Below are 72,089 nucleotides of genomic sequence, written 5' to 3'. Positions count from 1 at the left end.
TTGGTACATGTTTGTCAGTAGTTCATAGCCTAACGTTTGTAATCGAGTCTGTAATGTAATTATGTTTTTGATTATGTTTATGTTTAGGTAACGAGCGAAGTTGTCAACAAATTCGCTTAGGCGAACTTGTTGAACAAGCGAAGTTATGGACAACTTCGCCTGAGGCGAAGTTGTCGTGCTTATATAAACTGTTCATCGTAACAGTTTGCAGGAGTTCATCAGTTCAAGAGTTGGTGAGTTCGCGAGTTTGATTAGGTTTTCGTTTCAGTGAGAGTTACGAGTCAGAGTCTGTAATAGTGACCTCGCGTCACGTGTTCGTGTTATCAATATAACGTGTTTCGGTTATTGCTCGTGTGTTTGATTTATACGTATTCTACGCTCGTATCTAACTACGCAGGGATTCCGCACCTGCGCAGATAGCGACATCCCGTGTACGATCCGTCCAGGAACCTACAGATATTTTTTCGGAAGCATTAAGTGAGTCATATTTTTCTTGTGATTTAGAACTTGTCGCAATTATTCATTTCAAGACCACACGAAGCGTTGTATGAGAAAGAAGGTAATATTGTTACAATCCCCTCAAATCATTCTCCAAATTACAAATCCCAAAAATCCTAAACCAAAACCTTACCACCTTATCCCTCTCACCGGTAAAATACAACATTGTTCTTTTACTGGCAGACCCTAAAGAACTGAAATGCATTCTTTCGATTTCAATTTCCTTTGCTGCATACATTTCGCAAAACCTACGTTGCCTCCAGAACTTAGGGAGATAATCTTTCTCTTTGGCAATGAGGTGAGGAAAAAGAGTGACGCCAAGACGAGCAAATGCCACCAATTTGTGGAGTTTCCAAAAGAACAATAAAAAGAAGAGAAAAAAAGATACGAACGATGCTTAGGATAACGAAAATGGGTACCACAAAGGAAGATGTAGAGAAATTCAAACTCAGTCTCAACATGAATATACCGAACTAATGAGGGTGGGGGCTAATAGGCTCAAAGCCGAACGATCCATTAGACTTTGGAGTTATGTTTAGAGCAGCATTGAGGAAATACTGGTCCACATCCTCGACAAAACTGGTCTTGACGATCTGACCTTAAAGAGTCGCTGTTTAAAAAAATAGCAATCGGGAGAAAGGAGCTAACCATTGAAGACATATTAAGACTCCCGACAATCAGCAGAAGTTGTATTTACCGTCCTCATCCTCATTAACCTAAACCCTTGAACCACCACTAAATACCAAATCCCTACTCACACAAAACCAACCCATATTACCTTCTGATCTATGCAACCCTTCAAAAAGGTGGAGATTTGAACTTGTTACAAGCTTATTTATCACGGGTCATATTTTGGCTACGAGTGTTCACATACATACATCACATGTATGATCAGATATAAAACCGAGTGTGAGTGAACATTGTGAGAACGTGACGTTTTGCATAAACAGAAGCTCATAAAAACAAATCACCTTTTTATATATCACTACATATATTCCTATGATTTAAGGTTGGTTATTTTGTTCCCATTTTCTTAGAAATCTTTTGGGGATGTTTAATCTATGGTCCTAACTTGCTATTTTTAGAGAATATTAATAAGTAGCTTGCTTGAGGACAAGCAAGGTTCAAGTTCGGGGATGTTTGATATATATAAAAATATACATCTTTTTAGCATCAAATAATCTCTAAAAACTGCAACTTCTATCGTATAATATAGTTCAAAAAACTACTTATCATGTTAAAATGTATTTTCAAGTGAATCCAAGCCTCAAACGAAGAAATGAATGAAAAGATAAAGAAAAATCAAAGAAAACCAAATTAAACAGCAAAACATGGGGATGTGTCTCAGAAAAACATGGGGTTGTGCTTCAGGAAACATGGGGTTGTGCTTCATGAAACATGGGGCTGTGCTTCTGGAAACATAGGGTTGTGTTTCAGGAAACACGGGGGTTGTGCTTCAGGAAGCACGGGGTCGTGCTTCAGGGAACACGGGGCCGTGCTCACCTTTCAGAAAAGACAAAAATCTACAAGAAAAGACAAAATAGTGGACATCTGGACATGCGGACGTGCTTCAGAGGACACGGGGTCGTGATCACCTTTCAGAAATGACAAAAAGAATTAGCACATGTCACTAAAAAGCACGGGGCCGTGCCTCAGGAAGCACGCCCCTGTGCTGAGTCACCATGTACGATCTGACAGAACATTTAATGTGACTGGACACGTTGGCACGGGGGTGTGCTTCATGGAGCACGGGGCCATGCCTGAGTGCCCAGACAGCCTATAAATAGAGGATCATGTTTAACTCATTTGATGTGCCTTGAAGAAAGTTCTATACGATTTTCACTTATAAAAACACCCACTAACACTCATATTGAAGATCTTGTGGAGAATTTGAAGGCTTGGAGATCATCATCATCATCGTGATCATCATCGTCATTAAGGGAGATTCATCCACATTTGGTTAGATTATTCTAGTTTGATCATGTGTTTGTTATCTTCATCTCTTTTGATGTCATTAACCATGTTCACTATGAGCTAAACTCCATTCACCATCTAAATTCTATGAAGAAGCTTTGTTTTGTTTGATGATTATATTGAACATGTGGTTTAGTTTAGTAATTTACATGGTTATTTTGCAATTATCCTTTGATGAAAAATGTTTAATCACTTTAACTCAATAAATCAAAGTTGATGATTAACAATCATTCATGATTTACTCATGTTCTTGGAGACTAGAAATGGTAAAAAAAAATACTTTGATAACTTATTTAAGATAAAACATAGATCCTTATATTGTACTTAGAAATGATGAGATATAAGCTATTATCTGTTTCTCTAGTTTTGATAATTCTGAAATAACATCGTTAACACGATTGCTAGTTAAAGAAATCATATGTTAACGGAATGTGTAACTATAACCTACTTAAATCAACCGAGGGGAGGTTGTGTGACTAAACTATAACCACCCGAAGTTGTTAGAATTGGTATTTGAGAAATCAAAGTCAATCCTAATCTTTCTACTTTACCAAACTACTTGCCAACTCAAATTGACATTCTCGTGGTAGCATGACATTAGGAAAGGGTTGACTTTAAAATGCGCATGTTACTTTCTTTTATGTCATAGGATATTCTCACTTAGAAATGAGGGGCTATTCTGTCATACATTATTACGACAAGTTTATCACATGTACACTTTATAATCACCAAGGACAAATGGAGTGGATTCTCGGATTTAGATGGTAACCTTCATATAAATGAATTACTCATTTAGAACTTCTCGTCTTGGTCACCTATATATATATATATATATATATATATATATATATATATTATTTTATAAAAGTTTAAAAATCAATCTCAAAAATCATAAAACCCTCAAATTAAAGTAAGACGAAAATTCATTATTAGAAACATTTGTGTCCACGAATCGATACTTGGTTCATACCAATACTATCCTACATATACGATTGGTACACTTGCCTATTTTGTGTGTGTTTAGTTTTAGTAGAAATCACTTTTATAAATTTAAAACACGATCTTGTGCAAAGCTTAAACTCCAATCCCGTTACAATTTTACTAACACCGCACGCACCGCATCACATTCGTAAATATAACTTCCATACGTTCAAGAATCATGTATACATCATATATATATCAATCATATCTTTAAACTATCCCTTGACGGTACATGCAATATTCGAAGATCGTTCATGCATCATCAAGCATTCATTCATACATAAGACATACACTTAACACTTAAGGCAAGTGTATTAACTAATCACATCGACTATGTACACAGCACCGAAAACATAACAAGGCATGGGGCTAGAAACTCACTTGAATGCGGTTACGTTCACCGTTAATGGTTATTCCTTTCTTTAGCTGTGCACGACTAACTGTATAACAATTACATGTATAAATCAACTATCAATTCCCACATCACGTTTCTAGTCTAATTATAACCCTCAATGAACGGGAGTCCGGGGGCAGCGCCCCTGGCAGCGGGGTTCTAGAGGCGGCAGCCCCTAGTAGGGTCCAAGGGGCAGAGCCCCTGGTGGGGGTCGAGCTATTATTTAATTCGCCAACTCATTTGCTAACGAATTAAGCCTCATTCGTTATCTTAACATAACGATTGGGTGACTAATGAATGACTTGATTCGTTATCAGAATATAGCGAATGGGTGAGTAACGAATGACTTGATTCGTTATCAGAACATAGAGAATGGGTGAGTAACGAATTGACCTGATTCGTTATCTTAATCATAACGAACTGAGTGAGTAACGAATTGATCTGATTCGTTATCTTAATCATAACGAATTAAGTGAGTAACGAATTGACCTGATTCTTTATCCTAATCATAATGAATTAAGTGAGTAACGAATGACCTGATTCGTTATCTTAATCATAACGAATGGCCATCAGATCTTATCCAAAACTTTGACTTAGATGTCAAAGTCAAAATTACCAAGAACACGAAAAGGTCAACATGTATCAGATCTGCAATAAACCTTCGATTCTTAACGAAACAACACAATTTTGGTATCATTGAACTCGTAATCCTAGCGCCTACAAACCCCAAACCATTAATTATCCCAATATCGCGTTTAAATGGCGTATTTGGTTCATTTACATGCGGTTCTTTAGGCTATCGATTTAAACCATCAAATGCTAACGGATTTCTACAAGAATCATTACGTTAGATTCGCTTTTCCCATACTTATACAGATCTAAGATTACTAAACGAATCCGAGCCTAAATGAACAAGTATTCGTTTTAAACATACCTTAAACGAGTCGATTTGTGAACACGATCTAGTCTTGATGTTGGCTTGGTTCGTCACATCGTTCTAGCACCAACGGGTTCGGGTTTCCACCTTCGGATTTTGGCTCGAAATCTAGGATGGTGTTTGTGTGTGTATTTCAAAGTGTAGGCTATGGTGTAGAGATGGATAAAATGGAAAGGTTTAGGGTTTAAGGGGTATTTATACTTCCTTAAGCCCATGGATCGAAGGCCCAATGCATCTCTTATTCCATCTTCTAAAGTCCAAGCTCGTCCTCTTATAGTTTATTATCTAAACCGATACACGACACATTACAAAAAAATACGAAATTTCTTTTATTAATATCATCTAAAGTAGGATGTTACAACTACACTCCATATAAAGACACAAATTTGGCTTACCAAAAATAAAATAAACTTAGCCTAGAACAATCAGCCATCTACTCGATCGAGATGAGTAAACCTTCAAAATCGTAAATAATAACCATGAAATCACATTTTATCAAATTACTGCATTAAGGGTATACCAGAGCCAACAAAGTCCCCTTCTCAGAACTTGTGACTACAACATAACAATCATCCATAATTCAGTGATGAAATCTCATTTGACTAATTGGTTTAGATAAATAAGCAATTCTAAACAGACCAAAAGGTCAAACCAACATCTTTACAACTTAAAAAGACAATCAAAGCATCCACGGAGAACAAAAGCTCAGTATCTTACGCCGGCGATGAGAGGCAGCAAGAGGCCACCGGACCACCGCCACCAGAAACCAATGTCGCCTAGGGTTTCCAAACATAACCCGGCAACAGTACGGCACCACCACACAACCGGCCACCAAGAAGAACCGAAGCCGCAACAATCGAAATCGGTCACCAAAATGGAACCCGACAACAGACGAATCGGAAATCGAAATCGACTATCTCCACACGACCAAAATCGTAAATCAGGTGGTGTGAAAGCCGATGGTGGGAGATGCGAGTAGCAATGTGGTGATGTGGTGATGTGGTTCGCGGTTCAAGACGGTGGTATGATGGTTATGGTAGAGAACTCCGTTGATATCCAAAGAGAGGTGAGCCAGACTGATGGTGATGAAGTAGAGAGAGAGAGTTGCAGAGAAGCAGGTGTAAAGTAAAACAAATACGTTACAGAAAACAAGTGTTAACATAACTCAACACACGTGTACCACAACCAAGGCAATGTAAATCGTACAACAAAGTAAGACATATGTACAACAAAATAAAGCCTATGTAAATGAATAGTGAATTAGAGTGTGACCTGAAACTTGTAAACTATAATATATATATATATGTATGTATATATATCTACTATATATAAAAAGTGAGTGAATAACCTCTTAAAAATTAAAAGGTCTAACAAATATTGCTAAGTTTACAAGTCTTAATGCATGTCTTAACTTCTTTTTAAGGGTAAAGATGTCTTTCTATCAATATTTACATCTTGGCCTCTCAATTTTTATCAACTTTTACAATATAAACAATAATTGCATTTTTGGCCCCTCAAGTAAAACCAACTACCCCTCACGATTTGTAAAAGATTATAACTATTTCATACGTTAATATTTAAAAAAAAGAAACTACACCATAAAAACGAGAATTTTGTTCTCTTTAATTTGAGTATAGTAACGCTATACTTTGTAATTTTAAAAAATTAGCATGTTACACGAATACGATTTACGACCGACAACCGGGCTTGCAAGGCGTTTAACATCGTCGGGTTACACCGACACTGATTAAGCGTTTGATGTCGGGTTACATGCGTACCGACATCAGTTACGAGTCAGATGTCGCGTTACACACGTGGTGACGTTAGATTTCATGCGTTCAAGCGTGGGTTACCAAGGTACCGAATCTGGTTACGCATCCGATGATACATTATGCGTTTATGGTCGTCAAGTTACGCTCGTACCGATAACAACTATGTGGTCGATGTGCCTTCGTTACATGTGTATCGACATTGATTACAAGTTTGATATTGCTTTATGCGATAGATGTGGGTTTGTGTTCGTTCCAATGTTGGTTGACGCACATAGCGAGCCTGATGCGCCTACTAACGTCAGGTTGTGCGTGTCATATCAACCTATTCTGATCAGTTGAAAAATAACACCACCTAATTCTAACCCGTTTGAAAATAACACCAACCCATTTGACACGTACATAATCACACAACATATGTTGCAATTTTGCATGCACATAATTACGCATAAAGAAAGATAATTACACACCTTCTATGATAATTACACAACATATTTTCATAATTAAGCATGACTATAATCATACTTATTATACGCACAACACACCTAGGTATAAAGAAAATCATTTTTTTTCTTTAAAAAAATAGTGTAGCAAAAAAAAGTAGTTTGTTTTTTTAGAAAAGAAAATACTTATGTAGTTTTTTTTAAAATGCTTGATTTTATAGTGTAGTTTTTTATATAATAATGTCGTGTAGAAAAGTTATCAATGTTTTAAAGTTGAAGAATTATGCTTAATTTAGGTTATGCATATATTACACAACATATTTTCATAATTAAGCATGACTATAATCACACTTATTATACGCACAACACACCTTGGTATAAAAAAAATCATTTTTTTTCTTTAAAAAAAATAGTATAGCAAAAAATAAGTAGTTTGTTTTTTTAGAAGAAAAAATACTTATGTAGTTTTTTTTAAATGCTTGAGTTTATGGTGTTGTTATTTATATAATAATGTCGTGTAGAAAAGTTATCAATGTTTTAAAAGTTGAAGAATTATGCTTAATTTAGGTTCTCGTATAAGGAGTAGAAAAATATAAATGCATATAAAGTTCAATAGGTTAAGTAAATACAAGTGTTAAAACACATTCGAAATCTTATAAATAATTTATGTTTTTGTTTAACGTTAAACATTTATTATTGTTTCTCTGTCCATATGAATGGAGAAACAATATGGGAGAGACTATATATTCTGTAAACACAAGTTCAGTCCTTATAACAAGCAACTGACTTACTCAACTTTTTGTTTAGGTAAAGTCTTAGAATTAATCCATTAACATGATTAAGTTAAATGTGTGATATTTATGATAATAAATTGTAAAGTTGAGCCAAATTGAGTCAATGAGAAAACGTATGGTCCTCTTGCAAGATTAATCGCATAACATGATACGTACACGAGACGATTACGTTAACAATACTTTATTGATATACGTTGTTCATACATCACATAAGTTAAGCCTATAGAGAATCCGGCATGGTAACGTTACACGGAGAATAAATATGGCAGAGATATCTACGCATATTCATTAGGAAATGCCTATTTATAAGCTACCCTCATTCGTTAATCATCACTAATGAATGAGGTCTCTCATTCGTTAGACACACTTAACGAATAAGGTTTCCCATAAAGATTCGTTAAACATCCTCAACGAATGGATATTACATTAACGAATGAGCCTTCATTTGCTAAATCCCTTAGCAAATGAGCTTAATCTATAATGAATGGACCTCATTCGCTAAACATGCCTAGCGAATGAGCCATATTACATTAAACATAAAGACTAAACTACCCTTAACTTATTCGATCAGCTATGGACAACAAATCATACACTGACAGTCAAGCATACAATCTCAAGTTTAATTTGAAGCCTAGCCAATTCAGCTCAGAATGAAGTTCGAGTCCAGTTCGAGCTCGCCCTGGTTTGGATTATATTAGCTCGTTAACAACCTTTAACTATTGTTTGCCGCCGCATCGCGCGGGCACTCTACTAGTATATATATATATACATATATAATTAGGGTTATGATTATAAAAAAAAAAGAAGAAGAAAGACTTTAGGCGGTTACGTCTCCACAAATTGTAGTCGGTTTGGAAACATAGCAGACCAAAAAATCAAAATTTTGAAAATAAAGAAAAGAGACTAGTGAGCAGAGGAACTATATTGATTTAAAGCATGATCGTCTGATTTCAATTCGGGTCACCGATGAAATATGCTAGTCTAGGGTTTATCACATAGCTAATTCTGACATGTTTCAAGTTAGAGGGGTGGCCAATATGAATAATAAACGAGGGTTGATTATAATACATTGAGAATTTATTAATAAGACACAATTACGTAGTTAGTCCCTGACGTTTATCTAAAGCATCAAGATTATGTACTAATGTTTATTAAAGTTACAAGTATGGGTACTAAGGTTTCAATTTTGTAACAATGCTAGGTACTAACTTTAACTTTCGTTAACAGTTACAAAATTTGCATCAACTCGTCATCGTAACCCTCAGGTTTACCAATGCCAAGGCTTCAATGCTCGAAGTTTACCAACATGTAATTTTTACTAACCGAATAAACATCGTTTTAGATATTATAATTTTTTTGGTATGATGATATTTTTTACATGTCAATTCAACAAATATATATATATATATATATATATTGGGTTTTATTAAGGTACATTTACGAATGTAAACAATGCCACTGAATATTCGTCAACTCGCCGCCGCAACACAACGTCCAGTTTTACCAACCGAATAAATATTGTCTTAAATATGGTAATTTTAAAAATAATGTGCTATACGAGCGCCACTACTTGTTAGGTTTAGTTCAGGTGCCGTAACGAACGTAGTCAATACAAACCGAATTCACGTTGACTCGCAACGCCTGAGTTTTATCGACTGAATTTGTCGCGCAACACACATGTGAATCACTAGTTGTCATACTTAACCAAAACCTGAAATTTCAAAATATTCCAAAACACAAATATGCCAGACATTTTAGTGAGCATGTGCAATGACAATAATGCCCTAAGTCTTTGCATTTTTGTTAACATTTAAAGGAAGTTAAAGTTAGTACCTGATGATGTGGGTACCCGCCCACAAGCTTAATAATAGAGAAACAACTCACAAGTTGGGAATCTTAGGAATAAAATAGAAGCAATCATAAGTTGTCAAATGGGGAAGGTTGACACTTGCCCAACAAGTTTCCTAAGTTGACCAAGAAGCTCATGATACAGTAGTTTCTGAGAAAGTCACAATTGTTCAAAAGCTGACACATGCAATAAAGTAAAAACAACTCCAAGACAAAATAAAAGCTAAGCGCAAGTTACACGAAAATGGCATATGTCCAGTCTGCATGAACTGAAAGGAGAACTAACATTTTCTACTTAAGAAGTTTCAGCTTTCCCGGAGAAGCTTCTAAACTGCATATAAATAGGACACTCCAGCAAATGTATTATACATTCTCACTCACTCTATTCTCTCTAAACTCTCTCTTCATACTCCTACATTCTCTTTGTATCATATCACCGATTCCCACTTCGGAGGTTGATCGTAGGAGGCCCCCTTCTACGGTGAGACTAACCGGTCGTGTTTTCTTTGATTCTTAGTAGGTTAGTTAGCTTTGATAGGATCGAACCGCCATACTATCTTTGTGTGATATATTCGTTGTAGCAACAATACCTAACATTGTTATAATACTAAAACTTTAGTAGTGCCTTCTCTGACTTCTAAACTTTAGTACTGAATCTTTTTATATTAGGTAAACGTCAGAGACCAATAACGTAATTGTGTTTAATAATAATAAAATATAAAGTTTATTGAAAACTATAAACATAACTCAATGTATGATTAGGTGGTGTTTTCATAATTAAAAAAATAACAATTTAAATTTAGTTATTCAAAGCTAATAAGTGATGTTTTTAGTGACTGATAGTTAATAGCTAATAGTTAAGGCTGAGGGGTGTGGGGGGCTCTAACGGGGGGCGCGAGTGGGGACTCCAGCCAATAATATTGTGACGTGTGGCAGAGAGAGAAACTGGATAAGATGGGTGTTGGAGCCCCCGCTGGAGCCCCTGGCCCTGGTGTGGAGGGGCGCGAGCAGGGGCTCCAGCGGATTTTTTTATTATTTTTTTATAAATATATTCAAAAAACGTATTATTAAAAAAACTCATAAATTATTAAAAAAAAACACACATTTTTTTTAAAATTCAAATTACAAAAAAAACATACTAAAAATTAAACAAACAATAATACTTAATAATAACACTAATCTAATACAAGATCATCGGGTCGCCTCTCCCACAAATGTTCAACCAACTCATGTCGAAGCTCCCCGTGTATCTCACGGCTCTTGATATTTGCTATGTTGTGAAGTTTTTGTTGATCACTGATTGTGGACGGTTGTGGCGGAATGTCACCTTGGTAGTTTTGGCAGATAGCTTTGCCCTCGTCTTCTAACGTCATGTTGTGTAGGATCAGACACGTGTAGACGACGTCCGTTATCCTCTCCCGAGTCCAATAACGTATCGGGTTCGCCAGAACATAATATTGTTTTTTTATAGCTCCAAAAGCTCTTTCAATATCTTTTCTAGCAGACTCTTGCTTCTTCGTAAAATACTTCCGTTTGTCGGCGATTGGATCTGTAAAAGCTTGAACTAACAAAGCCCATTCGTTGTAAATACCATCGACCAGATAGTACCCGTACTTGAAGAGTTCTCCATTTGCAACAAAAGATTGAGGTGGTTCAACCCCGTCGATAAGGTCGTTGATCAAATTTGACTGATCGATAACATTAAGATCGTTATTTGACCCAGCAACACCAAAAAAAGCATGCCAAAACCAAAGATCCTGTGACACCGCCGCCTCAAGTATAAGGGTCGGCCCTTCATGATCACCACGGTGGAACTGACCTCGCCAGGCCGTTGGACACATAGCCCATCCAACATGCGTACAATCGATGCTACCTAGCATCCCAGGAAAACCATGTTTTTCTGCGTGCACCTCATATATGCGTTGGATGTCATACATTGTAGGTTTACGCAGATATCTCCGAGCGTAAGTCGATATGACTCCTACGTACAATATACATTACAAAATGTAATAAATATTTAATAAAAAGTAAAATTAATGTTTTTTACCTTGGCAGAAAAAATGAAGGGATTCACGTGCAACCCTTTTCGACATCTGTAAATACTCATCCAAAGCGTCCGACGAGATGCCGTACGCTAATTGACGGATAGCAGCCGTGCATTTTTGAATAGGGGTAAAACCGGGGAGACCCCTAGCATCCTCCCTTTGTTGAAAAAAGGGATACCGTGCCTCTAAATCACTTGCTATACGCATGAACAATTGCCTGCTCATTCGGAAACGAGTTCGAAAATCCGACTCCGCATATACCGGTTGAGGGCTAAAATAATGCCTAATCAAAGTATCGTTAGCACCCGATCGATCACGATCACGAGGTGGTGCTCTAACCCTCGGGAGTCGAGGTTGATGGGCTTGATTTTGCAAGAGATTGACCACGGTTGCGGTCAAAACTCCCCCTACATGAAGAAGCAAATCATCCTCTTCGGAGGAGTCGGAATCAGACGAGTACGACGACATTATTTTTAAAAAAAAAATTGGGAAGATGGGTTGATTTTGGGTTTTTTTTTGAAGTTGTGGTAATTGATTTATATGAAATTGGTTATATATAGGAAGAAAAAACTTTTTTTTTTATTAAATTAAAGAGCCCAACGGCTCTTTTCTTCATCCCAACGGCTCCTTCACGCATTCCCAAGCCACCAACGCCATTTTCCTCTCGCTACCGGCCTTGCGCCCGCCTTGGTTTCCGTGCTCGCGCCCCTCTCGCGCCCCTCTCGCGCCTCGGTGGTGTGGTGCTCGCGCCCCGAGGCGCGAGCGGATGGGCTCTCGCGCCCCCGCTGAAGCCCCACACCCCTCAGCCTAATACAAACAAAGCATAATATTAGGATGAGTAGGTGGAGCAGGTGAAGGCCCATAGGGCCTGCTGTTTTATATAAGCTTAATTTTTATGATGTGTCCCAAGATAGAGCTCGCTCCATAAAGTACTATTTCTCCTTGTCGCTAATGATGATTCACATTTTGAGTGCACAAAATAATTTAGGCTAATTCTTATAATGCACAAACTCACCAACCGTTCTTGTTTCTTGTCACTCTATTTTTATACTTAATTTTTTATTATGAAAGGTCAAATTCAAGAAAAAAACAAAAATGCAACTACCCGCAAGATGCCCAAACAGTGCAAATACAAAAATAAAACTGTAAGATATTTAAGAGACGAGACTTCGTATTCTGTTCAACTCATATGTTTATAATTCTAGAACTATCAAAACAAAAAAATAATTTATTAATTCATAGACAAAAGTAACAAAAAAATCCGATGAAAAACAAGAAAAAAATTACGAAAAATAATTCGATGATTAGATGTAAAGTAGATATCTTAACATGTTATCATTCTAGATATAATATTATCACCCTTATTTTACCTTTTCAGTTGTGATATTAAAAAACAAACCACTCTTTATCCTCCTCTATGTGTAGTATATACAACTATATTAATTCGTCGCTTAACATTTTAGCTTTATTTACCAATCGAACAATCGATTTGAACATAGCTATAATGAGATGCATGTAATACACACATAGTATGACGGTATGCTTCTTTTAAACTTTTGGATCAGCAATTTCACAATCCAATTTGATCAACGATCAAGACTTATATAGCATTACACTTAACAAATATAAACTACAAAACACTTTATTTCTGTAAGACAAGTTTTAAGCATATATGAATTAAGGTTGATATCATTAATACTTATAAATATATAATGATTCTTCAGGTGTACTGAATCAACCTAAAACTTGTCAACTCAACCGACCAAACTCATATAAAAAAACAATTATTATATATATATATATATATATATATATATATATATATATATATATTTGTGAATAAGTTACTTTTCTGGATTTGGACTCAAACGGTGATTAAAAATGAGTGTGGGTTTAGTAGTTAATTAAAAGTTATCAACAATTATTAATGAAGAAAGGGTGCAAAGAAAGAGTTCACGTGGCATATCCAACAAATCCGGATCTGAAAATGCTTCGGAATGTATGAAAGCGTTAGCTTGACGGGTGTTCCACCCCCCCACATTGACCGGCTCATTTATACCCTTCAAACACTTATTAATTATACTTAGGAATTGTAATATATAAATAAATATTATTATAACCAACAGTCCCATGGTAGGAAAAGTAATAATAAAAATTCATTAACCATCAACTAAATATAAAGGATGATGCAATTGACATATGGCTAAGTGACACGTGGTGATAGTTAAGATTTGAGATTTTTATAGTTTTAAGTTCAAAACTCGATTCAATTGGGTTTCTCAAAAGTGGTAGGTTTTCTTCTTGATAGTGTAACTGAGTGAATCAGGCATAGAGCATTGAAGAGTAGGTCCCAGCAGAGCCCAGTTGGACCCGCAAGACTCACCTTGCAGAGGGACGTCTGCGCAAGGACCAACTGGTTCCGCAGGACCCACCATGGTCAGAGAAGACCTTACGCGCAATGCGCCAGCTGTTCCCGCAGGGAAAGCCTCCCAATGGTGAAGTACCCCGCCTGTCCCCGCAGCTGCGGATACAAGCCATCAGGGAAGGCTACCCGCACTAATAGCAAGGCTACACGCACAAGGCACTCAATAATTCAGTGTCACCTGAAGGAATGAGCAAGGCGGGAATACTCCCGCCCAAATGAGCCAGTCCGTACGCTTCTAGAAGATCTTTTGTACTATACCTGCCAAGGTATGGACAAAATAGACAAGATCTGACCAAAGCAGCCCATGAACCAATCACAGGGTGACAGCTCACCGACAACAGTACGAGGAGGAGCATGCTCTAGTACTGTTTGTCACTATTAGCTGCTGCCTACTCACCAACCCTTGTGGCACGCACAAAGCCTGTAGTTGGTGGAAAGGGAACAGTACACAGCCGGCCTTGTCACTATCAGCCGCTGCCTACCCACCAACCAGCATGGCACGTGCGTAGCCCATAGTTGGTAGAACAGGAATATTCTACAGCTGGCTGTACCTGCTTGGAAACCTACCTTCGGCTATAAATACTCCAACACCTTGGAACGGTATGATCATCTGGTATTTTACCTTCACTAGCTATTTCTCTCAATATACACTTATATTCAGAGCAATCTAGTCTGATTCTCACGCCGGAGGGTGGTCACAAGGAGGAACCCCCCCCCCCCTTCTCAGTGACGAGCTCACGGTGTTTGTTTTGCAGGTCATCTGAAGAACATCCTTCTTTGCCGGACCTAACCCTCGTGGGAAACATTACTTAACCCCCAGATTATCCGTAATCTGCCCGAGGTCGATTAGTGTTTCTTCATTGGCGCCATCCGTGCATAAAAGCTAGAACTAATTCAGTTTTTTCAAAACTTCTGAAAAAATGGTTAACGTTACTCCGGTCCCAAGGCCAGTAAGTGACCAAGAAACCCCGGTAACCACAACCCCAGCTACTGGGGGGAACACCGGCGGTTACACAAATTTTACGAACACTACCCCGGTTACCCAAGCCGGGGCAAGTGCAGTAAACAATATTTCACTGGGGTTCACTGATGCCCAGTTGGAGAAACAGACGAGGCTCCCTCGCCAAACACTCGATCAAGTTAAGGCGTGGGCCGAAGCACGTTATAAGGAATTCCAAGCTGAGTTGGATGAACGCTTGCGTTCACTCCAACAGGCTGACGAATTCGGGAGCACTCGACAACAGCTCAACATAAACAGTGAGTGCGAGTACTCGGACGATGATCGGGAGGAATCCGACACTGACGCGAACCCTCGCCATAGGGCGAAATGGAAGCGTAAAGAAACGGACTTCCAACCAAGAAGGAATTTCGGAGAAACCTTCAAACCAAGGAACGCGGGGGGAAACCCACGCGACTTCTCCAAAACCTTTAGACCAACTGCTGCAAATGCGGGAACATCCAAGTTTGCAAGGGACATTGCGGAAGCAATCGCCCTGAGAAGTGCCAAACAGATGTCCAACATCGGCACTTTTGATGGTCTATCCGACCCAGACGATCACTTGAACAGATTCATAGCGGGGGCAACCGTCAGTAACTGGACGGAACCCACGTGGTGTTATATGTTCCAGATGACGCTGGTTGGAGCGGCCAGGGCGTGGTTTGATCGTTTACCAGTCCACCACATCTATGATTGGGCGGACTTTCAACACAAGTTCAGCCAACACTTCAGTCAACAGAGGAAATATACTGAAGAGCAGTGGACGATCCTCAACTGCGTGAGAGAGGAAGATGAATCTTTACTAGACTTCATCACTCGCTTCAACTCCAAAAAGCTGAGTCTGGGCAACATAAGTGAAGATCTTGTTCGCGCCGCTTTCATCCAGGGCGCCGAATACCCAGAGCTTATCCGCACGTTGACGGGTAAGGACGGCATGCCATCTACATGGGATGCCATCATGACGGCGGCCAAGCGCTTTGCCGAGACGGAGAAGCAACTGGGTAGGGATCTTCCCCAGAGTACACACCTCTACACGCAGAGGACCAGAGAAAACAATGTTCGGATCGCCCGGCAGAACAAAAAGAGGAAGCTAGGTATTTGGCAGTCAAGGGTAAACTTTGACACCTCATCCAGCTCTCGCCCTCTTGTTGGCGGAAGGGATAACACGCACCCTTCAAACCGAAAACACCGGTGGACGCCACTCACCAAAAGCGTCACGGAGATATTTGCCACCGAAAAACTCCCATGGCCAAAAGCTCCAATGATCCGGCAACGACCTAATGCGGATCAGAGCAAATCCTGTGACTTCCACGGGACAAAGGGTCACAGTACAGAGGAGTGTACATCCTTGAAGGATATTGTTGAAACATTCGTCAAGGATGGAAGACTTGCACACCTTGTGGCATCAATCAAGAATGGAGGAAGGAATGATAACCGGTATAAAGGCAACGGACGAAAGCCCGTTGACATCAGCATCCACATGGTTCATGGCAACATCAGAGGAAGAAAAAGACGAACGACAGAACCATGCGAATGGAAGGAAGCTGAGGTGCGCTTCCCGCGAGTGCCAGGAGGACCCAGCAAGGAAGGCCCTATCGTCATCAAAAGCCAGCTGGGGCATTACATAACTTCCCGCACTCTTGCTGACAACGGCGCCTCGTCAACGGTTATGTACAGGCAGTTCTTCGACAAGCTAGACGACGAAGACAAAGAACGCCTGGAAACGGTTTACGCCTCAATGGAAGGGTTCGACGGCAGCACAAACACCCCCCTGGGCATCCTATCTTTCCCCGTCATTCTCACGGACGGGAAATACTCCCGCACAGAAGACGTGGACTTCGTCGTAATGAGGAAGCCACATCACACATACGACATTCTCTTCGGGAGAGACGGGATGGCAAGATTCAACGCCGTGGTATCTTCAGTCCACGGCATGATAGGATGGCCAACTGCTGAGGGTGTAGCGATGATCACCGGTATCCCCCGGTATGCATCGCATCCGTCTCATCTAAACCCAAACCAAAGATGGCTAAACCAACCATCACCGAACCAGAAAAATGGGCCCTCAATAGCAAATACCCTGACCAGGCTGTTACAATTGGCCCAACAATCACTGATCCTACGCGCACCTTACTCAAACGCTTACTACAGAGAAACGCTGACATCTTCGCGTGGACACCAGCTGACATGACTGGTGTACCTCGAAGTAAAGCAGAGCATAAGCTCAAGTGTGACCCGGCTTTTACGCCAGTCATACAAAAGCGCAGAGTAATGGGGGCGGAACAGGCTAACGCGTGTAGAACCCGAGTCAAGGAACTCCTTGACGCGGGCATCGTACGCGTTAGTAGATATCAAACATGGGTTGCAAATCCCGTTATGGTACCGAAGGCTAACAAACAATGGCGCATGTGTATAGATTTCAAAGATTTAAACAAAGCATGCCCCAAAGATTGTTACCCGTTACCCGAAATTGACCTCAAAGTGGATTCATTAGCACCGTTTCGCCTTAAATGCTTCCTTGACGCATATAAGGGGTACCATCAAATCCACATGGCTGTAGATGATTAGGACAAAACCGCATTTCGGACGCCCGATGGCACATTTTGTTATCAAATGATGCCATTCGGACTTAAGAATGCAGGGTCCACATACCAACGCCTGATGGACAAAGAGTTTCATGCCCAAATTGGGAGAAACTTGGAAGTCTACGTGGATGATTTGGTCATCAAAAGCCCTGAGCCAGAAGCGATGTTGAAAGACATCGAAGAAACTTTCAACACGCTCAGAAAGATAAACATGAAGCTCAACCCGAGCAAGTGTTCCTTTGGGATGGAAGAAGGGAAGTTCTTGGGAGTCATTGTTACTAAAGATGGCTTCAGAGCGAACCCTGAAAAGGTCGAAGCCATTATCAAAATGGAATCACCTACTACCATCAAGCAAGCCCAGACACTGAATGGACGCCTAGTCGCACTTAACCGCTTTTTGTCAAACCATGCGGATAGGTCGTTCCCATTCGTGTCAACATTAAGAAACTGTTTAAAGAAAACGCACTTCCGCTGGACACCAGAAGCGGAAGCAGCTTTTCAGGAAATTCGGTCACGCTTGATCGAACTCCCAACGCTCACAGCACCAGAAGCGAGGGAGGAATTAATAATATATCTTTCTGCCACAGAGAGAGCAACCGGGGCAGTCCTGCTAGTAGAGCGGAAAGGTATCCAGATGCCTATTTACTATGTTAGCCGTGTCCTAACAGACGTAGAAACCCGGTACTCTACCCTGGAAAAACTAGTCTTAGCACTTGTACAGGCTTCACGCAGGCTAAGATGATATTTCCAAGGTCACCCAATCACCATTCTCACCAACTTCAAACTCGCAAACGTTCTAGGCAAACCCGAATTATCGGGACGTATAGCCAAATGGGCAATTGAGTTGGGGGAATATGCGATAAAGTACAAGCCAAGACCAGCTATGAAAGGCCAGGTCCTGGCCGACTTTATTGCAGAAGTCCCCGCTTCGCGGGAGAAAGAGTGCCAGGAGGAGGCTCAACCCTCCCCAGCACAGGACATCAATGATGTCTGGCGACTCTACACTGATGGAGCAGCCAGCAACGAGGGCTCAGGCGCAGGGTTGAAATTAACAAACCCAGCAGGCCAAGAATACACTTACGCTATTCGACTGGATTTTCCAAGTACGAATAACGAAGCCGAGTATGAAGCATTCTTGGCAGGGCTGAGAATTGAGCGTAAAATGGGAGTGAAAAACTTGGAAGCCCACGTGGATTCCATGTTAGTAGCCAACCAGATAAACGGAACGTACACGGCCGTGAACGACACAATGGCCCTGTACCTCGCACAAGCAAAAACCCTTATGCGCGATTTTAATGATTGTAAAGTCATACACGTCAAGCGTAGCGAAAACAAATCTGCGGATGCGTTAAGCAAGCTTGCATCATTAGCCTTCACCCATTTGGGAAAGGACATCCGCATTGAACTCCTTGAAGCACCATCAGTCCAGCACAAGGAAATTTGTGTCATCCAAACCGGTACAGAAACGTGGATGACACCAATAATAAATTACCTTGCAGCGGGTATACTACCAGAGTCAAAAACACAGGCAAGAAAAATACGTTGTAAAGCATTAAACTATCAACTCATCGATGACATCCTTTACAGACATAACTTTCTTGGCCCACTTTTAAGATGCGTGGACAACCAAGATGCTGACTACCTCCTAAGGGAAGTACACGAAGGCATCTGTGGAGTACACGCAGGTCCACGCGCTGTTGTAGCTAAGCTAAACAACGCGGGATACTTTTGGCCGGGGATGCATACGGATGCGCTAGCATACATCAGAAAGTGTAGGTCTTGCCAGCTCTACGCACCCAACACGCATCGCCCGAAGAATGAACTTGTTCCAGTCACCTCTTCATGGCCATTTCAGAAGTGGGCCATCGATGTGACAGGCCCATTTCCTACAGCAGTAGGAAACGTTCAGTTCCTAGTGGTAGCCATCGACTACTTCACCAAGTGGATAGAAGCAAAACCCTTAGCCCAAACAACCGCAAAACATATTAAAAAATTTATTTGGGAATTTATTATTTGTCGTTTTAGACTTCCACAGACTTTGGTGAGTGATAACGGCACCAACTTTGCTGACAAGAAGCTACAAAAGTGGCTAGAAGAACTTCAAATCACCCACACCTTTACCTCAGTGGCACACCCGCAAGGTAACGGTGAGGTGGAAAGAGCAAATAAAAGCATCATCGAAGGCATAAAGAAAAGACTCCTGGAACACAGATCCGGCTGGGTAGACGAAGTTCCACACGTCCTTTGGGCAAACAGAACGCTGAAAAAGGCCAGTACGGGAGAAACCCCGTTCAGCCTCACTTATGGCACTGAAGCCATGGTCCCAGTCGAAATTGGTTTGCCCTCACCAAGGGTCTTGATTCAGCCAGAAGACAATGATGCGGAAAGACGGTTAGACCTTATGCTAACCGAGGAACGCAGAGACTTAGCCGCAGCGCGTGAAGAAAACTACAAGCGACAAATGCAAAAGTACTACAACACGCGGGTAAAACTCTGCAACTTCAATGTAGGAGACTACATATTGCGTAACAACGAGGCTTCAAACCAAGAGCGCCCAGGAAAACTGGCACCGGTCTGGGAAGGACCGTACATTATCAAAGAAGTTTTGGGAAAAGGCGCATACCGGCTCGAAAGGCTCGATGGCACTCCTATCCCAAGAACATGGAACGGAGCTCAATTACGCAAATGTTACATGTAGATCAATTCCAAACTTGTAAAGAAAAGGCCTAGAGCCACTTCTAATGGAAATGATTCTCCTTTCACATTGTGTTGATAGCCTTACCTTTATACTTATGAACTTCCCACGCTGATATGCCGGTATTCACCGCATAAATATGGGAAGAAGTAAGTCGTTGCGTGTGGAAGGCGGCAAAACCCGCATAAACACATAAAACGGTAAAAATTTCTAAGGAAAACCTTCACGCTGGTCAGCTATAGGTGAAGTTTGGTCATCCCAATAAATGAATGTGACGGTCCTACCCGCACAATCATGATAGAGGAAACTGAACATTGACCTATTGGCAACCGCGCGTCGAAAGGTTAACTTATTCAAAACACTTAGAAAATTTCAAAGGAAAAGATGAGGAAAACTTCCACGCAGGTCAGATATAGGTAAAGTTTAGCCATCCTACTAAGTGAAAGTGACGGTCTTATCCGCACAATCACGAAAGAGGAAGCAAAACTTTAACTTATTATCTTCCACGTTGAAAAGTTAACTTATCTAAGTACTAAAGAAATTGCTAAGTTAAAACAAAATATGAGCGAAATAAACAAGGCAAGGCATTAACAAATAATTTTTATTCCATCAACATTCAAACATTACAAGAATTGCTGGGTACATACCCGCATACAAGATTAGAAGTCTACAAACATAAAAATCTACTCTAATGGTGGAAAGGGATCTAAAGTATCAAGCTTCAGGACCACTCCCACTTGGACCCGCACCATCAGTAGAGTGTGGCGGTTCAAGGAAAGCTTTGAGGATAGCTAGCCCATCATCAGCAGCAGCAATCTCGTTTACCTTCTCCACCACCGGATGCGGGAAGGCGGCATACTGATTCACTGCTTGGTCATACGCAGCTTCAGTATCCACATTGTAAAGAGGGAAGTTGGAAGGCGGAATGCCTTGTTCAACAAACCCTAGACCAAGCAGGAAGCCAGCCTTTTCCCCATCCTCACGAGAAGCGTTAAGGGCTGCGCTCATCGCATCGTCATATGATGTGTTCGTGAACACCCGATGCACAACCTAAAAAACAGAAGTATATCAAAAACTCTTCTAAGGAAAAGCGTAAAGAAATTGTGAAACTACGCATACCTGCGACAACGCTTCTCGAAGAAGCCATTCCTTGGTAACCAGAGCCTCCTGGAGGGCAGCTTGAGCTTCATTACGGGTGCGTTCGGCTTCGTTCTTTTTAAGGTTGGCAAGCAACACATATTTGGCTGCAGCCTCTTCGACGCCCTTTAGCTTACGCTCAGTTTGATCAAGCACCCCCCTCTGGTCCAAGATCTCTTGGAGCTTCTTGGCATCTTCCATGGCCAAAGCATCAAGAGCCTGCTGGAGCCTCTCTAATTTGGCTTTAAGTTCCTCATTCTCGATGCGTAGAGGCTCAGCAACAGCTTCAGCCTTGGTGGCCCTCTCGGTTGCATTCCGTGCAGTTTCCTTAGCCAACCGAAGCTGTTCGTTAACAGCTTGGGCAGCCTTGGAACGGGCCTCGAGCCGGGCCTGAACTTCAACCTCGAGGGCCTTGAAGGCCTTCTCCTTTTCCGCAGGAACGGCGGCAAGCTTCGCATTCTCCTCCCGGATAGCTCGCGCCTGAGCCACTTCAAGGCTACGCGCCGTCTTTAACTTGTCGTTTTCACGACAAAGTAGCTCGACTCGCGGCTGCATCCGGGCGAGGAGGATTCGGAGCTCGTTGGACAGCCTACCTTCCTGGTAGCTGGCCATGGCCTCCCCCAGCGCACCGCTTGGGGCGGCGTGACGCGCCCATTCGACGCACTCCTCAGCAGTCCGGAGGGTCGTTCCCCGGCGGATCTTCCACCGAGGAGCGTACACCTCGTTGGAATCACGAACTGCAATAAAACAAAAAACAGTTAAGAGAGAGAAATGATGAAAGGGATATAGGCCAAAATAACCCTACGCACCTGTAGGGTCGACAACAGGCCGATAGCCACCAAACCCATCACCTGAACCTAAGGGATATCCATCCAAAAGGTCAAGGAGACGGGAAGGAGGCAAGGATTGGCTAGACGCCCCAACCCAAACGTACCTGAAGGACTGGCCGTAGTCGGAGGCGCCGGAGGAGGCATGGTGGAGGCTGCCGCGGTGGAAACCAACGGAGGTGAACTCACCGGAGGTGAACTCACAACCGTGGCCGCGGCTGCGGAAGAACCCGCAAGAGAAATCACCGCCGGCTCAGTGATGGATTCTGTGAAAATGGCACTGACGGCTGGCGGGGATAATGTTACAGCTGGAACAGTTGGCTCAACGGGATGAGCAACTGAACCAGTACTGCAAGCAGGCGTGGCCGCCTGGGTCATCGCCTCGGGTAGGTTGACCAAACCTACCTTCATGGGTCCAGAGCTGCTCCCTACCGCTCCACTCTGGAATGCCGTAGCATCCACGCCTGCACGAAGACAAGATATATAAGTATAATAGCGGAAAGATATGAAGTTAAAAGTTATGTACACTTACGAGTCTTTTTGAGCTTGAAGGTGCGAACAGGCGGGGACGAACCCGATGGAGCCGGACTCTTCGTACCGGTCACCGTCGTCGTCCTGGGCTGCTCGGAGGTGACAGCCGTTTCAACCTCCGGAGCAGTAGTCTCAACACCACCTGGGTTCCCCGCCGCCTCTTCACTCTCGGTCTCCGACTCAGACCGGTTCACCTGGTCGGCGGTGGAGGCTACCTTCGCCTTGCCCTTCCCGCCAGCAGCCTTCTTCTTCCGCGCAAGAAAAGGACCATCTGCGGATTCCTCATCAGAAGATGACAAGATTAGAGGAATTCCGGCAGAGGTTTCAGCATTCAGAGGGCGAGGGTTAAATAGTCTTTTACCTGGCCGCGTGGCGCTCAGTATTTCGTGGCCTGGCGGGTAGGCCTCCACAAACCGATCCGCAGTCTGCGCAAGGATGGGCAACTCGTTCTCGTCAAGAGCGCGAGTACCCAACCGAGCGGGACCGTCAGCTTCCCGCGGATGCAGGAGGGACTGCAAGTCATTTCCCTCTGAAATAAAAAGAAAAACAGTTAGAAAAAACCTTAAATCAACAAAGAAGACGGAGCATACCGTAAGGGATAAAGTTCAAACCGTATTCAAGTACGATGGGAATCTGTGGCGCATCCGCCCCAGCATCCTTCCACACCCTGCTCATACCGAGCATCACCATCCCGGACTCCGGAAAGCGGTAAACCGGAGTCTGGATCCGGGAAATCTTGGAGAACCATTCCGCCTCCTGGTAGTTGGAGGCGTGAAGGCTGGGGAGAGCTCTCCCGTTCTTAAATGTCATCGCTATAGGGACGACACGGGCAGAGATGTAAAAGAACACCCGCTTCCAAGACCGAAGACTGCGCTCGGTAGCGCAGATCTTCAAACCCTTGATCCGGGTGACCAGGGTGTACCAGCCTTGGATGCACCTCCAGGAGTAGAAGGTCATCAGGCGGTCGACATGGGGATCCACGCCAAGAATGAGGCACACCCACTCAAAATGGCGGATCTTGGCGATCGCCATTGGGTGTACCTCCGTCAGGTGCACACCGTGTCTATCCAGAACACGGTATACAAACTTCGTCAATGGGAACCTAAGATTCCCATAGACGAAGAAGGCGGCATATACCCCTATTTTGCCCTTGGGGGCATCGTACACCGTCTGGTGTGGCTCCGGAAACTCAGGCTCGAACGGCTCGCGCATGAACTTCCGGACGATGTACCGGTAAAGCTCGATGGGAAGAGCACACTGGCATTCGCCAGCAGTGCTCTTATCGTCCTTATCGGACGTAGACATCGGGTTCTCGGCATACAAGTCAGACTCCTCAACGATAGCTTCTGGATCATGAGTAGACGACATGTTTTGGAAGTAAAGAACGATTTCAGGAGAATGCTCGACAGAAAGAGTATTCGCCGGAAATCGCTTAGAAGGAGAAGAGAGAAGTGAAAGTGTGGATTACCAAGGACCCTCTCCCCCTTTATATACGCATCGCAATGAATGCGATGAATTTAATGCGGAGGAGAGAGAAAAGAGCTGGTGCAATGAAACTATGACACGTGGAAAAAGCAAGCTGGCAACAGCTGTTGACGGGACGCGCGCCGTAAAATCCGCACCCACGCGCCCAAAAAATTGCGCCCACGCGCCTGAAAAAGCGTCTGGAATGACCACGTACTGTCACGTCGCCATAACTTCCTGCACGTCCTGACACTGTCAGAAGAAACCGTCGGACGACGTTTCAACAGTTTGGACTGTTCTTATCCTTTCACCAACTCTTCGACTTTCAAAAAGATTCAAAAGTAAGCGGGACTATACCCCTTACCTTGGCAACCAAGTAACTATAAGACAGGTGCGAGTACAGTGTCAAGGCAAAACCCTTCACATACTTAGCACCCGCAGGGAATGGACGCCAAGAATACCTTGGAAGTAAGATAACTATAAAACGAGTGCGGGTACAGTGTCAAGGCGAAACCCTTCACATACTTAGCACTCGCAGGGAATTGAAACCAAGAAGGATCTTCTGGGCCATGCTTGCTGAAAGAGAAATAACATCCCCGCATAGCGGGAACGTTGAGAACTAGATTGTTTGAAGCTCCAGGATGGAATTGGTTCTTTAACATAATTGATCACTATGTTTAAAACTACCAAAACCTCGTGGAGAATCTACACAAGTGAAACTCAACGCTCCTGACTTGCGAGGAGGTTACACACCTACCCGCATCAGACCCAAAGATCAAGCAGAAAAGTCGGGAATTTCTGCAGTGACATTAGGGAAACCGCGGGAAGAATCCCCACGGACAACCTTAAAACTAAATCCTTTTCAAAACCCCTTGCTTAAGTCCAAAGTTCACCTCACTTATTAACAATTCATGAGAAGAACATTGGACTGGGGGGACTTGAAGAGGTAGGTCCCAGCAGAGCCCAGTTGGACCCGCAAGACTCACCTTGCAGAGGGACGTCTACGCAAGGACCAACTGGTTCCGCAGGACCCACCATGCTCAGAGAAGACCTTACACGCAATGCGCCAGCTGTTCCCGCAGGGAAAGCCTCCCAATGGTGAAGTACCCCGCCTGTCCCCGCAGCTGCGGATACAAGCCATCAGGGAAGGCTACCCGCACTAATAGCAAGGCTACACGCACAAGGCACTCAATAATTCAGTGTCACCTGAAGGAATGAGCAAGGCGGGAATACTCCCGCCCAAATGAGCCAGTCCGTACGCTTCTAGAAGATCTTTTGTACTATACCTGCCAAGGTATGGACAAATGTAAGGCCCCGTCACCGGTAACCCTACTTTCGTGTTGGATTTACTCATAAACACAGTTCTAAATATCAGAGTTAATTAAAAACTTTACGCGGAATATAAAACTTTCATAAAACATTACATATCAATTCATAATCATGTCTTAAAACATTCCTCTTGTCTTTCATTTTCAAAACATAACTTATAAAACATATCAGATCTTCAGATGCCAGGCTTTAGTCTTCTGCCATATGTCCTCCACTCAAGCCAGCCGTCTCATCCTACTCACCTGCGTGCATACTAAAAGTCAGCTACGCTGAGTGAGTTCTAGTTAATCATACAATACCATACAATACCTTATTACATACATACGTACTTAACCTCATAACTTTCTTTCATACACACATAAGTACTCATACCTTCACTCTTACTTATATACTTTCTTTCTTACTTACATACTTTCTTTACATTCATAATCATACGTTTTAAAGAGCCTTTCGCCCTATAACCTCACAGATATTATAAGGGTCTGGTCCCTATCCTCACAGATATTGTAAGGGTCTGGTCCCTAACATCACAGATATTATAAGGGTCTGGTCCCTAACATCACAGATATTATAAGGGTCTGGTCCCTAACATCACAGATATTATAAGGGTCTGGTCCCTAACATCACAGATATTATAAGGGTCTGGTCCCTTGCTTTCGAATATTAGTAGGGTTCAGTTCCCTCTTCGTTACCATACAACCATGCATCATACCTCGAGTATCATTAGGGCTCGGTACCCTTTTCGTAACCATACAACTATACAACCGTCATTTCCTTCTTTTATTAACTTTATTACGTTCATACACATAAACATTCATATCATACTTGCCATATTTATAACGTTACAACCTGACAGTACGTGCAATATCCGAAGATCGTTCACGAACCATCAAGCAATCATTCATACATATCACATATATCACATATGGCTTTATAACGTTACAACCTGACAGAACGTGCAATATCCGAAGATCGTTCACGAACCATCAAGCAATCATTCATACCTATCACATATATCACATATGGCATACACTTATCACTTAGGATAAATGTATTAACAACACATCAAGTATGCACACAGCCCCGAAAACATAACAAGGAATGGGGCTAGAAACTCACCTGGATCCTGTTACGCTCGCCGTTGATCGTAATTCCTTTCTTTAACTGGGCTCGGCTAACTGTATAATATTTACACATATCAATTAACTACTACTACTCTTTTTGTATTTCTATCTATATATGACCCACAACGAACGGGGGTCCGGGGGCAGCGCCCCTGGCAGCGGGGTGGGCGGCAGCCCCTAGCGGGGTCCAAGGGGCAGAGCCCCTGGCTGGGGTTAAGCTGCCTTAACACATTTTCCATTAGGTTTTTAATTTATTTTATAAACGAACTTCACTTCAGGCGAAGTTAAACCTTAGGCGAACTTGGCTTCAGGCGAAGTTAAACCTTAGGCGAACTTGGCTTCAGGCGAAGTTAAACCTTAGGCGAACTTGGCTTCAGGCGAAGTTATACCTTAGGCGAACTTGGCTTCAGGCGAATTTAAACCTTAGGCGAACTTGGCTTCAGGCGAAGTTAAACCTTAGGCGAACTTGGCTTCAGGCGAAGTTATACCTTAGGCGAACTTGGCCGTAGGCGAAGTTATCCTTAGGCGAAGTTACGCTTGAAGGCGAAGTTACGCTTGAAGGCGAAGTTCATCAGGCGAACTTAATCTTGCAGGCGAAGTTATCGCGCTGCAGATCTGTTTGCCCATAAATCCTTCGTTTCTTAGCCAAATAACTCGATTTTGGTACCCACGGAATCGTATGATCGGCGCCTACAAATCCCAACCATCAAATCGGCCTAAAATCGACTTTTTAGGGGTCCGATTTGGGCAGTTTGGGTTTCGGGTTCGGTTAACCCATCAAATCCTAACCATTTTCAGTAATATAAGCTTTGGTGGATTTGTTCTTACCTTACCAACTCAGATCTATCAACAAAATCTCGGGTCTCGGCTTCGAATCTTGATCGGTTAGTATGTGTGTGTTTTGAGTGTGTGAAGAAAGAAGGTGGAAATGAAAGATTGGGTTTGGGATGGGATATTTATATCCCTCTAAGCCCACGGACCCGAGGCCCATTCTCATTTAACCCATCTTACGCAATCTAAGCCCAACTCCCTCCTTACTCGACATTAAATAATTAACAACGTGAAATCACTAAACATAACTTTCTTTATTTATAATTAAAATTTAGGATGTTACAACAAAATAGACAAGATTTGACCAAAGCAGCCCATGAACCAATCACAGGGTGACAGCTCACCGACAACAGTACGAGGAGGAGCATGCTCTAGTACTGTTTGTCACTATTAGCCGCTGCCTACTCACCAACCCTTGTGGCACGCACAAAGCCTGCAGTTGGTGGAAAGGGAACAGTACACAGCCGGCCTTGTCACTATCAGCCGCTGCCTACCCACCAACCAGCATGGCACGTGCGTAGCCCATAGTTGGTAGAACAGGAATATTCTACAGCTGGTTGTACCTGCTTGGAAACCTACCTTCGGCTATAAATACTCCAACACCTTGGAACGGTATGATCATCTGGTATTTTACCTTCACTAGCTATTTCTCTCAATATACACTTATATTCAGAGCAATCTAGTCTGATTCTCACGCCGGAGGGTGGTCACAAGGAGGAACCCCCCCCCCCCCTTCTCAGTGACGAGCTCACGGTGTCTGTTTTGCAGGTCATCTGAAGAACATCCTTCTTTGCCGGACCTAACCCTCGTGGGAAACATTACTTAACCCCCAGATTATCCGTAATCTACCCGAGGTCGATTAGTGTTTCTTCTAGCATCAAAGTCAGTATGGAGTATGGACGGCTAACATCCCATCTTTAGAAGACTCATTTAAGTATTAAACGTAGTTCCAAACACTTTTAAAAAGAAGTTTTATAATTTAGCAGAGCAGACAGTAGCATATAAGAATTATAGTGAGTAGCCACCAGATCATGAAATTGACACTGGAGTAGTCAAACAAACCTAATTAGTAAAAACATTGACAAAACATAACGATTAGGTAGGTTCCATATCACCACACTTGTCTAACCTAACCTATAAACAAACTCCCAAGTAAAACTTTTAAAACTCTAAAACAAGTCTTTTAATCTCTTTACTGTAAATGGAATGTGTTTTTTTTATTTTTTTGTTACGTCAAACATAACACAAATACAAAATTATACGTGAAAGGATAAAGGAAACAAAAATCAAGTATACATGAATTAACACAACACAAATATTCATGAGTAGACATGAAGTCATGAAGATGACCCGATTTTTATTTTTTTTATTTTACTTTTTTGTATATTAATATTTTAAAATTATAAATTTACAACCAAAAATAAAAATATATATAAAAGGATTACATTTAATTAAAAAAGCATGATACTTATTTTTCATTCTAACTTTTCAACTTTCACATATAATACTAAACTAGTTTAGAGAATGAGTTAAAATACATCTTTTAAATTTATAAAAAAATATCTTTGCACGTTCAACCAAAAAACTTACCCAAATTCATTTAGACTAAAATAAAGCTTACGCTATATTAGGTTTGTGTTGTGTCAAAAACTAACACATTCACATATTTCTTCTTAGTTAAATTTTTCTCGTGTTATAAATGGTAAAACATAACTTTAACTAATAATAACTTGTTTTTGTATTTAAAGTACATAAATGTTATATTCTGATATGAGTCACTATCATAAGTAGAAAGATTCGGGAAGGTTAGTAAAAGAAGTTAGGCTAAATAAAATAAGTGACTTTTTAAAATCAATAACCAATTTAAATAGTATTTTAATTATAAAATCATTGACTTTATAAACCAAACAAAATGATTGGATCAATAATTCGACTAAACCCCTTGTAATATTCCATAACGATAACGATTTGTTAAATTAAAACCAAAACAGTGATCGAAATAATGTTTTAAAATATTGATTTTATAGTTTTCCATAAGATAATTTGTTTGTAAAACCAAAATACTAATAAGTTTAAGGACCTAACTTAATCTTTATAAATGATAATTTATATCAAACTATACGGGTGTCCGCGCGATGCAGCGGGGTGCGTGCACAAACACAATCTAACCGGTTGTCTTACGCTCGTTATGTGGCACAATACACGCATTGATCGGTCGTGGCACGTGTAAACAATGTCATCCGCTTAACTAATGCCTGAATGCACGTAACCAGTGCCAAAAACCAAGAAGCAAAATTGAAATATACAAAAATTTCAATTAAATCATTTATTAAACCAACCTATTTTAAGCTGAATCCCGTTCCGACATAACATTGTTCAAACCCGAATTGGTTACGAGTTGACCACTTTTAACCTGAAACTTGTACCAACCCGATCTGAACCAAATTAACTTTTTTTTTGTATCGACTCGTTCAGACCCTAATCCGGTCCGACACATGATCCGAGCTCACATGACCCGATCTATTGTTGGTCATTACTGGTATCACGTAATATGTTAACATTTTAAAATAAAAAAGTACAACAATACCATCCTCAATTAAAAGATAATAAAATACTCGTTTTTATGGTATATTTTCTTAATAATATATTTCTGTGTGAAAAAGTTACGGCCGTTAAATTATCATGGGGGGTAGTTGGTTTAGAAGAATGGGTAAATTTGCAACATTACAATAAGTTTACACAAATTGATTAAAGTTAAAGGACTATTGTTGTAAGTATCTTTTGAAACTAAATTGTTTAACCGTATGTTATGTTTACAAAGACTATAATACCCTTATTTAAAGTTGTACTACATGTTTTATAAGTTGTAAAACTCTTAAAATGATACTCTTAACTTTGTCCATAACTTATGTTTTATATATAGTATAGATATAGATATAGATATATATTAAAACATATTATGGCAATAGGCCATTACTAGGATTTTTCCTCTCGAGTTGTATATGTAATTTCTTCATCACGTTGCAACCGAAAACTTACCATGAAATTAAGTATCGCATATATCGTTTGATCAATCTTCAAAGTTAGTATGGATTAATAGGTTTTTTTTTTTGTGTATCAGGTTAATGAGGGTTGACATTGACTTGCTTTGAAACTTTCTAGCCTACATAAAATTCAATATATAAATAATAAACATTCAAGGTTGTGAATAAAATATATAGGTTTATTATATCAACATTATGTACTTGTTGAACAAATATTATTGTACTTAGAATATCAAAACATATTTTCAAATAATTATAACTTTGATTATAATAAACATAAAATTTATTTTGATTATAATAAGAATGAAAATTATGTGTTAAAAAGATGAGGGGATGAGATTCGAAACCCCCACCTTTCGGTTATTTTTTGAGTTCGGGATCAGGGGCAGAGGGAAAATACCTTAACTTCCCCTAATTACTAGTTTGTTTAGTGATAATCTAAAAAACTAGGCCTAAAAAACAAAAAAAAAAGAGGCGTGTGGGACGGGAATCAAACCCCTTCCCTTTTGGCTAGAAGCACGTCTACCCCCATATAAACAGGTACATACATGTATACAAGTATATATACGAGTATTCGCGACCCATGTTTTAAGCATTCCACAACCCTTCATGACAGGAGAAGTTAAGGGACTAAAATTTCCAACTGAAAAAACAAAAGTCCAAGGGCTAATCTGTCATGTTTTTAAATTGAATCCATACGCGTCGTAAGCAATTGGTCGATATCAGCTTGTTTGTTACGTTTTGGAACTAAACCATAAAAATAGTTCCGTTAAGTTAACATTATTAAAACAAAAACATTGGCTTTACGTAAACTCGATGTGAATTCTAACGGTATCAATTAGGTTCATTACATGTACAAGAAGTAAACCTAAAAAATAATTTTGTCATATTAAAAGAAAAATAAACAAATAAAACAAAATTAAAAAACCAACTTAACAATCAATACATAGATGGATAACAAATATAAAAAAAAAGCCAAAAAAGAAACTACTAAAGTAGGGACTTGAACTTGGGTTATTAGCATATCAAAATTAGGAAGCATTCCATAAATCATTAAACCAACTTTATTTCAATCCACCCAGATCAGATCCAATAATGCGACGGCGTTGTGAAGAAGATCATCCTGTCTGTCGTTGCCATCTGGATCTTCCTCAGCTTCACCGTCATCGTCCACAACAAATTGGCCCTACCCGATCTCACTCACCATGATCCCATCGGTTTGCTCTACGCCCTCAGCTTATGGCTCTCCGTTTCCTTCATCCAAATGCTTAAGGCTTTGATGCCTGTTGGGGTTTTGTTCAAGAAAGAGGGCTTCAAAGGGGACACCATGACCAACATTGCCGCTTACGGCGAGGCCAAGTTCAATTCTTGGGGGGTTATGTTGCAGCTCGGCGCCGTCTGTTTCGAGGCCACCAGGCTTGTGTTGATTCCAAGGGGATCACGTTTTATCCCATTACCTCGCTTTATTATGTCGCCCCGTGTTGTTTCGCCTTTCTGTCGGTGCCTTGGCTGATCCGAAGCTCAGAGAGACCTCGAGCTTCCATTTCGATTACTGGATTTTCGGGACCAACTCCACGTGTGCGTTTTTGTTGAATCTTGCGGTGGTTTTGCTCGTTGGGAAGACGTCCGCGTTGACGATGAACGTGGCGGGAGTGGTTAAGGATTGGTTGTTGATTGCGTTTTCGTGGTCGGTGATCAAGGATACCGTGACGCCGATCAATCTGTTTGGTTATGGCATTGCTTTCTTGGGTGTTGCTTATTATAACCATGCTAAGTTGCAGGCGCTAAAGGCGAAGGAAGCTGAGAAGAAGGCGGCCCAGGTGGATGATGAGTCGGGTAAGTTGTTAGAGGAGAGGAGCGGGGAAAAGTCGGTGAAAAAGAGCGAGACAGACGATTGATTGATCCATGCAGTTTCTTGTGATGTGATGGAAGAAGAGGATCGAGATCGTATGAGGTTAGGAAGGATGTTTTTAGTTTAGTTATTTATATGTTATCTTTGTCTATTTATTTAAAAGGTTGCTTGTGGAGACACTATAAAGTTTCTTCTTTGTGGTTGAATGATCGTGGATCCGAGTCTGGAAAACTGTTTTCGGGCATGGATTTCCGGTTATGTGGTTGCAAAGTGAAGGAGCTTTGGTGCACTGGTGACTTGTATTCTATCTTATTTATTTTACATTTTGGTCGTTTGTTACTTGATTTTATCGCGGTTTTGAGGTTGTTGAACTCTTGGTTCTGATATATGGAGATATATATCTATCTTTTATATGTGATGCATGTTTACAAGTAATTCATTTGTGATGGATTTGATTGCATTTGTGTGTATTTATCTTGGATTGTGCTTTTGTTAAAGAGTATGAAAAGATTTGGAAAATTAACTTTGAAGTAGCCAAATTGCACATTATGGTCAATATGGTGAATAATAATCTTGTTATAATATGGTGTAATGAGTGTGTTTTATAAGTAACCAACTAATAGTGAATGCACTTGGTGAAGGTTTATTCTATGAAAGAATCTAATGATCATTTTAATCGGTAAGGTCCTGATGTTATATCGTTCCCAAGGGAAAGGCACCCTCGCCTGTTGGTAATAAAACCAACCTACCAACTCGTACAAAAGCGAATTGGACAAGGTTTTTTTAACAAGTTAGAGGGAATACCCGATGCTAGAGGCTGGGTATGCGACAATTTTGTAACAGGGTATGAGGATGGGATTACGGATTACCAATGCTTGGCCCAAGCTCGTCATATTGTCATCCCGGTATTAAATATACATGATCTAGTTGTTCATATGCATACCTACAAGAACCTTATGCCAAATAAATTCCTTCATGCTCGCACCATCATAACAATTAGTGGTCACAAGTAATTAACAAAACTATGATATTGAATTTGAACTTTCACATGCACAAATGATGAATATTGTTAATGATTTCTTTCATGGTATGCAAGTACTATCTTTAAGTTGATCTACCCAGTATTTCTTTGTTCACCTGATGAATTTGGACTTGTTTGCTTTCTTGAATATGTGGTTTATCTAACATGAAAAACCTCGTCAGTTTTTAACCTTCAGGGTGAATATGCACCAGCGTTGACAAAGTTAAGAAGCACGAGATGTCTCGAACCAGATATTTGATTATCTATATCCATATCCTTCAATTCCAAATCACTCACTGAAGGGAAATATGGATACCGAACGATACAAAAGACAAATCATTTCAACAATCGGATCTATCTGATGAAAATGTTAGCAAAGACTAACAACTAATTTAGCAAAATATACACCATCAGGCTCGTCACATGAAGAGGTTCTTCCTGTGACCACGCTCCGACGTAGAGGAATAAGTACGGTGTGTAACTATTGGTTAGTGTGAGAGCATACATAAGTTCTTTCTCTCATGTACTGATGTCACTGATCACATCCTTGGTCCCCACGTGGTGGAAATGGCCAAACGGAATGCGACAGTGACATCTGTATTCTTATTGGTTGATGGTAAATATTTCTTTTGTCTCCTTGAGGGCCATGCATCATGACCTTAAATGCTGATGAGTCCGGATCTTCTATCGTGGGCTCGGGTTGACTTATGTAACATGGGTTTTTGGGTAGATTCCGGGTCATCCCTCTCCACTCGCCATCAACCATTACCAATACTTGTTTTTGTTATTGCCTGATATTGAACCACCACTTCCATTTCCAATTCCACAACTTGCACATCTTAAATGTTAGAACCCATGAAAGTTATAAAGAACCGCAACTAGAAACACAAAAACATCTATGTAATCACATAAACGGCCTTTTGTAACTTTTAACATACTAAAAGCGAGACACATGACACATTGACACGTCTCAATAACTCCATTAACTTTTGTAAGATGGCTCGTCTCAAACTAACACTATATTAAAAGGGAAAACACATGACACGTCTAAACACTTATTTTAAGATAATGAAAACATATACTCAATTAACTCGATTAAGGCATTAACTTTTATCACGCACCAAACCACATATGTTTTGTCGTATGTTATTTATTTATCCTTTCTAAAAAAACCCTCAAATTTCTTTTTGTTTGAAAATAGAAAAATAAATTGAAATGGAACTTGATGAGATCCCAACATTGCAACAATCCATTCCAGACAACCTTTTCAATCAAAATCGGCTAAAAGATTCAACCAACAAACAACAAGCCAACTCGCAGGTTTCAGAGCACTGATTATGCAACATCTACACTTTATACCAAATACCAACCGAAATGATAACGTATATCAAATAACACCAAAACGGTTTTACTACTTAACTATGCTCTTCACCATCTGCAAGCTCTCCCTTTTCCTCAGCAGCTGCAGCCATCAGTTCATCAAATTTATCCGTCTTCCCCAGCAATATCTCAATCTAACCAACAATAACCATATTAGCATCATCACCATAATTCACATTTACGGAAGTTTTGATACAAATTGCGTTTTTAATAATGAATTTACCTTGGCTTTTTGGATGGGTCGCCCTCTAGATTCATCTTTCATGTCAACTGTGGATGTCATGATCTCTGCAAGGTTTTAACCATAGATACATAAATCGCTAGACTACCCGCGAATTTCGAATTGGTAAGTTGTGTACCCAATCGGAATTCGCCGGCGTTCCGGTCGCCGATGAATTCGCGACTTCCGTAGCCGGTACGTTCCGATCCTCAAAAACCTAATTCGCGATTCTGTTCAGCCGGTTCGTCGTTCAATTTGAGTCTGAATTCGCGATTCTGTTGACTCCGGTACAATTGGATCCACTAAACCCTAATTCACGATTCTTATAACACTGGTACTTCGTTCAATTTGTGTAAGAATTCGCGATTAAAGCTAATTGAAATCGTTGTTGCGCTGGTTTATTTTTTGGGCGGGATTTTAGGAGCGACGTTTCACGCTTCAGTAGGCCCATAGTAACCAATTAGCTTTAAAAACTCTTAGATATCCAAAACGAATTAAAGGTTGTCATTATTATAAAATCCCACATCCTTCATCTCTAATTTCACTCTCACTCAAAAAAACAATCTGTAATCCCACATTCCCACCTTTCACCTTTCTGCCCAATATTAGAAATTTGCAAATGGCTTTCGGAAGTCGATCTCAATCACAAAGAACCGTAGATGAAAGCGATACACATGTAAGTGAGACGCAACATACTTACATTGACGTTGATGATGATGAGGCTGTTCATCCATCAGCAGCAGCATCAACGGGTAGTCAATCGAAAATTGACAAAGATTCATCTAAGCCACTGCTTGGTGAAGTAACTTTCCATGGTGCGGGAAATAGTAAGAATCCCGGAGGTAGCAAACAGTGGACTTGCAATCACTGTAAGGAGAAGTTCACAAGCACTTACACGAGAATTCACGTTCATTTCTTCGGGGCTGCTGTGGGCAAAAAATCTGAGATTAAAAGATGCACAGCGGTACTTAGAGATAGAGGGCTGTACGAAAGGCTTTTTACCAAGGTAAAAGAAGTTGAGAATTCGGGAAAGACTTTAAAAAAATCAGTTTTATCCACTCGTGCACCTTCAAAGAAAGGCATTGCTGAAACTTTTGGCGTGTTAGAGAGGAACGTGGTGGACTTGAAGATAGAGAGAGGCTTGTGTGCAAACGGAATTCCGTTTAATGTGTTATGTAACCCACACTTTCTTGAAATGATAGATGCCATAAGGAATGCACCTGTTGGATATAAGCCTCCATCAAGTGAAAAGGCGAGAACGGTACTACTTGACGAATGCGTAAGGGATGTGGACAAGGAGTTAGCACCCGTTAAAGATACGTGGTACACCCAAGGAGTATCGATTGTTTCAGATGGGTGGTCTAATGTCAAAAGGAGTCCACTTATCAATGTACTTGCGGTTAATTCGCGTGGTGCAATGTTCATGTACGCGGAGGATTTTTTAGGGGTGGAGAAAAAAGGAGAGGAGATTGCTAACTTTCTTATTGGAGCTATTGAGACGATTGGGCCAAGCAACGTGTTGTCGGTTGTGACGGATAACGCGGCGAATTGCAAGGCTGCCGGAAAAGAGATCGAAAAGGTATATAAACATATATTTTGGTCCCCTTGTTGCGTACACACGTTAAATCTGATTTTTAAAGACATGGCAAAAGCATTTTTTTGGATGTTTGACACTTATAAAAGAGGCAAGGATGTTGTTAAGTATTTCCTTAACCACACTCATGCTTTAGCAATTTTCAAAGAAAACTCAAAGATTGAATTATTGAAAGTTGCAAAGACTCGTTTTGCATCACATTATATTCTCTTGAGTAGGTTATTGAAATGTCGAGAGGCACTAGCAACAGTTACCGTCCTCAATTCTTGGAGGGAATTGATGAAAAGTGGGGACGAAAATAGTCGAAAAACCAGGGAAATTGTGGCTAAGACCATCAACGATGACTTGTTTTGGGAAGATGTTGAGAACATATTAGCCATCACAAAACCAACTAATTTGCTAGTTAAATTTTGTGATGGTGAAGGTCCTAGAATGGGAGAAATTTATGAGAAAATGGATAACATGGTGGGCGAAATTAAAGATATTATGGTGGAAAATAAGTTCTCAAGTTATTTCCCTGAAATTAACGATATTATTGTGGCTCGATGGAATAAGATGACAATCCCTCTTCATTGTTTAGGCTTTGCTTTAAGTCCTAGATTTTATGATAGATACTATTTAGAGAAGTTGGCACCCGATGGAGAGCGTAGAAAGGCTCCTAACGATGACAAAGAAGTTACACTTGGTGTTATGGAGGCGTTTGAAAGAATTTCTGAAAATGAGGCTGAACGAAAAGTGTTGCAACAACAATTTGCAACTTTTCATATGAAGAAAGGATTATATGCAAGAGCCGCAACGCAAGCCGATGCTGTCGTTATGGATGCAATTGATTGGTGGGCTACGTATGGATCGGAGACACCCGAATTAGCCGAAGTAGCAAAAAAGGTACTTTCACAACCAATTAGTAGCTCTTCGGCCGAGAGAAATTGGAGTACATACTCCTATATCCATAGCGTGAAGCGGAATCGTTTAAATTCCAAGAGAGCGGATAAACTTGTGTTTATTCACTCTAACATTAGGCTTCAATCGCGTTTTTCGGAATCTTATAAATCGGGCCCGCACAAAAAGTGGGATATCAATCCGGAAACGCTTACATAGAAGGCTAAAGTGCTAGATTGGATGAAATGATGTGGGAAGATCTTGATGACGAAGGGGTTGAAAATGGGAGAGGAAAAAGGAAAAGACAAGATTAGAACTTTATTGTTTTAACTTTTGAAATTTGAACTTTCTGTTTTGACTTTTGAATGTCTTTCTTATTATGTTTTAAAGTTTGAACTTATTTTGTACTTTGTAACTTTGTTCATGTATGGTGGTACCTTCACTATATTAGTAATGAAGATTTTGTTTTGAATTTGGAAGTATTTTTTCAGTTTTGTGTTTTGGTAAGATTTTATTACTATAGGCATAAGAATACATTAGACATATATCGAACCGGACTACTTGGTACACCGTACCGAAGTGTACCGAAATGAACCTACCCCCCTCCGTACCGAATTCGTATAGCCTAGCGAACCGCGTACCCGTACCGAAGCGTACCGCGATTTATGTGACTATGGTTTTAACCATAGTTTAATATGAAGGATACACACATTTACAAATGTAAAATTGATTATTTAGGAATAGGAGTCCATCAAAGAAAAATACTTACTCTTCTCCACAGCAAAACCGTTATTCTTGAGAATTTCTGCTATTGTGACAACCGTTGCAATGGCTGCAGAAATGATCAAAGTGACTTGTTAATAAAATTCATGTACCCTGTGAGCCGCTTAACTATAGTGTCAATGTATGTCCAAGTAACTCATTCCAAACTATTTTATCACTCAGATATGCACACAAGTAAGCCAAGTCAAGTGCTTTATATCTAGAAAGTAGCCGACTGGTAATCTAAAAAGTCTTTCATCTCAGGCAAGTTGATTATTAAGGGTTTATAACATAGTTGATACTACTAATCTAGTAGATCATTTAGTGACTTTATTGGCTAATTATTCTGTTAGGAATGTAGTCTCTAAAGTAGAGAAAGATAGACTTGTAGTCCAAAGAAAGTTGCAATGAATATTGATAGTAATGAATAACTACTTTTTGCTGTTGTTTCTATTGCATCTTGTTAAACAATAAACGTAGTAGCATGCATCAAAATTCATGAGATAGACAAATGGAGATAAAATCTGAATTTACATTCTAAACTCTAAAGCACCAACTGCATAATCATATTTTGTAAACTGAATAATAAAAGTGACTGGTTAATTACGAAATCAACATTCACATCTCTACAAAATGCATAACTAATGAGCCACATGATAAGGTTAGGGTTGCAGATGAGCTGAGCCTGTTTTGGTTATGGAGTTGTATGAGGAGCTCGTTTAGGCTCGCTTAAAGAAACAATTAAAAGCGTATATAAATGAATGAATTAATAAGAAAGGCACATAGATTGATGAATGTACTAAAATACCCATGCCAAGGGCAGAAAGCTCGACTTCGTTATGTTGTTGCATATATCTCTGCAATTAGAAATAGAAATGAAACAAACAAAAATTAATTAAAAAGAAAGAAAGAAAGAAAGAAAGGGATAGATTTAATGAATGAATGATAATAATAATAATACCTTGGCGAGATTGACATAAAAGAAAAGGGGCTTTTTGGTGTTGGAGACCTGGATTCGATTCTTCTTGTGAGCCTCACCAACACCACCTGTCATGTTCTCAACTGCTGCTGCTGCTCCTGCTCCTGTACTAATCTCTTCCATTAGATGATTTGATTTGATTTGATTGAAATGAAAAACAAACCAACCCTAGAAAGAAAAGAAAAGAAAAGAAAAGAAAACAGAGTATGAATAAAAAACAAAGCTAGCTGTAAACCCGTACAATGGACTCCTTGGATCAAGGCAAGCTTATGGTTTCCTTACTTTATCTACTTTCACTTCCCCATTTTACCCCTTCACTAAACTCATCTTTCGGATTCCTTTTTTGGACCTCAAATTATCAATCTGTTTACGCCCTCCCATCTGATGTTTTAAAAACCGGTATTTTAATCGTACCGGATTATACTAAAAAATGGTATAATCGGTTGAACCAGGATGTTCAACCGGATTGTCTAGTTTACACTATAATTTTATATAAATGCAACTTTAACTAAAAAATAAAAATAAAAATATGAGATTCCATATAAAAACAGTAAACTATTTTTAGGAGATGTCACCATGTGTAATCTATTAACTACTATATTAAGATAATAAAGCCATATATAATCAACCGAGAATCAAAATAGATGCAAGATAATAACCAATTTTAAACCATTAAAAAACATAATACATGCAAAATTATTAAACAAGAAGTTATTTTTACTTTGGAATTTGGATACTATATCAATCAATAACACAATATGCTTTACAAAATAAGAATCGACCTTGGTAGACTGGTAGCACTGTAGCAGTTCAAATGGAGATGGTGAGCAGCCTGGTAGGTTATTATTTAACATAATTGTGAAAAGGTGAATGGGTGATGGACGCTTTCACGCTAGGTTACTTTAACATAATTGTAAATGTAAAACAACATGGGCCTAAAAAAAACTGGTGGCCTTAAACCGGTTTACCGGTATGAACCGGTTTTCTATGAAAACCGGCCGGTTCGATGTCTCCCAAAACCGTTCAACTATACCGGGTATAATATACCGGGCTTGTCCCCGAAATCCGGTTCAACCGGTTGAACCGACCGGTTCAAACCGGTTTTTAAAACATTGCTCCCATCTAAAAATTACTGTAATAAACTTTTTATACATATACAAAATTTAATATTATTAATTGGTTTGTAAAGGTATATGATACATTGCCACAATGGTTTTGACCATCATTACTATGTTTAAAATTCATTAAGAAATGAATTTTTGGAATGAATGGTCACATGACTATTATAAGTGCAAAAAATGAATCATCTTTTATTTGGTTGACACATTGGTTCAAAATTTGACTCTTAATATTCATACTCATTCTTGATCTCTCTAAGTTTTACTCGATTGAGATATATAGAACAAATAATATCAATCTAAAACTCTCAAAGAATTCTATGTTCCTTGTTCCAGAAAGTCCCAACGTAGTGATGATATCATGATATAGATAAAGAAATACAATTTGTATTTATCTGATTGGTGAAGCCATTGGTAACTTAGACTTCACTTTAAGCAATCAAGAATCCTTGTTAGTTAAGAGGAGCACATCTTTGAATCAATATGTGTGGTCAGTTAAGTAATTTGCATTGATCATATATTTTGCTTTAACGCATGGTACTTAGATTGGATATTAAATGAGTCATGTTTGTGGTTTGACGGGTTAAATTTTTACGAATATAAAAATTGTGTCACATTAACTTGATCATGTCATGAGTTTTTGTAGGTTGATATTAATATGACCTATTTAACATTTTAACCTAAAATTTTATTTCATTTAACTATTTTTGCATATTAATACCATATAATTACACATTTACAACAATCAATGATAATCAATACAAAATAATTACGTTAAAGCTTATAAAACCTATTGTTACGTTATTTATTTTGTTATTAAGTTCAAGGACCATTTATGTTTTTATTTGTTTGTTTGGGTTGATTTTGTAAGTTGAACTCTATTTAAGTTACGTATTATAGAATAAATGATTATGTTTTGGAGATAAACCCTAGCCTCTCTTTCTAGTTTCTCTGTTAATCGGTTCTTTACCTATCAAAGGTATCAGAGCATTCCAGTCAATCCTCTCGACATATCCCATATCACCATGACGAACACCAGGAATCAAGAAGTTGACAACACTCTCAAGGACCATGGCAAGGCCATCTCAGATCTGCAAGAAACTCTAGCTACACTGATGAAACAACAAGAGCAATCTCTTAAACAACAAGAAGAGATCCAAGGCAGTTTCAGCGGCGACGACAGCGGCGGGTCTGGTAAGGGGCTGGTTAGTGATGCTGATTCGCGGGTGGGTATTCGGCCTATGCGGGTTGGAAAAGTGGAGTTTCCAAAGTTTTCGGGGGTAGATGTTGAAGGTTGGATTTACCACTGTGAACACTTCTTCACCATCGACGAGACACCGGCAAATCTCAAGCTAAGACACACGGTTATACACCTTGAGGGGGATGCGATTGAATGGCATCAATCTTATATGAAAACACAAGGGCTTACCGTGGCTAAACTACCATGGGAAGACTATGTTTTGGCTATTTCGGCTCGTTTCCCTAACGCCATATTTGAAGATGCAATGGAAGAAATAGCATCTCTTGTACAAATTGCTGATGATATCGATGGCCTGCGAGAATATTATTCAGGTTTTGATCGTTTGCTTAATAAGGTTACCATTAGTGAACCATATGCCGTTAGCCTATATGTGAAAGGATTGAAATTAGGAATAAAAGGACCGGTAAAGATGTTCAAGCCTCAAACGTTACATGAGGCATATGGGTTAGCAAGGATTCAAACTATCAACAACACGAGCTTGATGAATCGACTTAAAGGCGTAGAGGATGATTCACAACGTGAAGATACCAAAATTACCCCTCCGTTTAATGCTTCAAAACTACCCTTACTACCAAGTCCAACAAACGTGCAACCGACTTCCAAACCGGGAACGCTTAGCTCGAGACGTTTGACGAGCGATGAACTCGAGTTGAAAAGGGCAAAAGGTGAATGTTTCTTGTGTACTGAAAAGTTCGTTCTGGGCCACAAGTGTACAAAGAGACAACTCTATATACTTCAAGTGATAGATGATGAAGATCAAGCACCAAAGGGGTTTGTTGAAGATGATGGAGACAAGGTTCCTTGAATTGCTTTTTGAGGGCAAAAAGACGGTTAAGGAGGGAGTATTGTTACGTTATTTATTTTGTTATTAAGTTCAAGGACCATTTATGTTTTTATTTGTTTGTTTGGGTTGATATTGTAAGTTGAATTCTATTTAAGTTACATATTATGGAATAAATGATTATGTTTTAGAGATAAACCCTAGCTTCTCTTTCTAGTTTCTCTGTTAATTGGTTCTTTACCTATCACCTATGCTAACTATCTTTTAAATTTTGACATAGAATACCCAATAAAGTTTAAGCGATAACATAAAACACTTCTAAGAAAATAAGTACAAAAATTATCTGAGCAAACTGCAAATCAGCCAAGCCAACCCAAACATGAACCTTTTAGCAAAACATGTTTGCGGTTTTAACTGAAATGATCTGAATATGTTTAGACTAATCTTAAGCCAACATTGTGTAAAAAATTCATACCCTTAACATTAGAGGGGTATGTAAGTTTGATTATTACAACTTGCAGCTGTAATTATAATCGGTTTTAAAAGGTAAATCCAAATGTCAAATAACGTTAAAAGTCCTAAACTGTTTTAAGACTTGCTCATTTGTTCTTTTCCTAATGTCTTTATAATATGATTGTTTGAACACATCAACTTACATCACATATTACAAAAGCAGATAATATATGTCAATTGTGAGAATTAAATTCATGTTTTAAGAGAAAACTCCTTAAAACAGATTAAAGTAAACACTTCCTCCTACCCAAAACTTTCCATTTAAAAACAAAAAAGAAAGTAAAAACAAAAATCATTCAAACCGTGTATATATAAATCCAAACATCTAAACAACAACCTACAGTACACACCACCATCAATCTCCAAACCTCATGCTTGAAGCACTTGGCAATGAACAATATGACTCTTACCCTGGCTCCGTCCCGCCAAACTCGACCACAACCCTGACACCAAACTCTTCAGCAGCCCCTTCCCACCATCCGCTTCCCACAAACACTCGGCCACACCGTCTCCCCCAACATTCACCAACAAGATACTCATATTATTCCTTATAACACAAAGCTGCCCGTGCAACGATACCAAACCCGCAGCCTCAAACCCCTTCAAGTTCCCCATATGCATCTTACTATCAATATTCTTACTCCACGAACCCGTTTCCTCATCATAAACCCTGATTTTACACCCGTCTTTACACTCCAACGCGTACAACTTCCCATCTACACACGCGCTCGGGTTCCTCCAACCTGACACCATCCCGTCATGAACAGCGGTCCACACGTCCGTCTCTGGTTCGTACACTTCACTAACCACTTGTCTATGCGGCCCGAGCCCCTTCAAAAACCACTTTCCACCATAAACCACCCCGATAAATGGGACCATAGCCGTACTCATATCTGATACAAAACACCACCGGTTCTTGCTCGGGTCATAAACCTCAACTGACCGTAACGACCGTTGCATGCCTTCATTCTCTCCACCCGCTACATACAAACAATTGTTAATGACACATGACCCAAAAAAATGCCGTCTCCGTAGCATGTCAGGAGCCCGGTGCCATTTATTGGTGCGGGCACTATAATACACGACCCGTCGCATTGAACCCTTGACCGGATCTTTACCACCGAATAGATATAAATGACACCCGCTCAAAACCGCACACCCGGATCCTAACGCTTCCGAGTACTCTTTGGGTACGGGTGGGAGTGGTTGCCACAGGTGGTTAACCGGGTCGAACCCGTGCCAAGCCAGCTTTCGGTTTTTGTCTCGTTTCATAATGTAAACCCATTCTTCCGCCATTTGGAGGTTTTTACGAAGGGAATAAAAGTAGTTTCCGGATAAGAGACGGTACCATCTTTTAGAAATTAAACGAAGCTTGCGGTGTTCGATTCGTGGGACCCTGATTAAACACGCGATGGCAAGGTCATCGGGCAGCCCGGGTAATAGAGGAGTTTGGTTACGGGATCGGTTTCGGGGTGGTTTTTGTCGGGTGGGGTGGATTGACGGTTTAATGTCGGGTTGGAGACAGAGTTTTGAACCGGGAACAAATCGTTTTGCTCCGGTGACGGTTTTAAGACCGGCATCTACTCTGCATAAACAAGCTGTTGTGTCCACCTGTAATTAGGACAAAATTAATACTTTTTGTATGACTATGATATAAAAAATTCTTAGTTTTTAACTTAGTCAGGGAGTAAAGAAAGGTGCATCATGGTTTTAGGTTAGAGCTAAGCATGATAATGGAATTTGATAATAAACAGAAATATTAAAAGGATCAAGAAGTTACCAAAGGAGGCTGAATCCCTCTTTCCATTCTTGAGATCGAGTAGCTATAAACAGATTTCTTGATCAATCATCTGCAGCTTCAAAACAGAATCTTGATCCTGTTAGTTACAAAGGATATCAGAAATGCAGTTTCAAGATTCAAAACACAGAAAGACTTATCAACAACATATGCATCAAATTCTCCCAAAACCCAAATCAAAGATTAAAATATGTATATGCCAAGATTATAAGTCTGGACAGTAAACACCCACAATTTGAATTTGAGGAAAAACAAAAGAGAAAAGCATTAAAAAGGGGAAAACTTTAAAAAGTCAATAAAGCTGATAAAAAAGCAAAAACTCAAATTGAGATCTCAAATGGTCAATACAAACCCTAGAAATCAAAACCCATGAAGCAAAACCTAGGAATATAATAACCCATGAAGGAAATCAAAAATCCACAAATGATAATTGATAAAGAAAGAATTAAACACCCAAATGCAAATGATAAGTGGTCTCTCACCATTAAAGTCTTGAGTGGAGAGGAGGGCCCAACAGTGCATCCAAGAAGAAAAGAATGTGTGTTAAGATGAACACAAAAGAAGCTAAATTATTGATTGAGTGGAGTGCAAATGGAGGAAGATGAAGATGATGATGATGATGATGATGATGATGATGATGAGGAGATTTTGCAGGGTTGTTTTGTTTGGAAAGGGAGACACCATCTAATAATCTAAACAGTAGAAGTTCATCACCAACTTCTTTCTTCTTAACAAATTTCTTTTATTCATTTGAAATTTAAACACACACACTCTTTAGACCACCTCTCCAATGGGAGGGTTGTGGAGGAAAGTCCGGATGATGTGTACAAGCCAAACAAACTTTAATCCAAGCTTTATTGCTGTGGAGTTTGTATTCAGGATTTCTTTTTTAAGTTGAAAAAGTTTTTTTTAGTGATAAGTTAAAAAAAGATTTAAAAATGAGTTTTCAAAAAAAAATGTTTGGATTAACTTAAGAGTCAATAAATAATAAGTTCCGGAATACTTATTGATGTAAGAGTGTAATGGTTAAAGAAAGCTGGGTGGAATGGAAGGATGTAATTGGTATTCCAAGCCTAGAAGTTGATAAGTTACCAAATCCCAACTTATTGAAAACCATATTTTTAGCTTGGTTGATAAAGATAAAGGTACAAGTTCTTTATGTGTTTCCATACACTTTATAAACATAAAAATGACTTATTAAACAAGTCATAAGGAGGGGAAAATAAGGAATCCCTAACACACCCTAAGTTTGTGAGTCTGTTTTTATTTTTCCTTTTTTCTATGAGAAAAAATACTGTTTGCGTCCCTGTGATTTTACGACGGAGGAAACATAAGTCCCCGAAATTTTTTTGAACTGGTTGAATCCTTGTGGTTTCAATGAACAATTTGAGTCCATGCCGTTAACCAAAAAAATGGGGAATTACAAGCTTTCCCTTTTTATGATCTGTATGTATCATTGTGGTTAAGTGATTACTCAATTTTAGTTACTCTTTAAAAATTCCCTCCATATTAAAGAATTAACCACCAAATTATAACCAATCAAGCCATAATCAACCAACAAAACCATAATCAACCAAGTATAAATGTATCAAACTTTTTTAATATAACAAAAATAAAATAACCGAACTTTTTTTTAACAAAAATAAATGAACAAAACTTTTTTAACAAAAAAATACGAACAGAAGTAGTTTTTTTAACAAAAATAAACGAACCGAACTACCTTTTTAACCAAAATAAATGAATCAAACTACTTTTATACCAAACTAAACGAATGTAACTACTTCTAAAATAAGTAATCAGATCGAACACCACCTTAGCGCAAGCTACGACGATATTTGTTAATAATAAGTTCAGTTGCTTATTTAAAAAAAAATAGTTTGGTTCATTTATTTTTGTTAAAAAAAGTAGTTCGATTTGTTTTTTTTCCTGTTAAAAATATGTTTGGTTCGTTTATTTTAAAAAAATAGTTCGATACATTAGTTTTGGTTAAAGCAAATGGTTCAGTTCGTTTAGTTTAGTAAAATAAGTAGTTTGTTTTGTTTATTTGTGTTAAAAAAATGTGTTTTTGGTATTTTATTTTTGTTAAAAAAGTAGTTTAGTTAGTTTATTTTTGTAAAAAAAACTAGTTCGATTAGTTTATTTTTGTTTAAAAAGTTGTTCAATTTGTTTATTTTTTGTTAAAAAATAAGATTGATTCATTTTTTTTGTTGAAATGTAGTCAGAAATGAACTAAACTGCTTGTTAATCAAAATGGTTCGGTTCGTTTAGTTTAGTAAAAAAAATAGTTCAATTCGTTTATTTTTGTTAAAAGATAAGTTTGGTTTGCTTATTTTTGTTTTAAAAAAAAAGCTCGGTTCGTTTATTTTTGTTAGAAAGTGTAACATCCCAAGTTTCATCGGTATTTAAAAGGAACTGGGTTTAATTAAATTATGGAAGATAGATGTAATTATTTAATTTATGAGGGAAATAAGTGTCATTAGATGAAAAGTTAAACATGAAACTCTATCCTCTTTCTATAAATATAGCCACCATCTCATTCATAACCATTCTTGCCTCCATACCTCAAGAAAACACACAATTCTCCAATTCTTGTTTTTGAGAAATTAGCCCACAAAGACACGACGTTTCTCAGAGATCTAACCGTCGGATCGGTCTCAAATTTAACTGAGTATTCATGGAATATAAATGAATATTTCCATTGATAATATCTTTGATCAGAGGTCGGGAACTCCGGTTTTTATTGTCACACCCCCGACCAAAGGCAGAACATGCCGAGGTGTAACGATTGCCCATAAACACATGACACTATTTAAAGCGACAATATTTAACAAACTCATTTCATTTCACAACATCGAAAATGTCACATAACAATATTCATAACAAGTCATAACAAAATATAACAAATCAAATATTGTTTATTTTTACTAATATCCTAAAGGTATTTGTGACGTTTTCTCCACATGCTCCATAATCAACCAAGATGTAAACCTGTAACATTTCATAAAATAAAGTTTATCACCAAAAAGTTTGGTGAGCAATTCATAAGTTTGAGCATATAATATATAGTAAGGAAAAGCCACAAAACTAATATACGAAACAATAAATAAAAAGCAATAATTTGGATAAAATCAGTAATAGAATTACGTTAGCGACACCTAACTATAAGGGGATGCCAAATAGTCTAGGAATTTATAGTTATCGTTAATTGCATTACGTTAATGACACCTTTCTACAAGGGGATGCCAAGTAGTCTAGGATTTATAGATCAACCAACCGAAAGCGATAAACACATAGGCATAAAATCATAGAACACCAAATCGAGCAAGTATTTAAGTAAAGTATACAATAACGTTTGTGGTTTAAGACCCAAGTATAAAACATTTAGTTTAGATAAGATGAAATGTCACCCCCAAAATAAAAGATAGAAAACGGGGTATGAAAGTACTCACGTTCAAGTAATAAACTTAAAAGATGATAATTTGGAGATTTGCCGGAACGAGGGTTTAACGAACAAAGCCTAAAAGGAAAGAAGTTTCGGGTTTAGAAAAGTTGTCTTGAAAGTCTTTAAATAAAATAAATGTTGAGAAATGTAAACAATTAAAGTTTCAAGATTTAAAATGTAACTATTTGCAATTTATAATAATAACCCTTTAAAAATGTAAGTTTACTCGAAACGGGGTTAAAGTATCTAACCTTAATATTTACTTAACCTATGTTAAGTAATAAGGTGGGTAAAATTGCAAGAATGCAAGTCTCTTGGGAATAAAGATACTAAAACGGGTTTTAACGAGTGTTCGGGTTGTTGGTTCGGGTCTTGACAATTGGTCAAACACAAAGTCAACTTTCCAAAATATTAAATGTTATGAGATATCTCATAAAATCAAGTAAGGCTTGACCAAGTATGTAGATCTATTGTTTTAGAACTAACAACGTACGTTAAGCGAGTATTCGGTTTTGTCGGTTCAAACTTTGTTATGAGATCAAGTTGGATCCAATATTTCCAAGTACTTAGGAAAATAATTAAAATTAGTTTGTAAACTATTTTTAAAGAAATATACAAGTCTTGGTAGCTAAAAATACACTTGTGTGTCTTAAGTGAGTAAAAGTCGGTTTAGTTCGGTTTGGTTCGGTTTTTCATCTCACAATAAGTTCATAGATGGTTTCCACATGCCCAAATATCCAAGAAATTGCATAATAATTTACAAATGAAAATACTTAAGTTTTACAACAAAAAGTTAACAATAAAATCTTTAAACAAGAGTTCGGTTTTGGTTAAGTTTCCATCTCCCAATAAGTTCATAGATGGTTTCCACATGCCCAATATAAAAGAACTTGTAAAAATGATTTTAGAAACTCAAATCTAACATTAAAAATGTTTAAACAACTATTTTAACAAAACTAGTAAGCAAAAGTTCGGTTTACGATTTTGAGCTATTATGGTTAAACCGAAGCATAGACCCTCAACCCATAACCATGGAACTTGTAAATAAACTAAAATGAGCAGAAGTTAAGCATGGTTAGTATGTATAAACAAGTTATATAAGTATATATATATATATATATATATATATATATATATATATATATATATATATATATATATATATATATATATCAAGAACACGAAGTTCTCCATGAAGCGTTGCCTTACAAGGTCCGAAACTTAACCAACCGGGGTCGGATAAGTAACTACAAAGGTTACAAGGGGTGTATATTATATGTATGTTGTGCCATAAGCTTCAAGTATTAATTAGAGTTAGCAAGTTAATTAAAATGAAAGACTATAGTTAGTTTGACTTGGGAAGTCAAACTACCAAGAATATGAAGAACAACCTTTGAATCTTAAGAGTTGAGAGAGAATTTGGAGTACGAGCAAGTGTAAAATGAAGAAGATGGGTGCGTATATATAGGGTAAGGGTCAAAGCTTCATTGCAAGGTTCTCTTTTATGTTTACATGAAAATAGATTGGTTAAACAAACAAGCAAAGCACAAAACAACAAAGAAATCCAAAATATACTACAGAGGTCACTAGGCACCGCGCGACCAGCCCTAGCCCTCATGGCCGCACGGCGCGGTGCCCATGGGGGTGGGGTTTTGTCCAGCTCGTCTAGCATGGTTCGTTATGCGAAGTTCGTTTTTGATGTAATTTGCTCGTTTTAAATGCGTTTTTGAATCCGTAAAAGGGGTTTTTCAAATTGAACAAATGGGAATGATTTGGTAACATAAGAATCCAATATTTTCTATATCATGAGTTTTGGTTTACAAAAACGGGTCGGTTTACAACACAAAACAATACAAATACGAAATACAATCGAGACCCGAATTTGACAAATGTCACAGTATCCCCTACTTTAAAAAATTTGTCCCGAAATTAAGATGAAGACGAAGACGAAGATGCAAACAAATGTGGATACTTCTCTTTCATCGCCTCTTCTCGTTCCCATGTAAATTCCGCGCCACGCCGTGATTCCCATCGAACTTTTACTAATCGAATACGACTACGCTTGGTTTTCTTCTCGTTGCGATCCATGATCTCAAGGGGTCGTTCAACCATGATCATCGACTCATCGACATGTACTTCGTCGAGATGTATATGGAGATTACCCTCGGCTAAGCACTTTTTAAGATTTGAAACATGAAATTTCAAATGAACACCGACAAGTTCTTACGATAGTTCGAGTCGATAAGCTACCTTCCCAACACGTTCAAGAATTTTGAAAGGACCAACGAAATGAGGAGCTAGTTTACCCTTCTTTCCAAAACGGACTACCTCGTTCCAAGGAGATACTTTTAGAATGACAAGGTCGTCAACATTAAATTCGATCGGTTTTTTCCGTCTGTCAGTATAACTCTTTTGACGACTTCTAGCGGCTAGGAGATTTTTACGGATTTGATCAATGAAGTCGGTAGTTTCTTGGACAATTTCGGGTCCCGTGATTTGAGCTTCACCGATTTCGTTCCAACTAATCGGGGAACGACATTTACGACCGTAAAAAGCTTGAAAATGAGCCATATTAATGCTAGAATGATACCTTTTGTTATAGGAAAACTCGATGAACGGAATGTGAGAATCCCAATTCCCACTGAAATCAAGAACACACGCTCGTAGCATATCCTAGAGTGTTTGTATCGTACGTTCAGATTGACCGTCCGTTTGAGGATGATAAGTGATAAGCGGTGCTAAGATCGAGACGAGTTCCCAAGGCTTCTTGAAGAGATCGCCAAAAATGAGAGGTAAAGCGAGCATCGCGATCAGAAGATAGTCAAAGGCAAACCGTGTCGGCACACAATTTCCTGAAAATAGATTTGAGAAAGCTGCTCGACAGAATAGTTTTCGCGGATTAGAATGAAATGAGCAGATTTAGTTAAACGATCGATGATCACCCAAATACTATCGTTGCCTTTTTGGGTGTTGGGTAATTTAATGATAAAGTCCATAGCAATGTCTTCCCATTTCCAAACTGGAATCGGTGGTTGCTCGAGTAGACCAAAAGGTCTTTGATGTTCGGCTTTGACTTTTGAGCAAGTAAGACATTTAGATACAATCAATGCTACGTCCTTTTTCATACCCGGCCACCAAAAGGTAGCACGAAGATCGAAATACATCTTATCCGCACCGGGATGAACGGAATATCATGAATTGTGAGCTTCGTCGAGTATACAAGTACGAAGTTCATCGTGATTGGGAACCCACAAACGATTTAGAAAGTACAAAAGACCATCGGGTTTGGTTTTGAGTTGAAGTTCGGCTTCACATGACATTTCTTCATACATTTTACCTTCTTCAACGGAGGCACGTTGAGCTTGGAAGATACGAATTTGAAGATCGGTTTGAACAACAAGAGTAGAATGGATTTAACATTAACCTTTCAACTTAGGGCATCAGCGACAACATTCGCTTTATCGGGATGGTAGCGAATTTCGCAATCGTAATCACTAAGTAATTCGGACCATCGTCGTTGTCTCATGTTGATATCTTTTTGGTCAAAAATATGTTGAAGGCTTTTATGATCGGTAAAAACCACACATTTCATACCATAAAGGTAATGTCTCCAGATTTTGAGAGCGGAAAACGACTGCACCAAGTTCTAGATCATGAGTCGTATAGTTGTTTTCGTTGTCCTTAAGTTGACTTGATGCGTAAGCAATGACTTGACCTCATTGCATGAGAACACAACCAAGTCCTTGATGAGAGGCATCGCAAAATACAACGAAAACTTCGTTTCCATCGGGAAGGGTTAGGATAGGAGCATTTCAAAGCATGTCCTTGAGAATACAAAAGGCTCCCTCTTGCTTCGAACCCCAATCGAATGGTTTCCCTTTATGAGTGAGGGAGGTAAGAGGCAAGGAAATCTTAGAAAAGTTTCGAATAAAAATGCCGATAATATCCGGCCAAACCAAGGAAGGATCGAATTTCCATGGGAGTCGTTGGAGTTTTTCAATCCTTAACGGCCTCAATTTTAGCGGGATCAACATGAATACCTTTGTCATTTACGATATGTCCTAAAAATTGAACTTCCTCGAGCCAAAATTCAAATTTGTAGAATTTGGCATAGAGTCGTTCGTTTCTAAGGAGCTCGAGAATGGAACGCAAATGGTGTTCATGTTCGACTTTGGATTTAGAGAAGATAAGGATGTCATCAATAAAGACAATAACGAATTTATCAAGGAATGGTTTGCAAATGCGGTTCATGAGGTCCATAAATACCGTGGGTGCATTTCTTAACCCGATGGGCATAACCAAAAATTCGAAATGTCCTTATCGAGTACGGAAAGCGGTTTTTGGAATGTCTTCTTCGCTAACACGCAATTGATGATAACCAGATCGAAGATCGATTTTGGAGAAACAGGTTGCGCCTTGAAGTTGGCAGTATAGGCGTCGTCTATAGGTGGCAAGGGATATCGATTTTTGATGGTGAGTTTGTTAAGTTCTCGGTAATCGATGCACATACAAAACGAACCATCCTTCTTTTTCACGAATAAAATGGGAGCGCCCCAAGGAGAAGAGCTTGGACGAATGAAACCTTTATCAGAAAGTTCTTCGAGTTGGTTCGACAATTCTTGCGTTTCTGACGGGGCTAGACGGTAAGGAGCCTTGGCCACGGGCATTGTGCCGGGCACAAAATCTCTTCGGAATTCAATCGGATGAACGGGCGGAAGATCGGTGACATCATCAGGAAAGACATCGGGGAAATCACGAACAATGGAAATATCTTGGATTGTCCTTTCCTTTTTGTCTTTTGTCACCGAGAGAGCTAGAAACAGAACGTACTTTTGGCGTAAGTACTTTTGCGATTGGGAGCACGACATGAGATTAAGTCTTCTAAAAGTAGCGTTTCCAAAGACTTTAAGAATTTTTCCGTTGACGAGCGGAATGCGAATGAATTTATCGAAGCAAACAACTTCGGCACGGTGCAAAGATAACCAATCCATGCCTACTATGACATCGAAACTTCCCATTTGCATCGGGATGAGGTCAATGGAGAATTTATGATTAGCAAGGATGAGAGTACAATCGCGGACGACGGAGTTGATGGTAATAGAATTGTCATTGGCGACTTCAACGAAAAACGGTCGGGAAAGTTTAGTTCGAGGCATAGCAATTTTCGATTCAAATTTCAAAGAAATAAAACTTCTATCGGCACCAGTATCAAATAAAATAGAAGCCAAATGATGGTTCACCAAAAACATACCGTTCACGACATCGTTTGCCACTTGAGCTTGATTTGCATTTATCATAAAAGCTCGCCCTTGGTTGCCATGGTTGACTTTAGTTGCTTGTTGTGTAGGAGGTGGTGGTGCTTGTATGGCGTGGATGGGTTGAATCAGTGGTGCATTGAGTTGGGTAATTTGGGGTTGGTTGGTTTGGACTTGTTAAGCTTGGGTTTGATAGTAGGGTATGGTTACGGTTTGAGCTTGGTTGGCAAAGGTTAATCGGGGACAATTATGGCGGAAATGATTAGGATCACCACAATTAAAGCAAGCTCGGGGTTGTTGGGGTTGGTTTGGTGGGTAGGGTGCATAACGGTTTTGGGAGTTTCGGGGAAAGATTCTTGGTTGGTTAGGTTGGGTTCGTTGGGCGGATCGGCAAGTGGTGCTAAGATGGCCAAATCGGTTACCAATGGTACAATGGCGACAAGACACGTTTGGTGGGTGGTGAAGTTGGCAAGTGTTGCGTAGTGGGGCGGTACCGGTATAAGGTCTTAGGTTTTGAGGTGGAGCTTGGGTTGGTTGTTGAGGTTGGGGTTGGGTAACGGCATAGTTTCGGTAGTTGGTTTTGGGTTTCTTCTTCTTCTTGTTGTTGTTGTGACGGGATGAGTTGGAGTAGTTGATGGCTTGTGGTGCGGGTTCAACCTTGGCTTGAGTTACGGGCTCGGGCTTGGCTTTCTCACTCGGTTTCTTGAGGGTTAGAGTACCCTCTTTCACATGATTTTTCGATAGCGCACCGGCTAAAGTGTGGCGTCCTCAAGATTCACGGGTTTGCTACTCATAACAGAGTCCCGGATTTGCATCGGTAAACCCCCAATGTATTTGTCAAGCTCGCGCTCGGTCGGGGTAACCAAGTGAGGGACTGGAATGCTCAACTCGTGAAATCAAAGTGAATAAGCGGTGTTATCACCACTTTCTTGCTTTAGGTTCCAAAATTCTTCCTCAAGCTTTTGGAGCTTGTGTTTGGAATATAATTTCTTCATCATAAGCGCATTGAGATCGGCCAATGGAAGAGAATTTCTTCATCATAACTGTATCCGAACCTTGGAGTTGCATAACACTACCCCACCATGTTAGAGCGGTCTTTGTAAACATGCCTGAAGCGAAATTTGTCTTTTTCGCTTCAGGGCATTCGCTATGTCGAAACACACTCTCGATCGATTCGAACCATTGCAACAAGGTAGTCGCACAATTGGTTCCAAGGAACTCGGACGGTTTGGCACTAGTAAATTGTTTGTACAAGTAAGATGCGGGTTTGGGTTCAATGGGTGAAACAACGGGTGCGGGTTGGTTAGCTTGGATTTGGGTTACAAGTTTGGGCATCACAGCGGCCATTTGCTTGATGATAAAAGCAGCCATACGTCGGTTGGTGTTCTTGCGCGGTCTTAGTGGAGGCATGCTAAAAGATTATAAAGAAATGGAATAAGTTTTGGGTAAAAAGAAATGAATATGAAGGTGTATAAAAATAAAATAAGATCAACCAACCGAAAGCGATAAACACGTTAATGACACCTTGCTACAAGGGGATGCCAAGTAGTCTAGGATTTATAGATCAACCAACCGAAAGCGATAAACACATAGGCATAGAATCAAAGAACACCAAATCGAGCAAGTATTTAAGTAAAGTATACAATAACGTTTGTGGTTTAAGACCCAAGTATAAAACATTTAGTTTAGATAAGATGAAATGTCACCCCCAAAATAAAAGATAGAAAACGGGGTATGAAAGTACTCACGTTCAAGTAATAAACTTGAAAGATGATGCCTAATGTTGCCTAATGAGCCGTTTGGATCTAGATCTAGCTTTATTCGGGTGTTTAATCAACTGAAAAGAGCTTTAGGACGACCTTAGCTCAGATCAGGACACCCCGAAGCTACCTAGGTCATAAAAGATCAAACCCTGATCAACCATGGTGGTTAACGGTGGCTGACGGCGCCGGAATCGAAGAAAAACCTTAAAAACGAGTAATAAGATAGCTGAACTGGACTTACGATCGTATAAGTTTAAGCAACACATAAGTTTAAGCAGCATATAAGATTAAGCAACGCATAAGTTTAAGCAGTGCATAATATCAAGCATGGTGGTTAACGGCGGCTGACGGCGCCGGAATCGAAGAAAAACCTTAAAAACGTGTAATAAAATATTTGAACTGAACTTACGACCGTATAAGTTTAAGCAACGCGTAAGTTTAAGCAGCGCATAAGTATAAGCAGCCCGTATAAGTATACATAAAATGCATATGTAGATGGCATATATGTATATGTGATGCCGTGTATGTATGCCCGTATATGTATATGGCGTATATGTATATATAATGCCGTGTATGTATGCCCGTATATGTATGTAGCGTGTATGTATGCCCGTATATGTATGTAGCGTGTATGTATGCATGTAAGACGTATATGTATAAGTGTAACGTATATGTATGCAACGTGTAAGTATGAATGTAGTGTGTAAGTATCTTATACGCTAGAAGGACTTATGCGTTGGAACGACTTATACGCTGGACAATAACTTATACGCCAATAAGGACTTATATGTTAAAGATGATTTTTCTAATAAACGAAAGATAAACATCGTATACGTACGTAAACGATAGATGATATATGAACTAAAGATAAGTAATTAAAAAGGAAAGGCAACGTTTAAAACGGGAAATGACTTAGGAGTATAATATGATAAGGAGTAGTTAAGTAATACTTGTTAATTGATACACAGTTAGCCGTGCACAGCTCAAGAAGAGCATAACCGTAAATTCAGAAAGGAATAGCTTATAGGTGATTTTCTAGCCACATTTTCATGTTATGTTTTCGGGGCTCCGACTCGATGTGATTAGTTAATACACTTACCTTAAGTGGTAAATGTATGATATATGAATGTGTTGTGAATAATGTATGAATGCTATATGAATGTGGTATGAATGATTTAGGAAATGTTAAGAGTACGTAAATATGAAAGTAATGAATGAATGAAGGTATGGTTGCATAGAAAGAAGGGTATCAGACCCCAATAATATCCGAGGATGGAGGGTACCGGACCCTAATAATATCCGAGGTATGTAGGGCAAAATGCTCTTTATAATGTAAGAATAGTTATGGACGTACAATGTATGTTAAAGAAAGAGAGTATGAAAGAATGAACGTATGTATATATGGAAGAATGATAAACAAGTTAAGTATGTAACACGTACCTTTGGGCACGTGTATGCGTATGTAAGTATGTTATTTGATTAACTAGAACTCATTCAACGTAGCTGACTTTTAGTATGCACGCAGGTAAATAGATTGAAGCAGCTAGATTGAGAGAGAGACACATGACATGATTTGAAGGGACTGGCATCCAAAGAAGATTTGTCATGATGTTTTAATAAGCTACTTTATGTTAAGCTTTAAAGACAAATATTGAATGTTTGTAACGAATGGTTGAATTTTATTATTTCCGCAAAAGTTTAAATTAACTATGATATTTAGAACTGTGTTTATGATTAAATCGAACGCCAATGTAAGGCACCGGGAATGGGGCCTTACAGAAAGGTAGTTTGATTTGTTTATTTTTGTTAATAAATAAGTTTGGTTCGTTTATTTTTTGTTAAAAAAGAAGTTCGATTTGCTTATTTTTGTTAAAAAGTAAGTTTGTTTCTCTCATTTTTGTTAAACGAAATGAACTACTTGTTAAAAATAGTGATTCGGTTCATTTTGTTTGCTAAAAAAATAGTTTGGTCCATTTATTTTTGTTAAAAAAGTAGTTTGTTTAGTTAATTTTTGTTAAAAGGGAAGGGGACTCAAGGTGGCTAATTATGAAAAGTTCAAGGACTCAGAGTGACAATGTATATGTATATGTGTGTGTGTATATATAACTATTGAATATTTGTATTAAAGACAAGTATTGGATATTTGTAATGAATGGTTGGCTTTGATTATTTCCGCAAAAATTTAAATTAACTCTGATATATAGAACTGTGTTTATGAGTAAATACAACGCCAATGTAGGGCACCGAGAACGGGTCCTTACAAAAAGGTAGTTTGATTCATTTATTTATGTTAATAAATAAGTTCGGTTAGTTTATTTTTGTTAAAAAAGAAGTTCGATTCGCTTATTTTTGTTAAAAAAAGAAGTGCGTTTCGCTTATTTTTATTAACGAAATGAACTACTTGTTAAAAATAGTGATTCGGTTCATTTTTTTTGCTAAAAAAATAGTTTGGTCCATTTATTTTTGTTAAAAAAGTAGTTCGTTTCGTTAATTTTTGTTAAAAAAGGAAGGGGACTTAAGATGGCCAATTATGAAAAGTTCAAGGACTCAGAGTGACAATGTATATATATATGTGTGTGTGTGTATGTGTATAAGTGAAATGTCGAATCTACCCCTAAAGCTAACATTGTTAATTGACTACAGGGACTCAAATGGTTCATTTTTGAAACCACAGGGACTCAACCAGTTCAAAAATAATTTCAGCGACTCATTGTGATTCCGCCCTGAAACCACAGGGACACATATAGTAATCTTCTATTTTTCTTTTTTATTAACGGTTAACAAACAAAGAATTGTTTAGGTATTTTATACGAGGTGATCCAATGGAAAAATGTCAACGCTAGCTGGCCTAACCCAGTCGTACGGAACTCTTAATCACCTCTAAGTTATCTCCTATTAGGGGAAAAACCCAACCTCCCGAATGCCCACTGGTGGTTAAACCGGAGGCCCTTAGGATCGAACTGAAGATCATAAAGATGTTAGTCTTCCTTCATTTAGCCACCCATACGCTTTCCAAAGTGTTGTTAGTGGGGATTGAACTTGGGTCTCCATTGAGTCCAAGTCTAGCTTAGGTTTGTCTTTGTAAACTAAAGATGAACGGGAGATGGTGGACCAAGGTGTCACATTACAAAGACAACTTAACAAATCAACGAAGACAAATGATACCTTGATTGTCCAAAATTGCACCCACGAACATAGAAGAAACACTGGATTGGGGGAATTGTAGAGATAGGGTCTTAAACCCATCCGTGGAAACAATCATAGCTATCTACAGTCTCTTTTAATCCCCATAAATCAATCTTTAATATAACATCACAATCAAAAGGATTGTCACCCACGGAGGAAACAAACGGTACACAACGACCCGTCTTGAGGCCAATCATGGTGTGAGGATCCTTCTAGAAGACAAACAGTACAGAAAGGACCATCAGCGCACGACATGCATATATCAGAGGACGCCAAAACTGTACCTTTAAGGGATAATCGTCCTTAACCATCAGGTGTCTTGACCGATCAGAGTTTGCGTGTGTGCTCACATACAAAGAACAGAAGGTTCTACTAATAATGACACCCTGGCCAAATTTTCTCTACCTCTCCGTGTCACACCCCAACCATAGGAGTTGGAACATGCCGGGGCACGCCAGATTGCTCAAGAACACAATGACACTATTAAAGTGACAATATTTACTCAACTCATTTATTTCAATCAATAACTCAAATACAACTTCTTCAAAGATTAAATACAAACAATTACAACAATACATAATTTATTAGAATATCCTAAAGAAATATTCTAAGTGACGAGTCTTCAATCTTCATAAGCAACCAAAAAGTAAACCTATAGCATGTGTAAAAATAGATTTGATCAACACGAATGTTGATGAGCAATACACTAGTTTTTTTTGTGTGTGTATGTGTGTGTGTGTGTCTCTCTCTCTCTCTATATATATATATAATGAGGCAAAATCACAATTCATATGTGTAAATAGAACATCTCAACAACCATTGTAAATGTAAAGTAAACAACTGTGGCTCCTTTATATTTGGTAACAACCAAAATACTCGGAGAAATAATGAGGCATTATTCTATAAGCACAAAGCTAAAATAGTTAGGGGAGCGTATGATCATACTTAATGAGGCTCAACAACAACATCAAAAATAAAAACTAATGCACATGATCAATTTGAAGCATGAACAAGTGATCAAGCAAATATTCATATGAACACATAATGCCGAATTGTGGATTTAGTATTGAGGTCTTAAAAACATGTAAGTTGGATTTGGTACGCATGCCACCCTCAAAAGTATAAAAGCGTAAAAAGGGGAAGTGTGATTACTCACTTGGAATAAGTGACTTTGATGATGAACTTGTTCAAAAGGTAGCTTGGGAAAGACGGCTCAATGAGTTAACGGACGAATCCTATATTTAAAAGGTCCTTAAGTTACTAAGATGTCTTGAGAAAACTTAAAGTAAAATAAAATGACAAACAAAATAAGTAAACAAAGTTGTGGGGTTTAAAGTGTGAAAACTTAAGTAATTAAAGTGATGGTTTGAAAAGTAAGTTAACTCGAAATCGAGTCTCGGTGTTATATCCATATGTTTTACTTGACCTTTGTTAAGTAAATATGATAGGATTAGTTCGGTCCATGATTCAGTATGAGACCGAGGTTGGTTACCACATACCCAAAACCATAGAACTAATATAGAAACTTAAAAATTCATATCTTAAACCAAAATTATAAGCTTAAATGAATTAAAGTGTTGAAATGGACTAAAATAGCCCTTTCATGTAAATTTGCCTTGGGATGGCATAAACGCCTAATTCAAAGGGGAAAACAAAGAAGTAAGGTATTTTAACATAAACAAACTGAAAATACAATTTTTAATTAAAAAACGGATTTAAATCAAAGTTTAGCTTCTGTTTGACTTCAAAAAGTCAAACTGTCAAGAACGTGGGAATGAAGCTTATAGCTCTAATTTGAGAGAGTTTTTGAAGTGATAGCAGCTGGAAATGGGTGTAATAAGTTAGTATTTATAGAGTAAGGGTTAGTGTATTGCCAAAAGTCTCCACAAATAGAATTACATGCATTTTGGTTGATCGGTGGGTTTTAAACAAGTTAAAATATCAAAAATGAGTGGAAAGCGAATATGTGGCCGCGCCACGCGACCAGCTCACCCTCCTTGGCCGCGTGGCGCGGCGTGTCTAGGGGATGGGTTGGTTTCCAGCTTTGGTTCTTTGGCGAGTTTGGGCCCAAAATTTGTTTTAAGTCGTTTTGGGCATCATATGAGGGTTTTAAAATACCGAAAAGGATGTTTTGCGATACAACAAGTGTGAAACAAGTTTTAACATAAAACCACTATTTCAATTAATATCAAAGAAACCGAAAGACAAAACGGGTCGGGTTTACCGTACAAATACAAATATGAATCAAACCGAAAATGACGAATGTCACAGTCTCCCATACTTTAGGAAATTTTGTGCCGAAATTTAAATAAACTTAAGAAAAAGAGATAATTACTAATAGATGTTGTTTCAGTAAGGCAATAGTATAATAAAATTTAAGTAAAAAAAATAACATCAAATCCTTGGATGATTCGAAAAAACGCCATGAATGAGAACGTAACAAGGACACTTGTATATTGAATGTACCAACGGCGTATCCACCATGCGCTTACCATCTTGCATTTATACCGTTCTTCTATAATCATCCTCGGTCCAAGTTGTGGCACACATCGCACTTACTATGGCTTTCATACAAGGATTTTTGATAATTAAGTGTGCACCCATAATTATTTAGACCGTCGTATGGTCCACATGGTTTGCTCCATTGTGTGTTTTAAAAGACATATTTATTTGGAATTTTAAATATTTGAAACGAAAAATAAAAATTGTTGAATTTTACCAATATTGACAAACCAATAGTAGCAGTTGGAAATTTTTGAGGTCGGCTTCTAAATAAGTAGGAAAAACAATGTAAATAATTGACACAAATAAAAAACAATATAGCGAGTCACATGATATGACCCGAGGTTAAAAGAAAAATTCGGTTAAATAAGTATAAATGGTCGAATAAACAAAGTTATACAGTAAACAATATAAAATGAGACTTGATGTCGAAAGTCATCAAGATAAAATAAAAAATTACAATGTTTATAAATCGTGACGCTAAATTACAATAAAATTGATAAGTGAAATCTTGATAATGAGAACTCCGATAAGTGAAAATGAGAAACCCAATAAGTGCAAACTTGAGATTGAGATAAATAGCGACACAATTAACAATAAAATCGTACGATGAGTTTCATATAGAAAACAAACTTGAGGTCATAAGCATTTGTGGATATGATTGTGTGAAGTAAGGTTAAATAACATGAGGATGAGGTGGGTTCTATGGGGTAGCGTAACCATATATCAAACACAAAATAACAATTGTTTAACTTAACATAACATCAAAGAAAGGTGATAAAATGCGCATACAACTTCTATTGTGAAACAATTTATATAAACATGATTATAGTAACATTTTTCAATAGCGTCGATGTTTGTGGACAACCATGCGTAGGCTGTTAATTGAGTAAATGAGGTCATGCGGCAAAATGCATAAAATATCGTCTAAAATGAACAATATAGGCGTGATAGAAATATAATTTAAAATGAAACGAAATTGTAGTGAAACTGAGGTTTGAAGTAGTGCATAATAAACACACAATTTGTTATCGAATAACTAGAATTCAGACATGAAAAATGAAAACACAAGAGTGAAATCTCGAGTACATAAAGTGGTTATAGAAATATCTTGTTGAAATGAAAAGAACAACATAAAATTTGACTTGGTAAAATGATGAAGTATGTAAATCGCATATTGTATATTATTTAAAAATGAAATCCGAAAACAAAATTTCGGGTAAAGTGGTTATATCCATCCAACAAAGAAATATAATAACTGAGCATCGCGGTTACGCGTAGTCAGAGAAACTCTTACATTGCAATCCAGTAAATCTTGAAAGTTAAATTCTTAAATGAAATTTTTGAGTATATAACACCGTTATGGTGATATTGCTTTTTTTGAAAATATACCGTAAAAGGAATAAGACGTGCGGTAAAGTGAGGTAATTGAAATGCATAAATGGTTATTGAATAATCCGGAATAAACAAAATTCATGCTGAACTATCGAGTATACAAAGTGGTTGTGAAAACATCCCTAAAGAAATAATTCATAAACACAATGATCATTGAGGCAATGCGAAATAATGAAACTTGTAAACCGTTATCGAATAATTCTTGAAACAACATTCGAAAATGGAATTTCGTTTGTATAAGTCATTATGGTATTATCATTTTAAGTAAAAAGGGATCATAAATGTAATAATCATTTCGATATAGCGAAACACGAAAAATAGTTGTTGAATAATCCTGAAAACAAAACCTATTATTAAATTTCGAGTGTGTATAATTGTTGTGACAATATCACTTATAAATGAAAACGATTTATAACGAAATGAGTATTGTGAATAAGCGTAATACGTAAATCTTTATCTTGAATGCAAAAGTTTTATAATTTAAAATGAAAATTTGAGTACGAGGAGTCGTTATAAATACATTACTTATAAAAAAAATCAAAAAGGGGAAACGAGGCTTGCGTGGGAATGTAGAGGTTTAGGCTTTAATGTTGGATGGTTTGGGAACCTTTTGAGGAATGAGTGGGTTCTTGAGTATTTTGTGTAGTTGGGTCTACTTGGGTTTGATAATTGTGGGGTTTGTTGGAGCTTGATTTGTTGGATAAGTTGAGATTGACTAGTTTAAGCTTGGATTCGGTTTGTATATGCATTTTGCAAAGAGGGCTCGGATAACTTTTGTGGTACTAAACTTAAAGGTTGTATGGTAATGGTATGACAACATGGTTTGTGAATCGACATAGTATGGATCAAAGAATTGAGTCAAAGTGTAACACCCCGTAACCGCAGCGGAAACGTAAACGGGATGCAACAGACACGTCTGATATCAACAGCATTGCTTATAAAGAAAACACCACTATATTAATTTAAACGTATTACATTGTTCCGAGTTTCGTTACCGTCTAGGCGTTATCACATAAGTTTTACCGATAGTGAATTAACATATTTAATACAAGATATAGATCCTTAAGCTTCCACAAAATAGCACACATCATCAAGCACATATCATTCATTCCAATTTGGGGGTACCTAGAAAGCATGTAAAGAAAACGGGTCAACTACGAATAGTTGGTGAGTTTCACTAATTTAAATGAACACTGACAAATCATTATAATAAGCATATATTAGCGATGAAATTATGCTGAGCCCACAAGTGAAACCTCTGTTAACCCAGAGACACACCCAAAACCTCTGGGGACACTGTTAACCCAGAAACACATTTAATAACCTCTGGGGACACTGTTAACCCAGAAACACATCTAATAACCTCTAGGGACACTGTTAACCCAGAAACACATTTAATACCCTCTGGGAACACTGTTAACCCAGAAAACCCATTTAATAACCTCTGGGGACACTGTTAACCCAGAACACTGTTTCGAGCCTTACAATGTTAGCAACTCAGACAATTATCATCTTAATACATTACCGTACGATTCCCGTACAATAAACATTATATAAATACATTCATTTCCATGCGATCAGCATGTACTTAAACATTTTGATAGAAACATGCTTTCCGCCCCGGGAAAATATTTAAAACAGTTCGGTAAAAAGGGGCTCGTGAAACTCACCTTTTCGTGAGCAAATATGTAACACTGTGCACGGCTACCGGTCCGGATCTGTAATACGATCCCTAATTCGTTACTATACAATTTCTATTAATATAACTTAAATTCGTGTTAACCGGTACGTCTGGGGACACTGTTAACCAGTACCGTACACGATCCGGGGACAATGTTAACCCCGGAACACTTCTCAGGACTTAGATTGTGATATCATTTAGAGTTCTTTAGTCAAAACTACCATTAGTTTGTTTTCCCGTTTTGCGTGCCTAACACGATTATCCGTTTTTATGTTTTCAAAAATGAGTTTGGTCACATACGACCCGAAAATAGTTGTTACTGATATTTTAATTAAAGTGGTGAAATTAGAGCTCGGTTTAGACACCCCGTTTGGCCGCGGGGCCCGTTTCCGTCTTTAGTATACCGGAAACTGCTAAATCGGATAAAATTACCCAAATCATCCGAATTATTTTCGGATGATTTATTTTTATTGATTAACTTAGTTTCATGAAAATAGTCCATTTTTAAGGTTTTTATACACCAGTCAGCTCGCTTAGGCGAACTTTGCCGGTTTACGTGTTTAAGCTTTAAAAGTTTGTTTTTATGTTCTTTTTAGCACAAATAATTATCCGTTTAGTCTCGGATCTTGAAATTTTGCACAGACCACTTTTTGACAGTAAGAAATTTTATAAAAATATTTCCAGAATTAATTTTTATATTTAACATTTATTTATCTATTTTTAAACGTCATTTAAACACCAAATATGTCAAAAATAACAAACGATCTTAGAAAAATCTCAAATTTTTCTGGAATGACCCCTGCCATCCACATAGTTCCCTGTAATTTTTCTAGAACCAAAATCTCATTTTTCATGCCATTTTCACTAAAACCGAGCTAGAAAACCCTAGAACTCGTTTAACCGAAAAGCCTACTTAGACTTCTCCAATGGACCTGAAATTTTGTGTGTGACTTTTACATGTTATAAAAAGCTTATCTGAAATTTTCCAGAATTTTTCATGATGTTTAGCTATTTTTCACCATTTTTAGCCAAAACCAAGCATTAAATTCACCAAATATTCATCCTTTATCCAAAAATTACCAAATTTTCACAGTTCTCATATTTTCATGTGTAGATCATCTCTGTGAAATTTCATGACCCAACTCTAAGTCTATCACAATCTGTCCAAATCATATAAATCATACGAAAAACCGAACTACCTTATGTTTCTAGCTTTAGATCGCCAAGATCTTGCTTTCTAGCCTTTGCTAGCAACTAGATATAACACCTACAAGAACAATAACACCACACCAAGCAAGTTACACCCACAATCAAGCCATTTCTTTCATGGTTTCGGTTAAGACATCAAAACAAAGATTTTAACCGTAAAAATTCGTTTTTGACTCTTTTAACTCCTTTCTTGGACCAAGATCCCTTGTATAACTTGTATACATCACTTGATCATGCAAGAATCGGTTTCATATCGGGTTTTCACCCATTTTTCATTTGAAACCTCATTTTCTTGTAAATGACTCGAGAAAAGAAGATGAACACGACTATAATCCGATCTTTACCTCGGTTTCTTGCTTAAAAACTTGGGTTTTTGGATGAGAAATTGAGAGAGAGTGATGGAGTTTGAGTTTGGATGTTTGAAAAAAGAAATGAAGGCCAAGGGGTAATCCCCCTTGGTCCGATCGGTCCTATAGGGAGGGTGGGGTGAGGCCCACACCTCCAATCTTGGCCACAAGTTCAGATTACGCAATCTGGATAATGTTTTGGATAATCTGGTTCAGTTTCGTTTTTCGGTTAAACGTGTAAGTCGGCTTAAAACGAGGCTAAAACGGTCGTTTTTTCGGCTTAAGAATGAAATTTATATAAAACCGATTTAAAAACTTTAAAAACTTAAACCATGACATTTATTGACTTAACACATCATATTGTCGGTAATTGTGCATCTTTTTCGGCTTGATCGATCGCCTCTTGCTTGGTTTGGCATTAAAGGTTTCGTTTAACGTACCGACGTACCATTAAATCGAAAACTCTTTTATGTGCTTTAATTCACTTATCCCGAAGCTTTAATACTTCGTAAACATCACTAAACATTATATATTTCGTCTATAATGTAATCCCCGATTCGTTCGGGTTTCAATAACCGTTCATCGGTTAATCGTAATTCCAATACGACTAGCTGTACATTCGAGTATAATTCGTACTGTGAATCTTATATACTCGTATAAACACATCATAATTCATATATTCAGTATTAAATAACACGTAAATAGTATATACCGGCTAGGGTATACCTGAATTTTCCGGAATCGTTACATTCTCCCCCCGTTACAAAAATTTCGTCCTCCAAATTTTACGCGTCAACTACTTCCTTTTGAGGAAATAGGTGGGGGTATTTCTTCCGAAATTCGTCCTTTCGTTCCCATGTATATTCTGGGCCTCGTTGCGAGTTCCATCTAACTTTGACCAACGAGATCTTATTGTGTCTAAGTTGCTTGATTTTCCCGTCCACTATTTCTATGGGTTCCTCTACGAAATTAAGCTTATCACTTATTTGGACACCCTCTAAGGGTAACACCGATGTCTCATCCGACAGACACCTTTTCAGGTTCGACACGTGAAACACATTGTGAACTGCACTCAGTTCATCAGGCAGTTCTAATCGGTATGCTACAGGACCGATTTTTGCAGTAATATCGAATGGCCCAATATATCTCGGGGCTAACTTCCCCGCCCTGCCAAATCTAACCACACCCTTCCAAGGTGATACTTTCAAATACACCTTATCACCTTTCTCGAATGACAATGGTTTTCGACGGGTATCGGCATAACTCTTCTGCCGATCCCGCGCGGCCTTCAGATTGTTCCGAATTTCAAGGATTTTGCTGGTCGTTTCCTGGATCAGGTCCGATCTAATAACCTGTGTGTCGCCCACTTCAGTCCAACAGAGTGGTGATCGGCATTTCCGACCATACAATGCTTCGTAAGGCGCTGCCTTTATACTGCTATGGTAACTGTTATTATAGGAAAACTCAACGAGTGGGAGATGTTGATCCCAATTTCCCTTAAAATCCAGTACGCATGCACGAAGCAAATCCTCCAGAGTTTGGATGGTCCTCTCAGACTGACCATCGGTCTGAGGGTGGTAAGCTGTGCTTAGATCAATAAGTGTTCCCAGCGCTTCTTGGACAGCTTTCCAAAGATTGGAGGTGAAATGGCTATCCCGATCGGAGATGATCGAGATGGGTATACCATGACGAGACACAATTTCATTTATATAAATCTGCGCAAGTCTCTCGGTGTTGTAATTATTTCTAATCGGAATAAAATGTGCCGACTTGGTTAATCGATCCACGATTACCCAGATTGCATCGTGTCCACGGGACGTCTTAGGGAGATGTGTCACAAAATCCATCGTGATTTGCTCTCATTTCCATTCGGGAATTTCCGGTTGTTGTAACATTCCCGAGGGTTTCTGATGCTCCGCCTTAACCCTCGCACATGTCGTACACTTACCGACGTATGTGGTTATATCCTTTTTCATACCCGGCCACCAGTAGAATTCCTTCACATCCTTGTACATCTTATCCGATCCCGGATGTATGGAATATTTCGATCTATGCGCTTCGTCCATGATTAATTCACGAAAACCATGGAGGGTCGGGATCCAAATCCGATTTTTGAAATAGAGAATTTCGTCCTCGCGCTGTTCGAAATTCTTCTCATTGCCTTAAAGTCCCTCGTTTTCCATTTGTTCCTCTTTCAACGCCTCACGTTGAGCGACTCGAATCAAATCCGAAAGGTTCGACTGGACTATCATCCCCAGCGCTCGCACACGCAATGGTTTAACTCGATCTTTCCTACTCAAGGCATCGGCTACGACGTTAGCCTTGCCGGGGTGATAACGGATGTCACAGTCATAGTCGCTTAACAACTCGACCCATCTTCGTTGCCTCATATTCAGTTCTTTCTGATCGAATATGTGTTGCAAACTTTTATGATCGGTGAAGATGGTGCACTTTGTACCGTAGAGATAATGTCTCCATATTTTAAGTGCGAAGATCACCGCTCCCAATTCTAAGTCATGAGTAGTGTAATTTTTCTCGTGTACTTTTAACTGTCGGGAAGCATAGGCTATGACCTTATTATTCTGCATCAACACGCATCCTAACCCTCAACGGGATGCGTCACAATACACGACAAAACCATCGTTTCCATCGGGGAGACTTAAGATCGGCGCTTGGCACAATCTTTGTTTTAGCGTTTGAAACGCCGTTTCCTGCTCTTCTCCCCATTCATACTTTCGATCCTTTTGAGTCAGAAGGGTTAAAGGTTGGGCGATGCTGGAAAAGTTCTCTATAAATCGACGATAATATCCAGCTAAGCCTAAGAATTGGCGGATTTCCTTTGGAGATTTAGGCGCTTGCCAATTCTTAATTGCTTCAACCTTTCCGGATCAACGTGTATTCCTTGATGGTTTATAACGTGACCGAGGAATTGCACCTCTTGTAACCAGAAGTTACACTTGGAGAATTTTGCATACAACTTCTCCTGATTTAGAAGCTCTAAGATTAATCTTAAGTGTTGCTCGTGCTCTTCTTTACTCTTCGAGTAGATCAAAATATCTTCAATAAACACGATGACGAATTTGTCGAGGTAGGGTTTACAGGCTCGATTCATGAGATCCATGAACACTGCTGGCGCATTTGTTAGCCCGAAAGGCATAACTAAGAACTCGTAATGGCCGTAGCGAGTCCGGAATGCGGTTTTTGGGATATCCTCCTCCTGAATTCTAACCTGATGGTATCCCGATCTAAGATCAATTTTTGAGAATTAGCTCGCACCTTGCAGTTGGTCGAACAGGTCATCAATTCGGGGAAGAGGATACCTATTTTTGATTGTTAACTTGTTCAACTCCCTGTAATCAATGCACATTCTAAGGCTCCCGTCCTTCTTTTTCACGAATAGTACAGGTGCACCCCACGGGGAATAACTAGGACGTATAAATCCTTTATCCAACAATTCTTGCAACTGGTTGGATAATTCTTGCATCTCTGATGGTGCAAGTCGGTAGGGGCGCCTTAGCAACAGGGCCAGCTTGAGGTAATAAGTCGATTCTGAATTCGACCTGTCGGGTTGGCGGTAATCCGGGAAGTTCTTCTGGGAAAACTTGTGGAAATTCACGTACCACTGGGATATCATCCACCCTTTTCTCCTCAGAATCGGTGGCCGTCAAGCTCGCTAGATACGCCACACATCCCTGGCGTATATATTTTAACACCTTGAGGTGGGATATAAATGGTATCATTTTGCCCGACTTCTCTCCTTGCATTATCACTTCTTCGTCATCCGACACCCGGATTTTGACGAACTTCTTTTCATAGTTTATTTCTACCTTGTTACGTGCTAACCAATCCATTCCCACTATCACGTCAAAACTACCCAATTCTACCGTTAACAAGTCAATCAGGAAGGATTGTTCGTTCAGAATAAAAGGGCAATTCCGAACGATTTGATTAACTATCATGGTCTTACCGTTAGCGACTTCTACGGTATAGGGTTCTATAGTTTCACTAATTGGAAGGTTTGCAATCGATAGGAATTTAACAGAAACAAAACTTCTATCGGCGCCTGTATCAAATAATACAGAAGCGTAATAATCAGAGACGAGGAATGTACCTGTCACTACGCTGGGGTCCTGGCGTGCTTCGTTCGCCCCCATCACGAATGCTCGGCCTCGCGCCGGATTGGACGACGATGCCTGACCCACAGTTTGCCTCCCATTTCCTCCCTGGTTCAGTTTCGGACAGTGTCTTTTGAAGTGATCCGTGCTGCCGCATTCATAGCAAGCACGGCTGGTGGTCACCATTTGGTTTCCTTGCGGGTTTTGCTGTCGGGCTGGTTGGGTCTTAAATGGCTGCGCACGGATAGGTTGCGGTTGTCTGTTCAGGTTGTTCAGGTTTGTCCTACATCTCGGTGCGGAGTGCCCCTCCCTGCCACACCGATGGCACACTACTCCCCGGCACTCGCCCCCATGCTGATAACCGCATTTCCCACACCTAGGAAACATCCTTGTCTGCGGTTCCTGCTTTCCGCCTGAACTAGTCATGGCGTAGTTCTGGGCAGCGGGCCTAGCACGTTTACTTTGCTGCTTTTCCTGGATCCTATGGTCATGTGTACCCCGCTTTCCCCCAGCGGATTCTCCTGCCACCTTCAGTGACCCGCTCCTTACGAAATCATACGTGACGATACCAGCTTGCGTCACCGCACCCTCATACGTCTGGTGTCTCCCAGAATTGACTATACCCCTTACAACTGGAGTTAGCCCCCAAATATAACGCTCAACCCTCTTCGACTCTGGGGTGACCAACCATGGTACCAATCGCGACAACTCATTAAACCGGTTCGTATAACCCAAATGGTCTGCCCCCTGCATCTCCAGGTTCCACAATTCATTTTCTAATTTCTGCAATTCATTTTTCGGGCAGAAATGTTCCAGTACAAGAGCCTTGAGCTCTGTCCAGGTCATGCGGTTTGTCGCCGCCTGACCCCGGGTCTGCACTATCGTGTTCCACCATGTCAAGGCATGGTCCGTGAATGTGCAGGTGGTGTACTTAACAACACAATCCTCGGGGCAGTTGCTGATGTTCACAACTGATTCTATTTTCTCGATCCACTTAACCAACCCATTTGGTCCTTCAGACCCGCTAAACTCTAGGGGTTTGCACAACATAAAGTCTTTGATCGAACATCCCCTGGATGCAGGAATCGGTTCAGTACGGTTCGTCTCTACAGTAGGTATAGGGCCATTACTGTCCGTAACGACCACCCTAGGCGGTGTGTCATTACTCGGAATCGTGTTATCGTTCTGTGGAGGATTAGCATTTTGTTCCCCGTCATTATTGGTGGTCGTTTGATTGCTCGGAGGGGTTGGAATGGTCGAATTGTTAATACTGGCGGCGATGCGTGATACTATATCCGGTATCGCCGCCTCTAACTGTTGAGCAATCAAACGGCTCACATCTACTTCCGACATTTGAGCTGATCGTTTTGGTGCCATTCTACACAACATCAAGAAAATACATGTAATTAATACAAATTCCAATCATAAAACACAACACACATTCCATTCATTAATAAACATTAGTACATATTACACAAACATCCGTTCACATTACTTCCCTGTCACCATTACATAGGTTAAGTTTTCATACATAGGGCCTATGTCGGCATCATCTCGACATAACCCGCAATGGGTCAGTGCTTGAATCATACCCAAAAGTATCTATAATGATATACCCCAAAAGAGACCCCCTAAGGGCCAGTGGTTGTATTATAACTACCCAAGATTCACTCTATGTTAGCATCACCACTAACTGCTTACACAGAGTATCAAAAAGCGGTCCATGACTTCTACCATCCTAACACAACTAAACACGGTGGTATACCAACCCCACCAACACAGCCACCAACACCACCATCACAGCCAACATACCCCGGATCCGCGTCTCCATCCGGCCGATCATCCACTGGAAGTATGAGCACTCCCTCTTCAACTGCGCAATCGCATACTGGTGGTCCAGTATGCAGTCCCCCAGATACATCCGCCTCTGCACTCCCACTGTCAAGGCGGCGGAGTGCTCATTCATCTGCTCGGTGAGCACTCGAAGCCATGCCGCCGCGTCCCTTTCCTACCTAGGGAGACCCCACATAGGTGGAGTCACAGGCTCAGGCTGGGAGCGGGAGGACTCGCCCCGACGGGTAGCAGGTCTGGGTGGGGGAGAGGTAGGTGGGACATACGGGACACTGATCCGCGCCGTGAGGCGGGGTCCGAATCCGGGAGGGATAGGGGTGGCCTGTGGTGCGGGTGGGGTGGGGGATCTGACAATCCTGACTGGGGAGGACTGGCTAGAGCTCCTACGACTAGCCTCGCTAGGCTCAGAGCTGGATGATATGCGTAGACTCCCAAAGTTCCCGGAGCTGACTTCCTCCGGGTCCTCCTCCATCGATAAACTATGAGTTCTCGACATTCTTACCTGCACACAAG

General features: G+C 39.3%; 2 protein-coding genes and 1 pseudogene across 2 annotated transcripts; 1 reads left to right on the top strand and 2 right to left on the bottom strand.

The window, feature by feature from the left end:
• The first annotated feature begins 31,768 nt into the window (after positions 1-31,768).
• Positions 31,769-32,999, top strand: LOC143538695 (putative sugar phosphate/phosphate translocator At5g25400 pseudogene; annotated as a pseudogene).
• A 1,739-nt stretch (positions 33,000-34,738) lies between these two features.
• On the bottom strand, positions 34,739-39,519 carry LOC143538698 (uncharacterized protein At2g34160-like). Its single transcript, XM_077032194.1, has 5 exons — positions 39,342-39,519; positions 39,189-39,237; positions 38,388-38,450; positions 35,149-35,213; positions 34,739-35,059 (listed from the first exon to the last, which is right to left on the bottom strand). The coding sequence occupies exons 1-5, from the start codon at positions 39,480-39,482 to the stop codon at positions 34,961-34,963; spliced, it is 417 nt and encodes a 138-aa protein (XP_076888309.1). The 5' UTR covers positions 39,483-39,519; the 3' UTR covers positions 34,739-34,960.
• Positions 39,520-43,384: 3,865 nt separating this feature from the next.
• Positions 43,385-44,898, bottom strand: LOC143538699 (F-box/kelch-repeat protein At1g55270-like). Its single transcript, XM_077032195.1, has 2 exons — positions 44,813-44,898; positions 43,385-44,643 (listed from the first exon to the last, which is right to left on the bottom strand). Exons 1-2 carry the CDS (start codon positions 44,837-44,839, stop codon positions 43,402-43,404), a joined length of 1,269 nt encoding a protein of 422 aa, XP_076888310.1. The 5' UTR covers positions 44,840-44,898; the 3' UTR covers positions 43,385-43,401.
• Positions 44,899-72,089: the final 27,191 nt, after the last annotated feature.

The sequence above is a fragment of the Bidens hawaiensis genome, unplaced genomic scaffold, assembly GCF_021521415.1.
Source record: "Bidens hawaiensis isolate Kalapana, Puna unplaced genomic scaffold, B.hawaiensis_p1.1 tig00011665_1, whole genome shotgun sequence".
Taxonomy (NCBI): domain Eukaryota; kingdom Viridiplantae; phylum Streptophyta; class Magnoliopsida; order Asterales; family Asteraceae; genus Bidens; species Bidens hawaiensis.
Note: the sequence above shows the minus strand (reverse complement) of the source record. Positions and strands in the feature narration are given on the sequence as shown.

Coding starts and splice junctions, on each gene's coding strand:
- LOC143538698 (XM_077032194.1), bottom strand. CDS start 39,482: ATGGAAGAGATTAGTACAGGAGCAGGAGCAGCAGCAGCAGTTGAGAAC. Junction 39,238..39,341: donor TTTATGTCAATCTCGCCAAG/GTATTATTATTA, acceptor TTCTAATTGCAG/AGATATATGCAACAACATAA. Junction 38,451..39,188: donor GCTTTCTGCCCTTGGCATGG/GTATTTTAGTAC, acceptor TCATTTCTGCAG/CCATTGCAACGGTTGTCACA.
- LOC143538699 (XM_077032195.1), bottom strand. CDS start 44,839: ATGGAAAGAGGGATTCAGCCTCCTTTG. Junction 44,644..44,812: donor GAGGGATTCAGCCTCCTTTG/GTAACTTCTTGA, acceptor TCCTAATTACAG/GTGGACACAACAGCTTGTTT.